The following is a 72,089-nucleotide window of genomic DNA, read 5'->3' as shown; positions in this document are numbered from 1 at the left end:
AACAACTAGTGGGGAGCTGGTTGATCATGTATGTTGTGTTTTGATTTTTCTTCAGTTAGGTCCCATTTGGATTATGGTTATTATTACTCTTCAGCGCGTGATACCGTGTTATACCATGTTTAATATACTAGATGCTGTGCAACAAACTTTACTTCATCTTGGTACGGGTGCCTTTAGGTCAAGATGCCCTGTCACGAGCATCCTTGTTCATTGCAGTTATCACGAGATAGATAGGATAGCTGCTTCAATCTTGCTCTGCTTGTCTTAAAGGGCAACTGAATCTCCTGGTTTTTGAAGCAGTCCTCGTGAACCCTCATTTACAATGGTATGAAGATAATCCATGTTTACAACACAAATGGATGTTTGTATTTGGTGTTTTCTGTCTCTTAAATTTTGACACCTCATATTTCCTCAACATATCCCTGTTCATATCCTCTGTGGAGGCTTCACCACATAAATTATTTCACTTTTTAAAGCATTTCACTTTTATATATTTCACTTTGAAAGCATTTTTCAGCCTCCCAACAAAAAAAATAATAAACATTGCCACTGTGAAGCTCTTCATGTAGGAATAACAGCCAACTGGAGGTTATAATTTGCCGTCTACGAATAGGGCCTACCAAACAAATGTGTCGTTACCTCATGAGTCAGACCAATGTACCAGTTCATTTGCTGCTACTGTCAACTAGTGCTACACCACGTTCTTGTGAACTGTGCCTTGTACGGGGCATTGCATGAGATTTAAATTAGGGACTAACATCCAAAATATTTCAGGGAACAAAATGATGATACTGAATGTCTTGTTATTTCTTAAGGCCGTTTGTCTATATTCAAATATTTAATAATTATTTTAATGTGTTTTTACTGTTTTATGATTTTAATTTTTTCCCTGCAGTATTGTTTGTTTTAAATGTTAATTTAATGTGTTTCATCTAGTTATGCCATACAGCTTATGTCAAATGGTATTTTTTTTTATGTAAATTTTTAATATTATTTCATTTAGGTTTTATTTTGCCTTTAGCATAGGCATAGCCACTTTACATCAATGTGGTACTGTGTGAGGAATATCTTTCATTGTAGTATTGCTTTTAATTGCTAATTTTTTATATACTGTTGTTTAATTTTTTAATTTTTGTATTGTCCACGTATTCCTTATTTACAGTGACATGAAGACCATCCATGTTATACAGCACTAATAGATGTTTGTATCTGGCATTTACTGTATCTTTTAAATTTTGACAACTTCTATTTTCCCAACCTTTCCCTGTTCATTTCCTTCATGGAGACTTGACCCCATAAATTTTAATTACAACCTCACCATATATAATAAAAAAATCAAGAATTCCTATCTTTCAGCAGATGTTTCTAAGATTCCAATTTCTATCCAAGACAAACCCAGAAGCAGTAGTAGACACAGGTGGGTCGAAGCAGATTGATAACTGTTGGATGCACTTTTTTTGTAAATGACAAAACCTACAGACCTGCAGTCTACATGGTATTAAAAGTGACTGCAATGTTGAACTCTGTGCCGTCAATAAGGCTTTGAATATCATTAACCCAAAATACTGTCACATTCTTATTTGTAATGATTCGTGTAGTGCATTCCAAGAATTAGAAGATTTGTATTCTAGACATCCTTTCGTCACCGAAATTCATAATACGATTGCAGAGTTGAACCGTTGCAACACACAAGTGAGTTTCTCCTGGAACCCTAGCCATGTGGGAATCCTGGGTTACGAATGTGCAACTGATTCTGCTGCTAAAGATATCTCAAGATATTCTAGGAAACAGTATGGTGGTGCTATTCAAATATCTTTTTTCTTATGATTGTGTGTGTGTATTCAACTATTTAATAGTTGAATTAAATTAAGATTGTATAATGTTTGTTTCAGGTGATAAAGCAAAAGGGTTTTTCACCCTCCCAAAAAAAAAATTGTTCACGTAAATTGTTTATTATACCAATATTATGTCTGGGCACTGGTAAAACATTTTGTAGGGCATCCAATAAAAAAAAACAGTTGATTTACCTGGGTTTCTCTGAAAAATTTCTCTTAGTCGATGCACAGCTTCCTTAGAGATGGGAGATCTGCTAGCACCTTTTTTTTTGTACTACACTATCTGTATCTTTAAACTACTGATACCAATGCAATAGTCTTTATTAGGAGGATCACTTCTTTACTCTAAATAAAAACTTCTACAAACAGTTGATAATACAACAAACAATGAAACAGTTATATCACCTTATATTATTTATTTTAAATAAATAATGGTGAAATAAGATTTTGAAAGCATACCATTCTACAATAAATGTTCAAAATGCTTCCCCTCTATAGCATGTGGCAGTATCAGTTTATAACTTTACTGTATCATGTCTGGTGGTACATAAGCAGATTCAGTTATTCTTCTTTTCAAATTACATAAATGCCTACAGGTTTTGTTTTGTAAACATTGTTTCAGGTACTGCCAAAAACCTTAATCCAGAGAGAGTTAAGTTTGGGGACCTGGTAGGTCATTCTATGGCTCCTCTATGACATGTCCAGCAATTTGGAAATTGTTCATTTAAAATTTGCTGTGCTCTTAGATAATAATTAGGTGTTGACCCATCTTGCTAAAATCATACTTTATTATTTAATTCTTGTCCAACATTTTCCTGAATATTTTGTAAAATCTTATTGGCTAATAGGTTGCAGGAAGCATTTCTTGTAATGTCACCTAAAATGTGAGGTCCTACGATACAATGACCAATGATTCCCACCCAAATATTCTGAGGGTGCTGCATATGAGCTTCCAACATCATCTGGGATTATATTATATTACTCCAATATCGACAATTTTTCTTATTCACATGGCTATTTAACATAAAAGTTGCTTCATCAGTAAATATTATTGAATTAGAAAAATTTGCATCTTTGTTTAATTTCTGCATTATAATATCACAGTACTCAGCTTGGTAGTCAAAATCATTTTCTGAAAGTCCTTGTACCAGCTTATAAGGATGAAATTTATTTGTTTAAGAATTTTATGAACTGAAAGATAACTGATGTCATTTTGGACACAGCTTTCTGAATCTATGAATATAAAGGTCAACAATGGTCTGTAATACTTCTAATGACTTTGCATCAGTTGCGACAGTTCTTGGTCTACTGGTGAGAGAGGACGATTCTTTACAGTACTGGTTTCTTCAAATCACTGTTCGGTACTGTCTTGTTCGCTGTTGATTTACTTATTAGTTCTCTGTTTGGAAATCTATTATTAAATAAATGACATACCTCTTGTAAAAGCCTAACTCTTGTCACCATACCCTTAAATCATCATCAAGTTATTCTTTCAGTTTCATCTCAAGAAAGCATTATTATTTAATATTTAATAAAATTAAATAAATAAACAAGGAAACTAATAATAAAACTTTCATCAAAAACCAAATTTGAACCACTAGGCTTGCAACTTAATTTTTACTAGCACTGAAATTTTACCTAATGGTAAAATTAATTTCAATAAAATAAATTTCAACATACTTGTAATCAAGTATGTTGAAATAAAAAGTTGAATTCAGGAGTTAATAAGTTGTACTTTCTCAACGTAATACAAATTGTAAATTAACAGCTGCTTTACTCAACGTTTAAGTATTTTCAACAGATTTGTTTCATTTACGATAAGTAAAAAATATCAACTGATATATCACTGGAAGTTAATTTTTATTTAGAAAATAATCAGTTGATAAAAATGTTTAACTTGTTGTGGTTATTGTGTGCATTATCAATGTAGAATACAATAAAATTGTCCATCCAGCATGTTTTACCTCATTTTATTGTAACTTGATAGAAGGTATTAGAAGAAAAACAGGTTTCATCATTGTTTATCTTGTAAAATTTTAAATTGAAATCGTATGTCCATCTTTCTATATAAAAAAAAGTGTTATTCACGTTATTAAGTTAAGATTCAATATGGCAGATCCAAAATGGTACCCACCGGGTTGGTCTATTGGTGAACGCGCCTTCCCAAATCAGCTGATTTGGAAGTCGAGAGTTCCAGCGTTCAAGTCCTAGTAAAGCCAGCTATTTTTACAAGGACTTGAATACTAGATTGTGGATACCGGTGTTCTTTGGTGGTTGGTTTCAATTAACCACACATCTCAGGTTTGGTCGAACTGAGAATGCACAAAACTACAATTCATTCACACTCATACATATCATCCTCATTCATCCTCTGAAGTATTATCTAAACGGTAGTTACCAGAGGCTAAACAGGAAAAAGAAAGAAAAGATCCAAGATGGTAGATAAAAATTAAAAACCCACCACAATGCAGATTTTCTTAACTAGTGTGGCAGGGAAGCCACAGAATCCCTAAAATTGTCAAAAAATATTAATTAGGTTATGTGTTTAGAACATAACGGTATCATTGTTGTTGTCGGTTAGTAACAATTTTTTTACGCCACACATTCTTGAATAAAAGACAATTGTGCTAAAATGGCTTAAACGAGTAGTTACAGTGTGGAGGAGCAGTTACTGACAAATGTATGGATTCATGAACAACATACAAATGAAGCTAATTAGTGCTACGTTTCAACAACTCTAATAAGCTGCCACCATGAAAAGCAACAATGTTGGCTTGGAAAAAAGCGTTTGAATTAAGCAGTGTGAAGTGGATGAAAGTTAATGCGGTTAGAAACATGTGCTGATGTTCCAGTTTCCATTAATCAATCCACAATGAAATCAAATCATAAATGGTCAGCTGAACTTTGTATACTGCGGACAACAATGCAAGACCTATGAAAAAGGACTTCTTAGGCCATTTGGTCTGATGTTCATCTATGAAATGTCACGCTGCATCCTGCCAGGCTTTATTAGAATAATCCTCTGCGCAATGCATTGTGAATACTGACGAATATGCAATCTATTGCAGTTTGTGTCGCAAGAATGTGTTATTTTGGGTGAAAGAAAATCCTTATGTGACATAGTTGGAAAGAAATCCATTGCATGTCATGTATGACCTGGAATGACAGCTCGTCATTTGTTTGGTTCTTATTTTTTGATGGGCTAGTGAATGCACAAACTTTATTTAGTTTGAGGCATGGTTAATACTACAGATTCAAATGAAGGATCTCGTAGAACCAATATATTTGCAGCAGGATGGAGCACCTGCACATTTTGTTATATCAGTCCGCGTGTTTCTGAATGAAAAAGCTCCAGGAAGATGGATTGGCTGCAGTACTTTAGCATCACCAGCTTTGTTATCATGGCCACCTCAAGTACTAATCTTAACCATACCTGACAATTCTTTATATCTAAATAATTATTTTTCTAGAAAACAGACAATTCTTTATCTGGTAGCATAATCTTGGAAAATTGAGTACCTCAAGGAAGTGTATTAAATTCCAACGTATTTTCTAGAGCAATAAACAGTATTACTAAATATGTGCCGCCACCTGTTTTTTCATGTTCTATATTTATTGATGATTTTGCTATGTTACATCCTCTTCAACAACAACAGCAGAGAGAGACTACTACAGAACACTATCTTACTTTGAAGGCTGGTCCAAGGTTATCTACCAACTTCACCTTTTCACCTGAGGAAACAAAATGTATAGTCTTTTCTCACCTGTGGGACCCTTTTACTCCGCAAGTTTTTCACAATGAAGAGCTGTCTCTCCTGATGTCAAGTTTTTATGTTTATTTTATGATAGCCATCTTATGTGGGTCAAACACATCAAACAATTACAAACAAAATGTTCCAAACTTTTAGATATGTTGCCAGCTCTTAGGAACCCTAATTGGGGAGCTGATCTGTCATGTATGTTGTGTTTTTATTATTCATCAATATGTTCCCATTCAGATTATGGTTGTTACCTTCTCTTCAGTGCATCATACTGTGCTTAAAATGCTGGAGGCTGAATGCCATGTTTTCCTTTGGCTTGCTACAGGTGCCTTTAGGTCAAGCCCTGTTGTAAGCATATTTGTTAACTGCTGTGAGCCATCACTTTGGGATAGGTGGGACCTGCATTTACAATCTTACTTTACTCATCTTAAAGGACAACCAAATCTGGCTTTTGACATAGTTCTTGGGATTCCTAATTTACGAATGTATGTGGACCATCCACATTATACTCAACTGTAGCTGTTTGAACCCAACGTTTACTGCACCTTATCAGATCTGTTTATCCAATGTATTCTTGTACATATCCTCCGTGAAGAAAAAAACCTTATAAATTTTATGTTTGACCTTCTGATATATAATAAAGAATCAACACCACTTATTGTCTTTCAGCAAATGTTTCACTATATCCTGTCCAAGATAAACCCATATGCAGTAGAATATACAGATGGATCGGAACAGAATGATGCCGCTGGATGTGTATTTTTTGTTAATGACAAAACCTATATGTTTGGTCTACCTTTAGCAGTGTCTTTCCTGCTAAACTATAAACTGTAAATAAGCCTATGAATATCATTAATCCTACAGTCATATATATTTTTTAGGGGCTCATGTAGTGCTCTTATTTTATACTGTTCAGAGTTTTTTAATGTAGTTGTTTTTTAATTGTTATAATTTTTATGATAATTTTTTATTCTGATAACCGAGAAGGGGCCCTTTACACCCTTCTCGGACTTTGTTAAATTTTATTTATGTTTATTTAAATTTTATATATTTTTTCTTTTTAAATAAATTCAAATGTTTATTATATGACTGATTTTAGGAACATTTTTGTGATATTTTATCTTCGTATTAATTATGAGTTTGTTATTTTTAATATTTTGGTTTAATCCAGTTTCGTTTTGTATTTTAGGTGTGATATTAGTTGTGATATTATCTGTTTAATTTTATAGTTTTTAGTGTTTTTTTCTTTTATATATTTATTCCAGGCGATAACACAGAAGCATTTTTAACACCAGACAATGTTTTGTCTGGTATCTTAATTACCAGTATTTGTCGTTTCAATTATTAGCTTTGTCAAGTGTCTGGCAATTTTTTTCCACTGCTCCCCTGGGCTGGCTCAACAATCAAGTATTACTCAGCCCAGGGGAGTGACCTTGCTACTAATGAGCCTCTCCACCTACCGGCAGTAAGTCCGATATGGCAAGTCAGCTCACCAGTTCTGGATTTTACCACTGCCCTCTAACCTCTTAAGGCCAGGTACATCAGGCTCAGCTATGCCATTCCTGGGTCCTGTCCCAGTAGCCGGGTCTCAGTCATTATTGTGACAGGTGGTACCCCATGACGCCATTTTACTCCGCAGCCATGGTTTTATCTCAGGAATAAGCTTCTTTTTCCACACCCCAGTTTGTCCATACCCAGTAGCGGTATTCCACTTATCTTGCCATTCTTGTAGCAAGGTATTAGGTGGCATCTTCCCTGTCCATGACCTCACAGATCTGTTCATTTGGTTAGTCTGTAACTGGATCATTCGTCAATACTGTTTGGTACGCTGCCACGATCCTTAAATTGATTTGTTTCTGCAGTGGTGTTGCCATCTTCACATTCCTCTTGCTGTTTAGTGCTGAAAACCAGGCAGGCACTGCATGCAATATTAAAGAAGTCACAGCTATCATCAATAGCTTTTTCTTAGATGCTCTGGGTCCCCACTTAGCTATTCAAGAGTGTTGACGATCCACTCCACTTTACTGCATACTTCATTGATGCGTCAGTTGTATAGCCCATTTTGATCAAACCATACTCAGAGATATTTCACAAACGACATTGTTTCCAGTCTAACTCCATCGACCGTAACTATACTTCTAATCTTACATTGGCCTCTCACGACTAAGAGTTGATTTTTGTGGAGCAAGTTGTAGCCTCCTTGTTGCCAACTACATGCTTATTTGTCTTTTCCTTCACTTCATCTTCTGTGGGGCCATCAACGAGCATTGTCAAGTCGTCTGCATATGCAACAAGTGTGTCAACCCCTCTGGGAACCCCAACCTCAAGACCCTGTCAAAATCCAGTTTCCACCAGAGAGGGTTTATAGTTAAAATTCCAATATAATACACTATTGCCATGGGATTTATCTTTCAGAAAATTCCATTGAGAGAGGAAATAGTCTTTTGTTGATTGTTGTTAAGCAATACCAGAGCCATTCAGACATCTAATGTCTAATGTCAAACGTAAATGCACCAATATGTATATGATGCAACTGCTGCTTGACTGTGCGCCACATCGTTATAGATTGCATATGGTATGCAGCGTTATATCGTAAATTTAAGTTGCTCAGGAACATTTGTCAAATCCTGGGCAATGGTAAGGATGTTTTAGAACGGCTGTTTTTATTTCTCGAACGTGTAAATATTTTACATATCTTTTAATAGTGGTAAAATTATGATTTTCATGTTAAATTTTTATTTTTGCAGTTATCCGCAAAGTTTCTTTAGAGTTATTTTATTTTTATATTTATATTTTTATTTTAGTTATATAGTTTTTTTTCTTCTGTTATAGTAGTTTTAATTTTATTTAATTTCTAGTATGTTGTTTTTTTGTTTTAATATTTTCATTTTAAGTTGTAATTGTGTTTTTAAATTTCTAGTACATTATTTTTTTTTTTGTTGTTTAGATTTTATATTTTATTTTTATAATTTTAACGTTTTTTTGCCACCTCCCAAAAAAAAAGAGGAGGCTTAGCACAGATCCTTGGGGAGCCCCCCCATACATTCAGAAACTTATTTATCTTCCTTCTGCTTGATGTAAGTAGCTCTCTACCCTGTTAGTAATTACTTATTGAGGCTGTTAGGTATTAACATCATTTTTTCCAAGATGTCTCCCCAGAATGCTATTGAAAGCTTTGTGGAAATCTAGGTACTTGCTCTTCTTGTCTCTATCCACCTCACTACCTTGATGAGGGCTTCCACTCTGGATTTTCCCTTGGTGAACCCAAATTTCAGTGGTCCCAATCCTCCAGATGCCTTTTAACTCAGACTGAACTTGTCCCGCCAAAAGCCTCTTGTAAAACTTGCCAGTTGTCAGCAATAGAGATATCGGTCTATATGATTGTCGCTGACCTGCATTCACCTGTTTGGGATCAACAGCAGTTTGCCCACTTTTCATGTTCTAGGAAAACTCCCTTTAGTCAACACCTTGTTGATTGGCTCCAATAGAAGCCATGTGTATGATTTTGCTAACACCTTTAATATGGTGCCCAAGACCCCATCTGGACCTACAATCCAAATATGTATTCTACAAACTGTTTCATGTAATTCTTCTATAGTGAATCTTCTCTTTTCCTGTATTTACACTATCATGTAGGATGCTTCCATGATTTGAAATAATCACTTTTTGAGCTTGATCTCTGGATAATGTGGGCGATGGTGTGCCAAACTTCCTTAATATGACCTCATACACCCGTCCCCATGAGTCAATATTTAGGTCCTCTACTGCTTCTTCCCAGGCTATCCTTTTGCTTTTTGATCGTGTCACTAAGATTTCCACTCTGCTGGTCGGTTCCTTCTTTGCTCTTTGCATTTTTCTCCTCACTGCAAGTCACAATCCATAGTTTCGCAGTTTCATAGTCCACCAATGAACTTAACATCTGATTTTATTTTTTCATTTTCATAAAGAATTTGTAGGAAGACCTCTGGAGTCCAGTCCTGCATTCCTTTTGCTTTCTCAATCACGGCATAAATTTTAGTTTTTAGAATTCAAATGACTAATTTTTTACATTCTCATTTTGGTGTTCTGATTTTGGTTATAAGTGCAGATTCTGTTCTGGTTTATATGGGATCAAGGAATTCTATATTCCAGAGGAAAACAAACAAGAATTTAGAATTCTTGTATCATGTTCTGCTGTACTAAATACTAAACAATTTACATGCAGGAAACCAATTTCCCAAGACTGCTGTATATGATAGTAATTGTAACCTACTCGAGGTGATCCTGTTTAAAACAGAATACAGTGGATCTAGAGGAGATAACCTCGATAAAAAATCATTCTTTGTGAAAATGACAGCACAATAAACAATGTACGTGTGAAAGTGGAATGCTGCAATGGAGTACCAATTCACAGTACAACTAAATTGCTAAATGCATAAATTATAGAACCATTAATTATTGTTATTCTCAAATGAGAAATGTTTATATTTTTTATAGTACATATTATATTTTACTAATTAATATATGTATATATTTCTTAATATATATATATAATCTTGTTCGCCGGGACCAAGCAGGTCCCGGCGAACAAGATCCGCAAGCTTAGACGGGTTTGAACGGAACAGGTTCTGCGTCGCCGCATAACGACGACGCTTATCGGAGCCCCGAGATCCTGGAACGGAACGCCGAAAGTTACGACGAGGCCGAACATCAGGATGAGCCGCACGAAAACGAGAAATCAAGTTCTCCGTAAGCCACCCCACAAACCCATCAATCCAGTCAGGAGGGAGAACCGCAACAGCACCCCACATGACCTCAAGGTCAACCGCCAAGGGGTGAACGTGCTCAAGAGACAACCAGGAGTCACGCGGACAGCTGGACCAATCCGCAAGGGGGGAGAACCGGAGGGGAGACAATCTCCACCTCACCCGGTTAAGACAAAAGGGGAGAACCCGGAGACACAGGGCAGCCCAATGGTGACTCAGAGGGAGGACGCAAAGGGGAAAGGACACCACTCCTACGCAGAAGGGCAACCTTATCCCTAACCTGCTTGGGGGACTTGCCAGGAAGACCGGGCAAAACGTCAGAAGTATACAAACGACCATCCGCAGCGCCACGAAAGAAATTGAGTAACACAGATGTCTCATCAGTCCAGACCCCACGACCAGCACGCCGACCCGAAGATGAAAGAGAACGTCGCTCAGCCAACCGAACGGAAGGGTGGCAATGACGCAGATGGTGCGTGAGGCCCCGAGAACTCCCAAAAGCCCGCAAACAATGAGCTCACTGGTGAAGTAGCTCAACCGAAGAGGACCCAGGGCACTTGCTATGATGGCAAGAGGCGGCATGGGGACGAGAAAAGCTCTTACCACACCACCGACAAGAAAACTCGATCACAACATCCGAATGAAACAAACTATGATGACGAAGAAAATCACCCGGCCTGGCAAACCACCCCGTACAATTAATAATCGGTACGTTTTACGCTCAATTCCAAGGCCCGCTGATAAGCCAGACACTCCCGACTGGTAACCGCATGGAGCAAAGACCTCCCAAATCGCAGACACGCAAGACAAGTGAAGGAATTGGCACGAGCAGCACAGGCCTTCAAATCGTGGGGCTCACCACAATGACCGCAAACTTCAGGCTCGCGACAATACTTAGAAATATGCCCATAACCCTGGCAACGAAAACACCGGGTAACGTCGCCATAGTCCCTTACCCTACAACAACTCCAGACGATGAAAACGCGGTCACGAAGCCGTAACCAGTTACGAACAATAGGGGAACACTCCCCCAACCAATGAGTCTCACCAGCACGGGAAGTGACCACCTTCAGCAACTTAAAACCTGATGCAAACTCCTGGCGAGAAGGCTGACCGGACTCATTCTGGGAAAAGATGCAGTCCAGAACATCACTCTGAGAAAGATCCGAGGGAATATCATAGATCATCACCTTGGGTTTCAAAGGGTGAGGACGCGACAGGACCAAACCGTCGTTCCGCAAGGCCGCACAATCAACAATCTTGTCAACACCTGCACTATCGGCGGCCTCGATCAAAACATCGCCCCGAGGAAGCTGACGCAAACTACGTACTCCAATGGCACCCTCACAACCTTCTTCAAAGAGGCAACCCGAGCATTGTCTGACGAAGGCTGGGCCGGCCGAATAAAAACGACGTTACCAGAAACTGTCGAAGGACGCAACACAGTGGAGGACGGAACTTTCAAAGGGGGCGGACTCGAGGGACGACAGACGGCCAAAGCGAAATCGGCAGGACGAGAGAGAAAACGAGAAACAGCCCCGTCTACAACAGCGTAAAGCCGGTCCTGCTCCATCAAACGGCCCTCCAAAAAGGCTTTGCCAGAAGCACATTCGAGGATGGCATCACCAAAATCACGCAGGAGACCCTCAAAAGTTCCTGCACAGAACCACCACGGTCACGAGCTCCACGACGCCGAACCCAGTCGCCCATAGCCGCATGACAACTACGCAACAGGGACAGACCACGATCCAACGACACAGTAGGGGGGACAACAGAAGGACCAGCAGAAGGAGGAACCAAAGGAGGAAAATCCGCTACACCAGGACGCGAGCGTAAGTTAGAGCGCAAAGCAGGCGGGGAACGCCGACGGACGCCCCGAGCCGGACGATCAGAACCAGAGACAACAGACGCAGGCAAAGAGGGCCCAGCAGAAACAGGGGGAACATGAACATCCGCAGTCGTAACAACACGGTCCACCTCCTCAGTATCAGAATCGGAACCCGAGCCCCCACCACGCAAGCGGAGGGGATCAGAAGCACAAAAGGACGAGGTAGAAGACACAGAAGCAAAAGAATCGGCAACCGACGCAGCAGGCAAAGGGGCGGAACCGGAAAGAAAACGCCGCAGAAGACTACAACGCCCCTCAAATTCACCCAAAAGCCGCTTAGTCACCCAAAAAACCACCAGCCACAGGATCAGGGGAACCACCAGAACAGAAGGCCGTAACAGAAAACAAAAATAAAAAAAAAAGCAAAGCCAAACGCAACACAGCAGGCCAATCACCAGCTATGAAGACACACCAACACACAAAACAAAACAAACAGAAAAAACAAAATAAAGGCAACAGCCTACCAAAACGTAAACAACTAAAATGTAAACAGAGTAACCAAGGAAAACAATCCTTAGCAACCAAGGAAACAACCCTTAGCAACCAAGGAAAACAGAAAATATAATAATTTCCAACGAAATAAAAAAATAAACAAAACAAAACAGAAACATGCCCAATGAAACAAAGGGAATGAAAACACACAAACAAACCAAGAGAGTAGTAGAAAAAAGGGGAGCTAATCCCAAAAAGGTTAGGCCAAAGCCAGACACACAAAACAGAAAATAAATCAAACAAAAACACTAAAAGACGACAAAACAAACAACAACACAAAAGGAACACCAAAAACACAAAAACTGGCACAAACGAACCCGCGAAATACACAAAAATAGCAATTAAACACGCACTAAAAAAAAGTACAACCTAGCGCGACCACCATTAAGAGAGTCATTATATATATATATATATATATATATATATACAATCTTAATATATATATAAAATGTTGCTGTTGTGCTAAAACTGTTCATTAACACAAACCATTAACTGCACTTTTACACCAAGCAAGATAAAAGTATTCAAATGAATTTAAAAAATCAGATTTGTATTAGCAGTACTTTTTATAATAGAACATACTAATTTTACATACTACAATGAATTATAGGATTTTTAACATGTTGACAATTTTGGTCATTTGGACCCCTCAACTTTGCTTAACCTGCTGGATTGCACTTTAAATCATAAAACAACATATTTATATATATATATAGAGAGAGAATATATATAAGCCAGAATGCACTGATTTAGTAACACTTTTTCTGTCAGGTTATGAGGTCGGAAAATTATATATTTTAGTGCTGTTAATGTATGCTATAAAGAACCTAAAACTATTACCATATCTATTAGTTACAGATTAATTAGTTCTGTCTTGTATTATTCATTTTTATAATATGAACAGTTTTCGGCATGGTATTACACATTGTTTATCACGATAAAACACTTCAAAGACATGCTTTCCACACTTTCTGCTTCATGAAAAAATGATTGGTGTATCCTTTTGTGCTGTTTGTCGGCCCCTTCCTAACCTAAAGTTTACTTCAGTTAGTTGACCATTTTCTTAACGGAAAACCTCCCGACTCCAATAGTGCTTGAAGGTCTCTTTGAAGAGAAATGGCTTGATGTAAGTCTTCTGCTCCAGATAAATAATCATCAATGTAAAAATCACGCTGAAGAATCTTTGCGGCTTGAGGATACTTGTCGGCCTCAAGGACAAGTTGCCATAAACATCTGGTCGCTAAAAACGGCGCTGATGCAGTCCCATACGTGACAGTAGTTACAGTGATACTCGCGTACAGGTTCATTACTAGATTTTCTCACCAGGATCTATCCTTTATTTGGCGATACATTTTGCTAATATCAGCTATAAATGCGATTTTGTGTGTACAAAATCGTAACATGATAGCGCATAAATCTTGTTGAATCGTAGGACCGATTCTCAGTATGTGATTTAATGAAATGCTGTTGCTAGTTTTCGAAGATGCGTCAAAAACCACCAGAGTTTTGGTTGAGTTGCTGAAGGTTTTAAAAACGGCATGATGCGGCAAATAGTAACATGATTCATTTTTGTTAAGTGGTTCGGCTAATTTCATATGACCTAAGGATTCATATTCGTCAAGAAACGTATGATAATCTTTCTTTAACTGATTGTCACGGTTCAGTTTTTTCTCTAAGCAATTTAGTCTTGATTGAGCTGTAGTTTTTGATTCACCGAGAGCCGAACGTTCTTTAATTAACGGTAACTTTACAATAAAGCGGCCAGTTTCATCTCGTAAGGTGTTTTCAACAAAATTTTTTTCGCAGAGTTTCTCATCTTCTGACCCAAGTAGGTCCGCTGACTTCCTCTATTTGCCAAAATCTCTGCATTTGTTGATCTAGTGATTCTCTTTGTAATGCGAATAAATTGTAATTAGTTAAACTGGACTTATTTGAACCGCTTATGATCCATCCTAATTCGGTATTTTGAAGGACGGGAAAGCCTCCTTCACGAGTAAGTTGCTGCATACGTAGGATTTTCATAAATACTTGAGCACCTAACAATAGGTCAATTTTTTGTGGTTAAAAGTTGAGTCAGCAAGATTGAGATTTGGTTGTATATTCCATAGGTTACAATCAATTTTAGATGAGGGCAAATTAGTAGTTATTTTTGGTAAAATATTGCAATTTAAATTCATAGCAAAATTAGAATGAAATGATTCTATATGAATAAATACACTATATTTAGATTCTGAGGCAAGGCTGTTAAATGATTCAATTGGGATTGGAGTTTTAAAACGCTATAATTTTCAGTCGCTGCATTAGTTGTTCTGTTGCAAAACTAACTTGAGAGCCACTGAAGAAGTGCTCGACAAACTTGTTGGTTACCAGACTCATCTCAAATATTTACGATAGCAGTAGCAAGTAAGATTTGAGGTTGTTTCTTGTGAAACGCATGATCTGGTTTTAGGTTGGTATTCGTCTGATTTGTTGCAGTCATTTTCTTGCTGCGGTATCCGTTTAGTTTTAGGTTGAGCTTCATTGAAGTGAAGGCTGGTATGGTGCCGGGCTGCACATTTAAAACATACAGAAGTTGATTTACAATCCTTGTAAGCATGATTGGGATCTTTAAGCAATTAGTGCACAGATTTAGTGTTTAACTAAACTAAATCGTTCATTTGGCCGCAATGACAAATATTTAGGACATTTATAAATTAAATGAACTTGCTACATACAAATTTTACAATCTTGATTTGTTGTTACATAGGACAATTTAGTAGTTTTAAGTTGAGAGTTTACATTTTGAACGCTCTTTATCGGTTGTGAAAACGCTTTGCCGGTCAAACAATTATTTACTAATTGTTCGGTTTGACATTTTCTCTCGAGAAATTTAATTACTTTATCCAGGCTAGGAATCTCATGTTCGTCACAGTTGACTCAAATTTAGTACGAGTGTATTTATCGAGTCTATCAAGAATTAGTTGTTAATAATAATTCCTCCAATGAAATAGGTACCTTTAATGCTAGAATAGCATTTCTATTGTTAGTTACATTGTTAATAATGTCTTAATTCAGCTGATGTGCCTTTGTTAGCTGACGGCATTGTTAATAACATTTTAACATGCTTAGTGACAATTAGCTTTTTATTGTCGTAACGATCACATAGTGCCTTATACGAGTGGTTGAAATTAGCGTCTGTAATTGGATTCTGTATGAGTTCTCTAGCCTCTCTCTCCAGAGAGGCAAGGAGATAATGAAATTTTTGAATGTTACTTAAAGACTTGTTATTTATTATTACGACTTCGTATTTATCCTTAAAATGATGCCATTTGGAATAATCACCGGAAAACGATGGTATCTTTATCGCTGGTAAATGAAAATAATCATTGTGTGATTGGATTAAAGTTTCGTTATTGTCTTGGATTGTACTCAAATGTGGTTCTTGCTTGACTTGATTAATAATCCTATGCCTAATATTGTTTCAAAACGGGAAAATAAATTATAAAGATCTTCAAAATCGATTATATAACATGTATGGTCATCTGTGTCTTCTATTTCTAATTTACTTTGAATACTATTGAAATCCTTTAGAATGTCCGGTGATCTCCGGTATTTTGTATACAGTAAGGTTGGGTATTTGAATGATTTTTGGAATCGTCTAAAAATGTGTTTATCCTGGTTAAACCACTTTTAATTAGGCCTCTTCGTTTAATAAGTTTGAATATTTCGTTTTCATCCATATTGATTTTATAATAACGTTAAATATTCGTATTTAAAGAATTGTTACATGCACTTAAAAATTCACGGGACACTTCCCCTGGACCGGACAACATTCGCCTTTCCATGCTTTCACACCTTCCTAATTCGGCACTACAACAACTTTTGAATATTTTCAATGGTTTATTCTCCGAACAAGTCTTCCCACCCGGCTGGTCAGAAGCATTTCCACCCACAGAAACACCCCCCAACATCCCCGGCCTCTGCCGTTAGGCTTTGCGCAGGAATGTCAGGGTGTCGTGGCAGTCGACTGCTCCCCTGTCTTGCCAGCTACGGCTACCCATCGGGGTCCTTCCAGCCTCATCAAGACGCAGTTGCCCTCCTCTTCTGGGCGACCGCTACATCCCTCAGCTGAGAGGCTACCCTTCCCGTCCCTAAGCTAGGTTGTCGACTATGCGTTGCACATAGCCGGCAAACCGCCGCGTCCCCCCGTCACTCATACCTTCAGGGTCCCGAATGCATCATCGGACCACCCCGACTAACCCGCATTCTTGCATATGCAGGAGCCAGAGTGGCCTCTGCATCCAAGCTGCCTCCAGCCCTACACGGCAACCACGATTCGTTCCATTTTTCCCCCTTTTTTTTTTTTACATCCTTGGTACAACCCAACAGATAATAATAACAGAGGGACTTGATGCACCACGGTCCCGAAAATAATAACACAATACACACAAAAAAAAAACAACAATAATAAACAAAACGTGATACATAGTAGATAAATTGACACTGGGTTCCTCTTCCTTGGGTTTCAGGATGCTAGCCACCATCCTCCTTACTTCCTCCCACTCTCTCTCCCCACGGAGCATATGGGCCACCGTTGTTTCGGGCGTTAGGTCTTCCGTCCCGCACCTGTGATGCACCTCAGCCCACCTTTCACATGCGTAGAAGGGGTGTGCTCAGGTGTGTCCTCTCTCCCGCAATACATGCATCTTGACGTTGGAACCTGTGCAGATATGTCCCGAACTCCCCGTGTCCAGACAGGAACTGTGTCAGAAAGTAATCAACTTCGCCATGCCTCCGCCTGACCCACGGGGCCAAGTCCGGGATCAGCCTCCTCGTCCATGCCCCAGTCGAGGCCTCCGTCCATACCTCCTGCCATCGCTCTATGAGGTCTCGTTTAGCGTCAGCCTTTGGCATACCCTCGTATGTTCGTACGAGTTGCCTGGCCCGTAGCTCTATGGGGGGAGTTCCTGCTATCACTTCCACCGCCCGCCCTGATACTGTGCGGTAGGCCGACGTGATCCTTAGCGCCGCACGTCGGTGTAGGGAGGCTAGCATCTTGACGTTCCTTTTCCTAGTTAAGGCTTCCTTCCATGCCGGAACTGCATACAGCAAGACGGAGGAGACTAATGACAGGATCAGCCGACGCTTACTCGCTCGCGGACCATTCTTCCCGACCATCAACCTGACGAGTCCGTCATGAACCTGCTCGGCCCTCTTCACTACGTCTTTGAGGTGGGTGTTGTGGAGTCCATTCTTGTCAATCCACACGCCTAGGTATTTAGCGCACCCAGACGTGCGGACCCTGACATCGTCCACCATGAACGACATGTCCCTCAGCCTTCGTCTGCCGATAATCGGGACGGCCGCCGTCTTTTGCGGTGCCAACCGAAGCCCTCTCTCACCTAGCCACCTGCTGACGACAGCTACCGCCCTTGTCGCCTTGTCCTCTACCTCTTCTTCCGTCCGTCCCGATACCATGAGTGCCAGGTCGTCCGCATAAGCAACAGTCTGGCAGCCCTCCGGGAGACCTTCCCTCAAGAGACCGTCATAAGCGATGTTCCAGAGAAGAGGGCCGAGCACCGACCCCTGCGGGACGCCTCCATACATGTTGAAGCGGTCTTCTCCACTCTCCGTGCGCACCCGCAGTGGTCTCTCGTGCAAGTAATCATTCACCACAGCGAGCAAGTAGTCGCTGATCCCTCGTTCACGTAGAGTCTCCATGATCACTCTCCATGGGACGCTGTTGAATGCGTTCTTAATGTCCAGAAGGACGATCAATGGGATCCTCCTCCGGCGCCATGTACCCTCCGCCTGGACCCTGGCCCAGTCTGTCACCCTGCGGATGGCATCCACAGTAGATCTTCCTCTGGTGAATCCATACTGATCGGGGGAAAAACCACCGCCCTCTTCAATTTCCACCCGCAGTCTTTCAGCGATCAGTCTCTCATATAGCTTACCCATCGTGTTGATGAGGCAGATCGGCCTGTACTTCCGGTCCTCCTCGGTGCCAGGTTTTGGAAGGAGGACCAATCTGGCCTCCCTCCAGCAGACAGGGAAACTTCCCGCGGACAAGGCCCAGTTGAATATGTCAAGCACCGTCCACGGGTGTCTGTCCGCCACCATCTTCACGATGGTTCCGGGGATGTTGTCTGGGCCCGGACTCTTCTTCTGATTTATCTTCCCCGTCGCCCACAGCAGCTCGCCGACTGTGAAGCGTCTCAGTTGGTCGCCCTGAATACCTTCCCATACCTCTACGTCCGTGTGGAAGAGCTCCGAGATCGCAGCGAGAGACTGATCCCTCGTCAACGGGGTCAGGCGCCTACCAAATTTTTTCGTAATTATCTGGTAGGCCTTTCCCCATGGGTCCTGGTCCAGGCCTTCTATAAGGCGTCTCCACGCCTCTTCCTTTGCTGCCCTTATTGCCTTGCAGAGGCCTCTTCGCAAGGAATGAAACACCTCCGTTGCTTCTGCAAGATTCGCATCGTCCCTACGCCTTGCTCTCTGCATCCTCCGTCTTGCTGTCCTCGTGTCAGCTCTCAGACTCGCAATGTCCCTTGTCCACCAGTACACCTTCCTCACACGCTGGCCTGGGTGCGGGCGCGCCCGTTGACATTCTCCTTGCAGGATGGCCATGAAGTCCTCAGGATGTTGAACACGCCGTTGGGCTACCTTCGCAGCCGTCACATCCACCACCTCCGAGGCCTGATGTTCCGTCGGTCTCCAAATAGGGTCCTGGGTTGCTTGGTATACCCGGTCTCCTCGCACCTCAAAACTAATGGCCTTGTGGTCGCTGGCGAAGTCATCTTCCTCCGCCTGCCAGCCCACTATGTTGCCAACCGCCCTGTCCGAGACCGCCGTGATGTCGATGACTGACCCACCTCCTCTCGCATCGTACGTGGGTACTCCCGGCGTGTTCATGACGACCAGTCCCGCCGCCCCTAGCATTGCTGCCAGGGTGTATCCCCTCTGTGTGGACCGGTTGCCCCCCAGTTCGATGCACTCGGAGTTGAGGTCCCCGGTCAGTATAACCGGGCAGCCAGCCCTCCTTATGCACCGCTCCAGGTCCCCCATGAACTCCTCGTGTCTCTCATTTCCGCTGTTGGGTGAAATGTAAGCGCTGACCACCAGATGCCGATTGATATTCACGGCCACAAAGCCTTTCCCTCTCTCGACCCCCGTGACCGCGAACTTTCCAGTAACATTTCTGATGGCCGCGTCACCATCCTGGTCTACATACCAGTGGTCCGAGGTAACGAGCCGCTGATTGGGTTCTGCTATTAATAACAAGTCGTATCCCCCAACCAGCGCAGCTGCCCACGTAAGGTCATGGGTAGCCACGGCTCTGTTTGCATTGATCTGCAAACACCTCATTTCCGAGCGTGCTTACAGTCACTGCTGCCCAGTCTGTGGCCCACTGTTCCGCAGCTCACGCACTTGGACGGTTCACGACACTCCGCCCTCTTGTGGCCAGTCCCGCCACAGTTGTAGCAGCAGGCCCTTCTATCCGGTCCTGTGCAGTGTGCCGCGACGTGTCCCGTCTCCCAACAACGGTAGCAGTTGATGTCAGGCCTGCGTATTTCCGCACGACACGACTGCCATCCAACAAGGAGCCTCCCCGACATTGTTAGCTGCTTGGCCTCTACCCATGGCAGCACCACCGTGGCATTCTGCGTATACCCATACGCCTGCCGCATTGACGTGACCCTGGCGGACGTCTTGCCCTCCAGGGCTCGCTGTACCCCCACCAACACTTCCTCTTTTGTTACCTCGGCGTCCAAGCCCCTTATGTGAACCACCTCCTTTCTGTCGGTCCGTCCTCTGCCTCCGATGTTCACCTCCGGCGCCTTCTGCGCCACCTTTTCCTTTAGAGACGTAACCGAGTTGGTCCCCGCACGCACCCGCACCTCAACCTCCTCGCCTCTTCCTTTGCGCACCGAAAGAATGTTCGGGGCAAGCTCTTCTCCCACGGAGGACTTGACTCTGCGAAGCAGCTCCGCGTACGTCTTTCCTGGCTGTTGAAGAACCACAACTTCCGACTGCTTCTCCCTCCTTTCCACAGCCGGTCCCCCAGCGAGGAAAAAGGTGACCCGCCGTTTGTGCTTCCTCGCCCAAAATTCCAGGGTCTTTTTGACGATGCCACCAAGCCTGCCTCCAGTCGTCACTACTGTCATCGGGTGCAGTTCATGGGTCGCAACCGTGTCCAGCCCCGCCAGGAGCCAGTCCATGGCGCTGCCTTCCCCCTTAATCGGGATGACATATAAGTTCCCAGAGGGGTCTAGCTCTTCCTCCTCCCCGATGACGTCCGTCGCGGCTACATGTCTGACAATAGAGCCCGGGACCATTGTGCCGTTGTTTAGCTTCCGTTTTACCCCTGGCGCCACCTCACACACCCGGCATGCCAGCTCCGACCGTTTGTCACCATCGATGTCGAGGACATAGACACAGGCTCGAGCATCGTCCAATTTTGGTAGACCCTTTTCTTCCTCAACCTGCTCGAAGGCCTGTTGAGGCCACCTTCTGTCAACAACTTCCTTCAGTCCTTGCACTTCCCCCTTCTGGACCGCCGCTTGTATCGCAGCCAGGTCCATCCTCGTGGTCTGCGTATGTTTGTCCTCATGACTTTCAGTGCCGCACAGACTTTGCAACACCGTCGCGACCCTTTCCGCTTTCTCCAGCACTCGCCCTGTCACCTCTTCCGAGTCCTCCCCACACAGAAGCCGCAGAACCATTATTTATTTGCCCCGACGGGGAGTCTTATTCTTTAAGACTTTGGGGGTTGGCGTCCCCACGGGCCTAGCCTCCGCAGCTTTCCTTCTCACTATACAATGAGCTGCGGAACACTGTACATTTTACACATATACTACACCAAGAACACTACATAAATTACAACATACACACATACACAATTACACAACAACAACCTACACTGATATTTCTTACATTTACACTCGGTGGTGTTGCGACATCTTACAAAACGCAACCGTAACCCAAGGTGGGAACAAATCATGCCGATGGGTGAATGGTTCTACGTAGTGAGTCTCGAACGATGTCCTCTGGGACCAGGGCGAACCCAGTTGTATTTAGCTCTAGCTCCAGTACGCGTGCGCTCTGCTGGAGTGGTCCATTTTTCGCCGGTACTCGTGGGACCAAAATTTCAGTTCCAACAATTAACACAATGATGGTTGGTGGTCCATCTGAAAAAACCACCAAATACAGTCTTGTGAAGAGACCTCGGTCAGCTTTGTCTGACGAGGATAAAAGTCCTACTGAAGACAACTATATTAGATTCGTTGTTCTCAGAAATAGTCAGGCAGGTGGCTCCCTTCAAAAGGTTTCACCGTTTTTAATAAACAAAACCATAACAGGTGCAAGTGGCTCCCCGAAGAATATCAGGAAATTACGCGACGGATCGATTCTGGTTGAAACATTCAACGATGAACAGAGTCGATCTACCTTACGTCTCCGTAATATGGGTGGTATAAATATAATTGCAGAATGCCACAAAACGTTAAATACGAGCCGGGGTGTAATTTTTTGTAGAGAGCTTCTAGATATAGATATCTCGGAAATAGTTGATGAGCTTTGCCACCAAGATGTTGTTGAAGTAAAACGTATAATGAAACGGCAGAACGGAACAGAAGAACCGACACCGTCTCTTATATTAACATTCAATCTCCCTGTTCCACCAGAGAAGATTAAAGTGGGTTACCTCTCGGTTCGGGTACGACCATTCATACCCAACCCACGGCGATGTTTCAGATGCCAAGGTTTTGGTCATACTACAACATCTTGTACAAAAAACGAGATCTGTGTTCGATGTGCTAAAGAAGGTCACAATGACACTAACTGCGAAGAAAGTGAAAAATGCGCAAACTGCAGTGGTCCACATACAGCTCGCTCCCGAGATTGCCCAACTTTTAAAGAAGAAAAGGCAATTCTCAAAATCTGTACGGAGCAAAAACTATCTTTTCCGGCTGCACGTAGAGAATATAAAAAGATAAACAACTCACGGAACCTGGTTAAACCAGACATATCTTTTGCCACCGCTACATCTAAACAAATTCCTACAAATGCTAATAATCAGCAGTGCGGATCCTGCAATGAACTTAAAAAACTTGTTCAGATGCTATCTGATCAAGTAGCTTCGCTTACAGCCACTATCTCAGAGCTGACAAAAAGGAATAAAAAGCCCTCCGTCGCAGCTAGTGAATCAAACAGTATGATACATACGAAAGTTCCTATTCCCAAAGTCGTACCGCCACGAATAGCGACTATCACAGCTGGCAGTAAGCCACCTTATAAGCTCCCCATAAAGGGAACCCACATAACTATCTGTTCTGGGATGTCAACTACAGCATCCCATTCAACTAAATCTCCTCCACCATCACCTCATATACTGGAGGATATGGTTGAAGAACCACCCGACCCTAGGGCATCGGAGTTCTTTAAAATAAAAAATACAAAAAAGAAAAACCGAATCACGTACAACTAATTTTTATATAATTTCCGAAATTAATTTTTTTATTTATTTTTACACTTATGAACATTATTCAGTGGAATGTTAGAGGTATTCGGTCCCGCATTGAAGATATATTAGAGTACTAGCGCACACACATGATCCACTGATCATGTGTTTCCAAGAAACTCACCTTCTACAACATGACCGAATTACACTTAGAGGATACTTCTGCGAGAGATACGACTGCCTAGTAGACAGTAGGGAGAGTGGTGGAGTAGCGGTTTTCATGAAGAATGGGGTGTCAGCTACAAGAATTCAACTAACCACTGTCATTCCTGCTATTGCAGTAAAGGTCTCTATTCCCTTCTGCATATCTATAATCTGTATCTCTCACCGAACACTGAGTTCAGTGCTTTAGATGTCTCAAATCTCCTCACACAAATACCATCTCCATCGTTAATAGTAGGAGACTTTAATGCCCATCATATTTCCTGGGGCTCAACCTTCTGCTCCACTCGAGGAAATATGATAAACAGATTGAGACAAGATTTTGACCTTTGCCTACTGAATAATGGATCACATACATTCATGTCCTTATCAACTGGTACTGTATCTAACCTTTATCTTTTCATATGCTCACCTAATGTGCTCCCTCATTTTAATTGGTCGGTTTGTGATGACTTTCACGGCAGTGATCATAGACCAATTATTATTGGTTTCGGTGTAGACTGCGAGATTAAAAGAAGGCCACGGAGATGGATTGTTGAAAAGGCAGATTGGAACGGATACCATACAGCATTCCAATCTCAGTATGACGATGGAGCGAACATCCTCGACCAATATTCTTGTTTTACGTCCATGATACTTGAGAATGCCAACAGATATATCCCACAAACATCGGGTAATCCTAGACGTCCTTTCGTTCCATGGTGGAACTATGATTGCAAAAATGCTATTAGGAATCGACGGCAGGCACTACGTAAATTTAATCGTAGGCCTACAACAGAACATCTAAATTTATACCGCAAGGCTAGAGCGGTGTGCCGTCGAGTATTCTTGGACGCTAAGAGGAATTCATGGACGAAATACGTGAGCACTATCTCACGCACTACTTCCACGTCTACTGTATGGAAGAAAATTCGTGCAATCTTCGGATCACCGAAACAATCTATTCTTGGTCTTATTGAGGAAGGAGAACTCCTTTCATCATCCTCGGAAGTGGCAAATAGTCTAGCAAAATCTTTCCGCTCGGTGTCTCTCACCTCATCATATAATAACGATTTCCAACGGTACAAGATACAAATAGAAGCATTATCGTTAAACATTGGTGATTCGGTTGGTGAATTAAACACTCCATTCGTATTTAAAGAATTGTTACATGCACTTAAAAATTCACGGGACACTTCCCCTGGACCGGACAACATTCGCCTTTCCATGCTTTCACACCTTCCTAATTCGGCACTACAACAACTTTTGAATATTTTCAACGGTTTATTCTCCGAACAAGTCTTCCCACCCGGCTGGTCGGAAGCATTTATTATACCAGTACCAAAACCTGGTAAAGACCAGACGAACCCCTCAAGCTATCGCCCTACTTCATTAACAAGCGTTTTGTGTAAAATAATGGAGAGAATGGTAAACCGCAGACTTACATGGTACTTGGAGAAACATGGCTTTCTATCTCCAGAACAGTGTGGTTTTCGACAAGGACGATCTTCTATTGACCATTTAGTGTCACTAGAAACAGCCATACAAAACGCTTTCCTCAATCAGCAACACCTCGTCGCTATCTTCTTCGATATAAAAAAGGCGTATGACACAGCCTGGCGACGTGGTATTCTTAACACTCTCCAAAAATGGGGAATCAAGCGCAATATGCTTGCTTTTATCCGGGGATTCTTAAATCACCGAACGGCTCGTGTTCGTGTGGATGATTCACTCTCAGATAGTGTCATCTTGGAGAATGGAGTGCCCCAAGGTAGTGTATTAAGTGCCACCTTATTTTCTGTAGCCATAAATGATATTACCAAATGTGTTCAGGCTCCTGTCTCATGCTCTCTATTTGCTGACGACTTTGCTATCTACATTGCAAGCCGTTCGGCACCTACAGCAGAGAGACTACTGCAAAACACTATATCTCACCTTGAAGCTTGGTCCAGGATTACTGGTTTCACATTTTCATCCGAAAAAACAAAATGTGTAGTTTTTTCTCGGCTACGAAACCCTTCTATTCCGCAAATTTTTCTGAACGGTGAGACTATTACTATTTCTACTTACGTTAAGTTTTTAGGTTTAATTTTTGATAGCCGTCTTACTTGGGTCAAACATTTAAAAGAATTGAAAACAAAATGTTCCAAAATTCTAGATATGATGCGAGTCCTTACTAACACCAACTGGGGAGCCGATAGATCATGTATGATACGTTTTTACTATTCCTTTGTTCGCTCCCGTTTAGATTACGGTTGTGTGGCCTACTCATCAGCTCGTCAAACCGTGCTTAAAATGCTGGATAGTGTACATCATGCTTTCCTTCGGCTTGCCACAGGCGCGTTTAGATCTAGTCCTGTGGCAAGCTTACTGGTAGACTGTGGTGAACCATCACTTTGGGATAGACGAGACCAGCTTTTATTATCGTATTTTGCTCGTCTCAGAGGACAACCAAATCACCCGGCTCTTGAGTCAGTCTTTAGAAATCCTAATCTAAGAAAGTATGAGGATCATCCACGTCGTACTGCACCGGTAGGTATCCGTACCTGGCGTCTGCTGCAGCATATAAATGTTGACAAACCGTCATTCTTTCCTATATATCCTTGCTCATATCCTCCGTGGAGAATAAGCCTTATAAATTTTAATTTTGACCTGACCACATACAATAAGCAATCAACACCATCTATTGTCTTTCAGCAAATGTTTCAGTGTGTTCTCTCCAAGATGAAACCAGACGCGGTTGTATACACTGATGGATCGAAACAAAATGATACAGTTGGGTGTGCATTTGTTGTTAATGATAGAACTTATATGTTTGGTCTACCCGGTATTACGAGTGTGTTTACCGCTGAACTATACGCTATAAATAAGGCTCTAAACATCATTAACCCTAAATATAGAAAAATTCTTATTTGCAGTGACTCGTGTAGTGCTCTCCAAGCCTTAAAAAACTTTTATTCCAAACATCCTATCGTCATTGAAATTTACAACGCAATCGCTGAGTTGAATAATCACAACACAGAATTAAGTTTTTGCTGGGTCCCTAGCCACGTAGGGATTCCAGGTAATGAACATGCAGATTCCTCTGCCAAAGAAGCATGTAACCAGCCTCCTTTCACCACCCGAGTTGCTACTTCTGATTTCATTAACTATGTAAAACAATTATTAAGAACAAGGTGGCAAGGTGATTGGACAGCTACCGTTGATAATAAACTCCGTCACATTAAAGATTCTGTGTTACCATGGAACTCCTCATACAGAAAACCCCGGCGTGAGGAAGTAGTTCTCTGTCGATTGCGGATAGGACACACGAGAGTTACACACGAGTACCTCTTTACAAGAGGACAACCACCCCTATGCACACGATGCAACTGCCGCGTGACTGTGCGCCACATACTCGTGGACTGCATATGTTATGCGGCATTGCGTCGTAAATTTAAAATTCCTAGTAACATCCGTGGTATCTTGCGTGACGATAAGGAGGTTTTAAACCGGATGTTTATATTTTTACGTAGTATAGGGTTAATGCAAAAAATTTAATAAGTATGTATTCTTTCATAATTGTATGTATAGTCCTATGTATTGTTTTTGTTATCCGAGTAGGGAGCCTTTTACACTCCCTATCGGATTTTTTTTGTTTTTTTTGTTCGTTTTTTAAATTCGTCTGTGATATTAGTTGTAAGATTTTTGTGATATTAGTTTTAAGTTTTATCTCCTTTTTTAGTTTTAAGTTTTATTTATTTTTAATGTGATAGATTTTAACATAGTTTTAAGTTTTATTTATTTTTAATGTGATAGTTTTTAGCATAGTTTTAAGTTACATATTAGTGTTTTTGTTATCCGAGATGGGCCTTTTACACCCATTCCGGATTTTGTTTCTGTGATAGTAGTTTTAAGTTTTAATTTTATCTAAAAACCTAAAATTATTTTTATTTATTTATTTTTTTATCTATTTATTTATTTTCCGGGCGATGATAACGTTCAACCGTTTTTCGCCCTTAAAAAAAAAAAAAAAAAAAAAAAAAAAAAATGAAAGAATTGGTCGCTTTGTTTAACGGGATAATTGGTGGATTGGAAGAGCACATTGGTAACAGTCGAAACGTGAAAGAAAAGACTGCAGCATTTATATCAGTACGGCTGCGGAAGTTGCGATACCTCCATTCATTGTCTCTGCGTCGAGTCGAACGTCTGCAGGGTTATGTAGACGGAAACAAGGCTGGAGCTGGAGTCAAAGAGGCTCCTGAGAATCCATTGAATCCTATGATTGGCGGTAAGACATTGTTTTCTACCGTGGCGGGACAATCAAAGCGTCATCGTCAGAAGGTAGTGTTAGTGGACAGACCGGCAGAGACGACGCCAGTTGCATTCAGGGAAGATGTTGTCCGGAAACTGGGAGCCACGGAGAAGGGCTTAAAGATTGTCAGTATAAAGGACAATCAAAAAGGAGTACGGATCTTGACACACGACAGTGATACTGAAAATAAAATAAAAGAGAAAGAGTTGTTGCGGCCCTATGTTATGAAGTCAGTGCCATCACAGCCGCAGCGGCCGAGAATGATCCTGTACGATGTTCCTAGTAGTCTGACAGAAGTTCAACTGCTGGAGGCTATACGGGTGCAGAATACAAGCTTGTCGCCCAATGAATTTCGGAAATCACTGAAGATTGCTTTCCGGGCCGGGAAAAAGGATTCTTATTGTGGTGGAGAGGGCCATAAGAGTGTTGATTGTTCGGTCCGAAAGGCGAATGGAAAGCCTACTTGTCTCAACTGTCGGCGATTGAAAAAAATCCGATAGCCACAGCTGCTTGAGTTTGAATTGTCCAGCATATCAACGGGCAAGAGAGCTGTTAATCATGCGAACCGATGTTTAGGATAGGACAGGTCAGTCTCGGCCGGTCATACTGTAGTCAGGTGGAGTTGGAGCGTTTGGCGGATGTATTTGGGCTGGATGCCCTATTTGTACAGGAGCCTAATGTAGTGTGTGGGAAGGTCACGGAGTTTACGCGTTCTTAGAACGCTATATATATGGCTGGAGCGGCAATGTCAGTGGTATTTGTACGGCGGGATCATCAGATCCTGAGGCTGGATGCCGTTTCCTCTTTACATCATGCCTATGTGAAAGTTTGTCTGCTTGACCATGAATTCATCCTTGTGTCGTCTTATTTTCAATATGCGGATCCTGTGGAAGATCACCTGCAGCATTGGGATGCGATTCTTCAGACGTTTCATTCTGAACCATTACTGATTGGTGCTGATGTCAATGCGAAGTCTGGATTATGGTTTGCACCATTGACGGATCTTCGGGGCCGCACTGTGGAAGAGTACGTGATGCGGAACGGCCTCTTGATCTTGAACGAAGACGGTCACCTACCAACTTATAGAGGACATATGCGGCTATTTCAGGGCACGAATATTGATGTCACGTTGAGGTACGCCGGTGAAGAGTTTCGGATGAGTCTTCCAGCGACCATCGTTTGATAATGTACGAGGTGGAGACGCAAAGTACTCTCGGCACAGCTCGTCGGTTGGCGGAGCCTGGCCGTTATATACTGGGGCGTGCTGACTGGTCCAAATGTGAGTCACGTTTGCGAAGAAGTCTTCAAGCTTGGAGGAGGCGGTTCCGGGACCTTGACGTGGATGTGGCTGCTTTGGAATTTGGAAAAGTAGTGGTGGAAGCAGCAGATTCTGCAATTCCGAGGTGCACAGGCAGGGAACTGCTTTCCACATGGTGGACCATGGAGTTTACTCAAATGAGAATACAGGTACGCCGTGCGCGACGCCTGGCTCAGCGAGCCCGTGATCAGGATGAAAGATCTCGACTGTTTGATGCTTACCGGCAGGTGTGCAATAGGTATCGGGCTCGGGTGCGTGAGGCACGGCGAATTTCTTGGAGTCAGTTTGTGACCGACCAAGGGCGGAAGGATCCTTGGGGCCTGGTCTACCGAATTACATTTGGGAAAGAAAAGAGGGAGCAGGTTTTCTCCGGTCTACGGACGCCTAACGGTGTAGAGTCAAATTTGGAGGAGATGCTGCGATTTTTGCTCGAGGGCTTACTGCCTAATGACAGTTTAGAGGGCGAAACGGCCTATCATGGTCGGGTTTGCCAGGAGCTGGCCTCACTGGTACTTACAGACCGATCAGAGTTAATAACTGAAGAGGAATTGCTGGAGGCACTGTATTCTATGCGCTGGGGCAGGGCCCCCGGGCTTGACGGTATTACAGTTGATTTGTTACGGCGATCGGTTCCGTGCTGTTTGGAAGATTTGCTCTATTTATATAACACCGTTTTAAGGGTGTCTCGGCTCCCCGTATGTTGGAAATTGGGGAGACTGGTGGTGTTGTATAAAGGTTCAGGGAAGGACCCCGCACTAGTGAAATCCTATAGGCCACTGACATTGCTGTCTTCTGTTGGCAAACTATTTGAACGAGTTTTGTATTTTCGGGTCTCGACCCTTTTTTTTAATGATTGTAGCCTCAGCCGGCGACAATTTGGGTTCCGCCGTGGCTCGAGTGCGGAGGATGCTATTTGCCATGTTCAGCGACAAATACCAGAGGCCGACCGATACCTTCTGGGTATATTTCTCGACATCCGTGGTGCTTTTGATAACCTTAAGTGGCCGTCTGTCCTTTACCAACTGGGCAGATGTGGAATAACAGTGGAGCAGATGGCCTAATTCAAGAGTTTTTTCGAAGCCAGACGAGTGGTGCTTTGTCGAGGCCAATTCAAGCAGACCAAAGTGTTGTCTAAGGGGAGCCCCCAAGGCAGTGTCCTCAGCCCTTTATTGTGGTCTGTGGAGTTTGACACGTTGTTGCGGGTGCGATTCCCGCCTGGATGCGGAGTCGTGGCTTACGCAGATGATGCGTTGTTGTTGGTGCCAGGATCTTCTGGTATTGAGCTAGAGAGGAAGGCTGCAAGAGCATGCCATCAGCTATTTGTTTGTGCGCAGCAGCATAAATTGGAGTTTAATTATGAAAAGTCCACGGCGATGATGTTGAAGGGTAGGTTTCACCCCGTTCGGCGGCCCGTCGTCCAGCTTGGCGGGCAGCGTCTGCAGTATGTGGAATGCCAACGGTACTTGGGTGTGCTCTTGGATGATCGGGGTACTTTTAAAGACCACTTTCGGTCGGTCGGCAACAAGGCCTGTGCCGATTTTAACAGCTTGCGATGGGTGTCAGGTACGACATGGGGCCTAGATTTCATGGCTCTAAGAATTTTATATATGGGCCTCTTTGAGTCAATGATGTTGTACGCCTCTGCTGTGTGGGCACAACGACTGGAGATGCACTACTACTGTACCAGTCTGTACTGCACTAATTGTTGAACCGGTCTCAGCGCTTGGCGTTACTGGCTTTAACGAAGGCGTATCGCACTGTGTCAGGAGAGTCCCTGATAGTGATAGCGGGAGTAAAGCCATTGGATATCTCGGCTTGGGAGAGGGCCGAAAAGTATCGTCTGAGAAAGTCGGGACAATTATCACCAGATCGGGCAAGAGGTGTTGAGCTTGCTGGTTTTGAGAAGTGGCAACGGAGGTGGTATGCCGCAACAGAGGGGCGGCATACCTACGCGATATTTCCCGATGTTCGGCGTCGCTGTATGAGTTGCCAGGTGCAGCCAGACCACGAAATGACGCAAATACTCTCAGGACATGGTGACTTCCGAGCAAAGCTTTACTCCTTTCGCTTAGTGGCTGATCCTAATTGTCTGGAATGTGGACAGCCGGAGACAGTGTCCCATCTTTTATATGATTGTGTGCGGTACGCCTACGCCAGAGACAGGTTGCTCCGTAACCTTCAGCGGCTCGAGCTAGATTTTAGTATTCCGGCTTTGTTATTTTCGGATGCCGGCTTGAAAGTGTTTAAATTGTTTGTCAGGAGCATCTTTTCAACTAGGTAGTTCGGACAGCCCGGCTGGTTAGGGTTGTGTGGCCCACCCGAGTCATGCCTCCTGTCTGAGCCAGCCGGGACTCCGCATAGGATAAGGCGGCCCACGGTTGAAGATCATCGGAATGAGTTGTGAGCAGAGCATGCAAGGGTTTGCGGATCGTCTGAGATTAGGACGTTTAAAGCTGTGTCGACGGCGATCACGCTGAAAGATACGACCGGGTTGGCATTTGTGTGCCGGTCCGAGAATCTCCCGATGAGGCTGGAGGGAAACCAAGGATGGCTGAGGGGGGGACATCTTAGCCTGGCGAATGCCTCTATGGCATGTAAGATGTAAGTTTCGAGGGCTTTAGAGGACTGCAGGCGAAGGCTTCGGCCTAGGAACTGCAGGGGTGGCGGGCTACTGGAATAGCCCAAGGCGGGTGCCTCTTAAACAAAATTAAAGATGTACCTGTGCCTAAGGCTCCGGAGGTGAAGACTGTCGAAAGGCGGGAGACCTCGGGAGCTGGAAGTATAGGGCGGATTGAGGAGTTGAGGGCCGAGTGGGTCAAAATCTCCTCAAAAAAGAATCTCGAGTAGATCTAGAGTTGCGCCAATTGGTGGACTCTTATTTGAGCGAATGGACGCTGATGGTTACCGGGCTGGCTTTAAAGTGCGAAGGCCTCCAGGGTACAAACCTTGCATTGGACTCGGTCGTTAGTCGACTATCCGGCAAGGTTGACCAGGTGGTGGGGGAGTTCGAAGCTTCAAACCTGTAACGAGTGAAGCTTTGATTGAGCTCCACAAATCAATTAAGAGAGTGGAGGAGAAGGTGTAAAGCCCATCTCCTTCGCCTCTGTAACTGTGGCGCCTGCGCCTAAGCGGGTAGGTCCGCCGCCGCCAACACAGTCGTTGGCCAAAAGCAAGCGGGCCACTGTAAAGGTGGTACCAATTAAGCCTGGTCAGGGGGCTTCGTCGGCTATGACGGAGATAACCCTTAAAATAATCCTGGACCCGAGGAAAGAAAAGTTCCAGGTCTCCCGGGTCACGAAAACCAGGGATCACGGAGTAGTCCTGGAGGTCATAAACGAGCAGCAGGCAAAGCAACTGCTAGAGGCCGAAGTTCTAGCTACGGCTGAAGGCTCAGCTGTTGGCCGAGCGGAAGCCGCAGATATTGGTGTATGATATGCCAAGGGCAACACGGGTGGAGGAGCCTGAAATCCTCAAGGCGATACACGGTCAAATTCCTATGTTGGATATGACCGTCGAGGACTTCCTTAGGGAAACTAAGGTGATCCGACAGCTGGGGAGAAAGGAGTCCCTGAAGAGTCACTGGGTTCTCGAGACCTCGCCAAAGATCCGGCAGGTCTTAGTGGCCAGTGGAAGATTGTTCTTTGGGTGGACGGCTAGTACAGTTGTCGACCATATCCAAGTAGCCCGATGTTGTAAATGTCAGGGATTTGGGCACACCGCTCTCCGATGCCGAGCACAGAAGGAGATGTGTGGCCACTGTGCCGCTCCGGGGCACAGCGCAACCAACTGCCCTGCCAAATCGTCGCCACCGAAATGTGCCGCCTGCTTCCAGGTGAAAGGCAGTAATGCTGGACACCGGGTAGGGGGCCGGTTATGTAAGGCGTACGATATAGCACGGGCTCGAGCTGTAAACAACACAGCTTATGGCGACGCTTGAACGGTCAGAAGCTCTTGGGGACATCTTTCACTTCGAACGCTTACGCCTGAGGCAGACTAATCTGCATCATTCTCGGGCAGCCACAAGCGAGGCCATGAGGCTCCTTGAGGAGTACTACCTTGAGGTCCTCTTGGTCCAGGAGCCGTACGCGGTCGCGGATATGGTGGTTGGCTTCCGCGGGGTGAAGGTTATTCATTCTCGTGGGGGACGGCCGCCCTCTGGGGTTGTGGTTGGCTCTGACGATTTGGGTGTATTCTGGATGCCCCAGTGGTCTGATGAGCGATTCACTCTCGTGCGAATCACGAGGGATACGCTCGATGTTGTACTCGTGTCGGGATACTTCCAGCTTGGATGGAGTATCGATGACTTGCTGGCGAAGTTGGGCGGGATTCTGGACAGTCTCCCGGGCACCAGATTGTTGGTTGCTCTGGAAAGGACCTTTCTTTGATAAAATCTTATCGGCCATTGACGATGTTGTCTGTGGTTGGAAAGCTCTTTGAGAAACTCCTGCAGGTTCGCATTTCTTCACGTTTGTGGACTGGAGGTCCACATGGACCTCCAGTCCAGATGGACTGGACTGGTTTGTGACTTAGCCTCGGCAATAGACTTTCGGTCGGGTTCTTGTACGGAAGACACTATCCGCTATGTACACGGTCGAATGGCAGCAGCCGATCGGGATGTGCTAGGAATTTTTCTGGACATTACGGCAGCTTTTCATAATCTATGGTGGCCGTCCGTGCTATACCAACTGAGCCGGCGGGGCGTGACGTGTGAGGAGCTGGAATTGTTACGCAGCTATTTTACTGATCGTAGAGTAGAACTGCGGAGAGGGCAGTTTGTCCACCATAAAATACTTACAAAAGTAAGTATGACTCTTAATGGCGGTCGTTTTGGATGTATTCAATATTAGTGCGTGTTGAATTCGTTTTTTCCGTTTTACGTTGGCTGTTTTCGGTTAGTATTTTTTGTTGAGTATTGTTTGTTTTGTTGTGTTTGGGTTGTTATAAGTTTATTTATTTCGTTTTCTTTGTATGTGGTGGTGACCTAACCTCTGTTAGGCTAGGTTGCTTTTTTGGTTGTTTGTGTGTGTGTGTGGTTTTGTGGTTTTGGTCCCTTATTGTTTGCTTTCGTTTCTTTTTTTCGTGTTTTCGTTTTGTTTATTATTTTCTGTAAGTTTTTCTGCCGTTGCTAGGGTTTACTTTGTTCACGTTCTGCTTTTGCTTTATTTTTCTTTGTTTTTTGACCATTGTTTTTTGTCCTGCGTACGATGGACTCGACGGCGCTACGTAGGGTGTAAGTCCGGCGGTGGAGACGCGTGTACGGCGCACTTTTTCAGGACATTAATATAGAGCCAGGCACTACTCCCCTGGCAGGCGGTTGTAGTAGCCTCCTTCAGTTACATGACCCCCTCTTTGAGGGTAGGCTGGCGGGTCTGGGGTGTCCGGGGGACGCACCTCGGGGTAGTTACCTTTTCCGACCTGTCACGCGATCCTGCGTACACTTTTCAAACTTTTATTACGGAAAGGGCGTTTGCCGACGTGAATAGCACTCATGGTAGTAAGTCGATTGTGCTTAATTTTTCGATAACTCGCAACCTTATATTTTCTTTTTGATCTTTGTGCGTACCGTACCTATTTATATATCATTTCATACATATATAATTTTTTTTTATATTGCATATTATTTTTATTTTTTGTTGCTCAAGCTCTACCAGTAATGACAATCTACTTGGGGGCAGCTTTGTGACATTTATAGCGGGAACGAGGACTCTCCTCCTCCTTTGGTGAGGCGTGAACGACATAAGGTAGTGCCGTCGGATGAAGAGGCATCCATGTCAATGCCCGTTAAAAGTAAAAAGAGCGGGGTGTGCGTTCTCAGCCCGCGTCCACCAAAGCTGGCGGTCCCTGTACTGATTCTGATTCAGATTCAGAATTGATAGAAGAGATCCTTTGGCCGTCGGCAGTGAAGGAACGAGTTGTTCCGCCTCTGCAGGCTAGGAAACAAGCAGTAACTGAACTAAGAAGTATTGAGAGTCCCTCTCTTCCGAAATTATGGCCCTACAAGGTGTGAAGGAGTTGGCGTTATTGTTTAATACCGTCATAAATGAGATCGAGAAACACGTTGGCAATACGCGAAATGTGAACAAGAAGATTGAGTAAATTACGTTATTTGCACTCTGTCTCTCAATGCGCAGGGTGGAACGTCTTCAGGGGTTTGTTGACGGCTATAAGGCGGGCGCAGGGGTTGTGAAGGTGAGTGAGGCGCCAGCAGTTGTGACGGCTGAAGCGTCTTCGTTTTCTGCGGTGGTCAAACGTAAGAAGCGGTCCAGGGTAGTCTTGGTGGACCGCCAATGGGGGAATTCAATGGTGATCTGGTAATGAAGCTAGTCGCTAAAGAGCGAGGCCTACGAATTGTAAGTCTCAAAGAAAATCCGAAAGGGGTTCGAATTGTCGCCCATGATAGCGACACCGAAAAGAAGATCATGCATGACCAATGAAGTCTTGAAGTCATACGTAGTGAAGGCGGTTCCCTCGCAGCCCCTGCGGCCGAGGATTACAATCTACGATGTGCCTAGAACCATGCAGGAGGGTAGCTCTTGGAGGCGGTCAGAATCCAGAACACTGATAAGTCGGCGGAGGACTTCAAGAAATTGTTCAAGATTGCTTTCCGGACTGGGAAGAAGGATGGGCTCGTCACCCATTACGTAGTCGAATGCGATAAGAGGATTACGATCGCAATTCTTGGGAGCGGGTCGTGTATTTGTTGACTACCAAGCGTGCAAAATACACGACTTCGTGCGGGTGAGGAGGTGCTTCAAGTGTTCGGGGCTTGGTCATGTTGGTGGCAAGCACTGTAAGGAAGATGAGTTGTGTATCTTTTTTTGGCGAAGTAGGACATAAACAAGTGGAATCTCCGATCCGGAATGCGGACGGTCGTTCGACTTGCTTGAATTGTAAGAAGTCGCGGAAGCCGGCTTACCATAGCTGTCGAAGTTTGGACTTCCTGGCGTACAAGAGAGCGAGGGAATTATTGATCATTCGAGCCGATGTTTAAAATCGTCCAATTGAATTTACAAAGATCGTATTGGAGCCAGTTAGAACTTGAGAAGCTAGCGGAAGTGTTTCGGCTTGACGCCATTGTTAAACGTTTCTAGTGGATTTACCTCTCTGCTCACTGTTCAAGAGGGAGTTGGGACATTCTATGAGACAGTCGCGTTCCAGTTGCCGACTCTGACTGTACATTGCTGTTATTAAACGTAAAATTAAAAGATATTTAATATGCTAAATATTTCTTATACTGTACCAATGTTATATAAATTCAATAAATACAATTTATTCATAATTGCGTGAATATCTATTTCACATTGCTTTGTTTTCAAAAACATTTTTTGGTGACCCCGACGTGATTATTTAAACGATTATATTAAACGAAGTTTTTGAAACGGTTATTAAACGAATTTAATGAACGGTTCGCTTTCAAGATTAAGTTTGTATTTAAACGGAAGTGTATTTAACCAGTTCGAGATTTTCCACATAATTAACTATTTGGTCTTTAGTGCTGTGTATAAACGTGTTTACGTTCACCATTTACGCGAAGAAAAAAGTTCGACGTTTGGATATTCAAAATCTGATCTTCCAGCAACATCATCTCAGATCGCATTTGTTTCTACACCTATATCTTCATTTATGCTTTCTAGACATTTGCAACACATAGTTACTCAAATCTTTCTTGTACTTACGTTAGTTTGGCCAATGTCTCAGGTTCTGGTGAGAAAGATACGCATTATTCGACGCAAGTCAAGTCATATTTTATATTCCCCGACGGGGAGTCTTATTCTTTAAGACTTTGGGGGTTGGCGTCCCCACGGGCCTAGCCTCTGCAGCTATTCTTCCCACTATACAGTGAGCTGCAGAACACTTTACATTATACACATATACTACACCAAGAACACTACATAAATTACAACATACACACATACACAATTACACAACAACAACCTACACTGATATTTCTTCCATTTACACTCGGTGGTGTTGCGACATCTTACGAAACGCAACCGTAACCCAAGGTGGGAACAAATCGTGCCGATGGGTGAATGGCTCTACGTAATGAGTCTCGAACGATGTCCTCTGGGCACCAGGGCGAACCCAGTTGTATTTAGCTCTAGCTCCAGTACGCGTGCGCTCTGCTGGAGTGGTCCATTTTTCGCCGGTACTCGTGGGACCAAAATTTCAGTTCCAATAATAAACACTATGATGGTTGGTGGTCCATCTGAAAAAACCACCAATTTAAGTCTTGCGAAGAGACCTCGATCAGCTTCGTCTGACGAGGATAAAAGTCCTACTGAACAGAATTTCTTAAAATCAAAATATAAAAATATCAGATTCATTGTACTCAGAAATAGTCAGGAAGGTGGATCCCTTCAAAAGGTCTCACCGTTTTTAATAAACAAAACCATAACAGGTGCAAGTGGCTCCCCGAAGAATATCAGGAAATTACGCGACGGATCGATTCTGGTTGAAACATTCAACGATGAGCAGAGTCGATCTATCTTACGTCTCCGTAATATGGGTGGCATAAATATAAGCGCAGAATGCCACAAAACGCTAAATACGAGCCGGGGTGTAATTTTTTGTAGAGACCTTCTGGATATAGATATCTCTGAAATAGTTGACGAGCTGTGCCACCAAGATGTTGTTGAAGTAAAACGTATAATGAAACGGCAGAACGGAACAGAAGAACCGACACCGTCTCTTATATTAACATTTAGTCTCCCTGTTCCACCAGAAAAGATCAAAGTGGGTTACCTCTCGGTTCGGGTACGACCATTCATACCCAACCCACGGCGATGTTTCAGATGCCAAGGTTTTGGTCATACTACAACATCTTGCACGAAAACTGAGATCTGTGCTCGATGTGGTAAAGAAGGTCACAACGACACTAACTGCGCAGAAAGTGAAAAATGTGCAAACTGCAGTGGTCCACATACAGCCCGCTCCCGAGATTGCCCAACTTTTAAAGAAGAAAAGGCAATTCTCAAAATCTGTACGGAGCAAAAACTATCTTTTCCGGCTGCACGTAGAGAATATAAAAATATAAACAACTCACGGAACCTGGTTAAACCAGACGTATCTTTTGCCACCGCTACAACTAAACAAATTCCTACAAATGCTAATAATCAGCAGTGCGGATCCTGCAATGAGCTTAAAAAACTTGTTCAGATGCTATCTGATCAAGTAGCTTCACTTACAGCCACTATCTCAGAGCTGACAAAAATGAATAAAAGGTCCTCCATCGCAGCTAGTGAATCAAACAGTATGATACATACGAAAGTTCCTATTCCCAAAATCGTACCGCCACGAATAGCGACTATCACAGCTGGCAGTAAGCCACCTAATAAGCTCCCCATAAAGGGAACCCACGTAACTATCTCTTCTGGGATGTCAACTACAGCATCCCATTCAAATAAATCTCCTCCACCATCTCCTCATATACTGGAGGATATGGTTGAAGAACCACCCGACCCTAGGGCATCGGAGTTCTTTAAAATAAAAAATTCAAAAAAGAAAAACCGAATCACGTACAACTAATTTTTATATAGTTTCCGAAATTTATTTTTTTATTTGCTTTTTACACTTATGAACATTATTCAGTGGAATGTTAGAGGTATTCGGTCCCGCATTGAAGATATTAGAGTACTGGCGCACACACATGATCCACTAATCATGTGTTTCCAGGAAACTCACCTCCTACAACATGACCGAATTACATTTAGAGGATACTTCTGCGAGAGATACGACTGCCTAGTAGACAGTAGGGAGAGTGGTGGAGTAGCGATTTTCATGAAGAATGGGGTGTCAGCTACAAGAATTCAACTAACCACTGTCATTCCTGCTATTGCAGTAAAGGTCACTATTCCCTTCAAATTGCATATCTGCAATCTGTATCTCTCACCGAACACTGTGTTCAGTGCTTTAGATGTCTCAAATCTCCTTACACAAATACCATCTCCATCGTTAATAGTAGGAGACTTCAATGCCCATCATATTTCCTGGGGCTCAACCTTCTGCTCCACTCGAGGAAATATGATAAACAGATTGAGACAAGATTTTGACCTTTGCCTACTGAATAATGGATCACACACATTTATGTCCTTATCAACTGGTGCTGTATCTAACCTTGATCTTTCCATATGCTCACCGAATGTACTCCCTCATTTTAATTGGTCGATTTGTGATGACTATCACGGCAGTGATCATAGACCAATTATTATTAATTTCGGTGTAGACTGCGAGATTAAAAGAATGCCACGGAGATGGATTGTTGAAAAGGCAGATTGGAACGGATACTGTAAAGCATTCCAATCTCAGTATGACGATGGAGCGAACATCCTCGACCAATATTCTTCTTTTACGTCCATGATACTTAAGAATGCCAACAGGTATATCCCACAAACATCGGGTAATCCTAGACGTCCTTTCGTTCCATGGTGGAACGATGAATGCAAAATTGCTATTAGGAATCGACGGCAGGCACTACGTAAATTTAATCGTAGGCCCACAACAGAACATCTAAATTTATACCGCAGGGCTAGAGCGGTGTGCCGTCGAGTATTCTTGGACGCTAAGAGGAATTCATGGACGAAATACGTGAGCACTATCTCACGCACTACTTCCACGTCTACTGTATGGAAGAAAATTCGTGCAATCTTCGGATCACCGAAACAATCTATTCTTGGTCTTATTGATGAAGGAGAACTCCTTTCATCATCCTCGGAAGTGGCAAATAGTCTAGCAAAATCTTTCCGCTCGGTGTCTCTCACCTCATCATATAATAATGATTTTCAACGGTACAAGATACAAATGGAGGTGTTGTCGTTAAACATTGGTGATTCAGTTGGTGAATTAAACACTCCATTCGTATTTAAAGAATTGTTACATGCACTTAAAAATTCACGGGACACTTTCCCTGGACCGGACAACATTCGCCTTTCCATGCTTTCACACCTTCCTAATTCGGCACTACAACAACTTTTGAATATTTTCAACGGTATATTCTCCGAACAAGTCTTCCCACCTGGCTGGTCAGAAGCATTTATTATACCAGTACTAAAACCTGGTAAAGACCAAACGAACCCCTCAAGCTATCGCCCTATTTCATTAACAAGCGTGTTGTGTAAAATAATGGAGAGAATGGTAAACCGCAGACTTACATGGTACTTGGAGAAACATGGCTTTCTATCTCCAGAACAGTGTGGTTTTCGACAAGGACGATCTTCCATTGACCATTTAGTGTCACTAGAAACAGCCATACAAAACGCTTTCCTCAATCGGCAACACCTCGTCGCTATCTTCTTTGATATAAAAAAGGCGTATGATACAGCCTGGCGACGTGGTATTCTTAACACTCTCCAAAAATGGGGAATCAAGGGCAATATGCTTGCTTTTATCCGGGGATTCATAAATCACCGAACGGCTCGTGTTCGTGTAGATGATTCGCTCTCAGATAGTGTCATCTTGGAGAATGGAGTGCCCCAAGGTAGTGTATTAAGTGCCACCTTATTTTCTGTAGCCATAAATGATATTACTAAATGTGTTCAGGCTCCTGTCTCATGCTCTCTATTCGCTGACGACTTTGCTATCTACATTGCAAGCCGTTCGGCACCTACAGCAGAGAGACTACTGCAGAACACTATATATCACCTTGAAGCTTGGTCCAGGATTACTGGTTTCACATTTTCATCCGAAAAAACAAAATGTGTAGTTTTTTCTCGGCTACGAAACCCTTCTATTCCGCAAATTTTTCTGAACGGTGAGACTATTACTATCTCTAATTACGTTAAGTTTTTAGGTTTAATTTTTGATAGTCGTCTTACTTGGGTCAAACATTTAAAAGAATTGAAAACAAAATGTTCCAAAATTTTAGATATGATGCGAGTCCTTACTAACACCAAGTGGGGAGCCGATAGATCATGTATGATACATTTTTACTATTCCTTTGTTCGCTCCCGTTTAGATTACGGTTGTGTGGCCTACTCATCAGCTCGTCAAACCGTGCTTAAAATGCTGGATAGTGTACATCATGCTTTCCTTCGGCTTGCCACAGGCGCGTTTAGATCAAGTCCTGTCGCAAGCTTACTTGTAGACTGTGGTGAACCATCACTTTGGGATAGACGAGACCAGCTTTTATTATCGTATTTTGCTCGTCTCAGAGGACAGCCAAATCACCCGGCTCTTGAGTCAGTCTTTAAAAATCCTAATCTAGGAAAGTATGAGGATCATCCACGTCGTACTGCACCTGTAGGTGTCCGTACCTGGCGTCTGCTGCAGCATATAAATGTTGACACACCGTCATTCTTTCCTATGTACCCTTGCTCATATCCTCCATGGAGAATAAGCCTTATAAATTTTAATTTTGACCTGACTACATGTAATAAACAATCAACACCATCTATCGTCTTTCAGCAGATGTTTCAGTGTGTTCTCTCCAAGACGAAACCAGACGCGGTTGTATACACTGATGGATCGAAACAAAACGATACGGTTGGGTGTGCTTTTGTTGTCAATGAGAGAACTTATATGTTTGGTCTCCCCAGTATTACGAGTGTGTTTACCGCTGAACTATATGCTATAAATAAGGCTCTAAACATCATTAACCCTAAATATAGAAAAATTCTTATTTGCAGTGACTCGTGTAGTGCTCTCCAAGCCTTAAAGAACTTTTATTCCAAACATCCTATCGTCATTGAAATTTACAACGCAATCGCTGAGTTGAATAATCGCAACACAGAATTAAGTTTTTGCTGGGTCCCTAGCCACGTAGGGATTCCAGGTAATGAACATGCAGATTCCGCTGCCAAAGAAGCATGTAACCAGCCTCCTTTCACCACCCAAGTTGCTACTTCTGATTTCATTAACTATGTAAAACAATTATTAAGAACAAGGTGGCAAGGTGATTGGACAGCTACTGTCGATAATAAACTCCGTCAGATTAAAGATTCTGTGTTACCATGGAACTCCTCATACAGAAAACCCCGGCGTGAGGAAGTAGTTCTCTGTCGATTGCGGATAGGACACACGAGAGTCACACACGAGTACCTGTTTACAAGAGGACAACCACCTCTATGCGCAAGATGCAACTGCCGCGTGACTGTGCGCCACATACTCGTGGACTGCATATGTTATGCGGCATTGCGTCGTAAATTTAAAATTCCTAGTAACATCCGTGGTATCTTGCGTGACGATAAGGAAGTTTTAAACCGCATGTTTATATTTTTACGTAGTATAGGGTTAATGCAAAAAATTTAATAAGTATGTATTCTTTAGTAATTGTATGTATTGTCCTATGTATTGTTTTGTTATCCGAGTAGGGAGCCTTTTACACTCCCTATCGGATTTTTTTGTTTTTTTTTGTATGTTTTTTAAATTCGTCTGTGATAGTAGTTATAAGATTTTTGTGATATTAGTTTTAAGTTTTATCTCCTTTTTTAGTTTTAAGTTTTATTTATTTTTAATTTTTATTTTTAATGATAGTTTTTAACATAGTTTTAAGTTTTATTTATTTTTAATGTGATAGTTTTTAACATAGCTTTAAGTTTTATCTATTTTTAATGTGATAGTTTTTAACAGAGTTTTAAGTTACATATTAGTGTTTTTGTTATCCGAGAATGGGCCTTTTACACCCATTCCGGATTTTGTTTCTGTGATAGTAGTTTTAAGTTTTAATTTTATCTAAAAACCTAAAATTATTTTTATTTATTTATTTATGTATTTATTTATCTATTTATTTATTTTCCGGGCGATGATAACGTTCAACCGTTTTTCGCCCTTAAAAAAAAAAAAAAAAAAAAAAAAAAAAATATTTTATATAATGTACCTCTGTAAGTAATGAAAGTTAATTTATTGTACCTTAACATTGACGCAAGCCTCTGTTCAGTGTTGTTTAAATATTGCATTTGTTCTAGTTGTAAATCTGTTGTTACCTAAGTTTTTCACATTTCGATTTTGTGTTATCTACTTGTCTCAGTATACATTTTTTTTTAAACATGTTTGTTACAATTTCGTTATATTGCGTCCATAATTTTAAGTTCAACCTTGTATGAGGTCAAGTCGTTTATTAAATATAAGAGTTTAATTGTACTTAATTGTTACTGTAAACAGATTTTATCTTATTTTTATTTTGTTTTTCTTAGTCTTTTCTACATTAAGTTAATTTTAACGACCTAAATTTCTCCTATCAGTGTTTATCATTAAGTAATGAAATATATATTTTGTCTTTTATGGTAATGTTTATGACTCATGTTTGTTATGTAATTCCATTTTACAGTCTTTGAATTTGTATATAAAACTTTCTTTTCCGAGAAAAGAAAGTTTTAAAATTCCATCTTTTACATGATGGAATTTTATTGCATTTAGAATAATTATTCTCTACAGAATACAAATTAAACGTTTTCTTTAGATAACTATTGCTATCTTATAAATTGATATATTCGTCAGTGTATCTATAAATAACAGTCTATATACTTTTTTTTTTGTTTTATTATTATTATTATTTAAATATTATTGAAGTGATACTTTTTTTTTGTTTTTTGACGTATGTAATTTAATATATTCTCGTAGCAAGGTTTATGCATTGTACTACTTAACATTTTCTTTATCATTAATCATATATTTAGCGAACCTAAGTACAATTAATTATAGTTCAATTTGTAATCTCAGTACTCGGTTGTGATAATTTTAAACATCTCTTCAAACGAGGAGAACGAGGAAAAGGTCTCGGAACGAAGCATGAAGCTCTTAAGAGCAAGTCGCGGACATGTAAAGGCACGAGTCACTCGCATAAAGACTTATCTCCTTACCTTTAATGCAAAAATTCAATCCTTATCCAATTTAACTTCGAGACTACAGAAGCTTGAAGAATGCTGGACTTCGTCATCCAAAATGAAATTCAAGAAATTGCTACTAGTGATTATAATGAAAATGACGAAGCTGAGTACGTCTCATTTGAAGAGAGTTATTTTGATATCCGTGCTAAAATTGAAAATATTCTTTCACCCTGTAAAATTCCTGAAACAAGTAATCCTTTCGAGCTTTCTCCTGAACAAACTGACGTAACTGGTGTCGTTAAACTCCCACATATATCTTTTACCTTCCTTTTCCGGCAATTATGAAGATTAGACAGATTTTTATGATATATTTGATTCTATGATAAATAATTCAACAAAACTGACAGAAATTTTATTACCTTCGTTCTTGCCTTACAGATGAAGCTCTACGGACTATCAAGGAAATCAAGGTCTGAGCTTGTAATTATGATTCAGCTTGGTCATCTCTCAAACAAAGATTTGACAATAAGAGATTAATAATATAGGCTCACGTACAGAGAATACTTAAAATTAAACGGCTAGATAAACCTTCAGCATCTGGATTAAAAACGTATACGATATAATTCCGAGTCATTTAACTGCTTTACGAAATCTCAGCAAGCCTGTAGATCAGTGGAGTACACTTTTATTGTTGCTAGTGGTAAACAAATTGGATCTTGAAACTAGACACTGCTGGGAAGCTTATAATAATAAAAGAATTATAAATGAGAAAATTGAAACTTAAACGATATCACAAGTGAGACATCCTCAAGCGTCCTAGAGTTATAACTGACTCCATATGCTTTTAAAGATTTAATGACGTTTTTAAATGGTCAGTTTGTCATTCAAGAAGTACGGGAAAAAATCATCTATTTAAACCTTACATCAAAGAGACATTTAACATAAACAGTTATAAAAACCCTCGTGTCACTCAGTCAGTACGAAGGACTTTCTGCAATACAAATATCAATTCTTTTAAACGTGTTTGTGCCATTTGTAAACAAGACCTTGCGACCTTATCTTGCTATCAATTGACTACCTGCACTTCCTCCCAAAGATACGCTAAGGTAAGAGAGCATAATCTATGTTTAAACTTCTTAAACCAGGGACACAAGACCATTCAATGTAAAAGCCTATATTATTGTAAACAGTGCAAAAAACGATACCATAGCATACTTCATATTGAAAATTCACGAACCTACTCCAATGGCAGGACACGCCAACGGCGTGAAGCCTCCTGCCCCCGTGGTACCGGATCATCCACGGCTCGGGTGAACCGCCTTACAATGGGCGGAATAGTCCATTGAATACCCATATAGCATTGAAGTCCCAACGGCCATAGAATTAAATATCAGCCACAGTCAAGATGGGCGCGACCAACCGCAACAGAATCTCGCAGCACTCCCACAAGCAGGTCCTCGAGCAACGAGGCTCACTTACACCCAAGAGGGAGAGATTCCGCAATGTAAACCTCGGAAGCCTACCTAGCGCCCTAATGAAAATAGAAAGGACCTGTGCACTATCGACGTCCATATACCCCTCATAACGGCAGTCGCTCTCGACCGATACTTAAAGACACCTTCGTCGTCAACAAACGCCAATGTTGGTAAACTGACGCCTTCAAGAACAAAGGCACCAGCCAACTTCTGCAGACGGCCAATCAGAGGGTCCAAAACCAGGTTAAATAAGAGGGGTGAAAGAGAATCATCTTGTTTTATCCCCCGTCGTACAGTCAACTCAAAACCATCAAGTCCTTTCAACAAAGTGGAATCCTACTTACGCATCTACCCGATGCCCGCCGTAATCAGACAATGGAACCCCTGGGCACGTAAAGCCCGCAAGAAGGGGGTAGAATTGAGTTTTTAATAAGTTTGTTTATTTTTTTGTTTTAACCTTTGTGGTTCTGTGTTTCTGTTATCCGAGTAGGGAGCCTTTTACACTCCCTATCGGAATTTGTTAAATTTTATAGTTTTTTATTATTTTTACTTGTTTTGTTTAATAAATTTATTATATATTTAAGACTTCGTCTGTGATATTAGTTGAAAGTTTTATTTATATTTTAGACTAGTTTTAGTTTTTTGGCGTTTTTTGTCTTCAAAAAAAAAAAAAAACTTTCCTCTTTTTCGTTGATGATATTTGAGAATGTTAACATATATATCCCACAAACATCGGCTAATCCTAGTTGTCCTTCCGTTCCATGGTGGAATGATCATTGCAAAAACGCTATTTAATCGTAGTCCTAGAGCTGAACATCTAAATTTATACCGCAAGGCTAGAGCGATATGCCGTCAAGTATTCTTGGACGGTAATAGGAAGTCAAGGACGAAATATGTAAATACTATCTCCCGCACTACTCCCACGTATACTTTGTGGAAATAGATCCGTACAATTTTTGGATACCGAAGCAATCTATTCTCGGTCTTATTGATGAATTCCATTCATCGCCTTCGGCTGTAGCAAATGCTTAAGCAAAATCTTTCCGATCAATATTACTCACTTCATATTATAACGATTTTCAAAGGTACAAGATACAGATAGAAGTATTATCGTTAAACATTGGTGATTCGGTTGGCGAAGTAAACGCCCCATTCTTATTCAAGGAATTCTCACGCACTTAAAAACCCAAGTGACCTTTCCCAATGGAGCGGACAACATTCGCCTCGGTATGCTTTCACACTTTCCTAATTCGGCGCTACAATATCTTTTGAACATTTACAATGGTTTATTCTCCGAACAAGTCTTCTCACCCTGCTGGTCAGAAGCATTTATTATACTAGTACTTAAACATGGTAGAGAGAAAACCAACCCCTCAACTTATCGCAATATCTCTTTTACAAGCGTTTTGTGCAAAATAATGGAGAGAATGGCAAATTGCCGACTTATATTGTACTTTGAGAGACATGGCCTTTCATCTCCAGAACAGTGTGGTTTCCGACAAGGACGAACTTCAATTGACCATTTATTGTCAATGGAAACAGCCATACAAAACGCTTTCATACACCACCATACAGCACCTCGTCGATATTTTTTTTTTTTTGAAAAAGGCGTACGACACGGCCTGGCGATGTGGTGTTCTTAAAGAATGTTGAATCAAGGGCTTTTATTCAGGGTTTCTTAAATCACCAAACATTCCGTATTTGTGTGAACGATTCTCCTTCAAGTAGCGTCATTTAGAGAATGGAGTGCCTCAATGTAATGTATTAAATGCTACTTTATTTTCTGCTCTCATAAACACTATTACCAAATATGTGGAGACAGCTGTCTCATGTTCGTTATTTGTTGAGGATTTTGCTATTTACATTGCGATCCGTTCAACACCCACAGCAGAGAAACTACTACATAACACTATATCTTACCTTGAAGCTTAGTCCAGGATTACCACGTTTTCAACTGAAAAAACAAAATGTGTAGTCTTTTCTTGACTGCGGAACCCTTTTATTCCGCAAGTTTTTCTGAACGGAGAGCTTAGTGCTATCTCTCTCCACGTTAAGGTTATAGGTTTAATTTTTAATAGTCGTCTTACTTGGATCAAACATATAAAAGAATTAAAAATGTTTCATACTTTCATATATGATGGGAGTCCTTAGTAACACCAATTGGGAAGTCGATCGGTAATGAATGATACATTTTTATTATTCCTTTGTTCGTTCTCCTTTAGATTATGGTTGTGTCACCTACTCCTCACCTCGTCATACCTGCTTACAATGCTGGATACTGTACATAATGCTTTCCTTCGGCTTGCCACAGGTACATTTATATCAAGCCCTTTCGCAAGTTTATTTGTAGACTGTGAGGAGCCATCGGTTTTAGATAGACGAAACCGGCTTTTATTATCTTACTTTGCTTGTCTCAAAGGACAGCATTCTTTCCAATGTATCCGTGCTCATATCCTCCTGGGGAATAAACCTTATACATTTTGTATTTGACCTTACGATGTACAATAAACAATCAACACTAGCTACTGCCTTCCAACAAATGTTTCATTGTGTTCTCTCCAAGATGAACCCAGACGTGCTAGTATACACTGATTGATCCAAACAGTACGATACTGTTGGTTGTGCGTTTGTTGCCAATGATAAAACTTATATGTTTGGTCTACCTGATATTACGAGTCTGTTTACCGCTGAACTATACGCTATAAATAAGGCTACAATTATAATTAACCCTAAGTATAGAAAAATGCTTATTTGCAGTGATTCGTGTAGAGCTCTTCAAGCCTTAGAAACTTTTATTCCAGACATTCTATTGCCATCGAAATCTACAACGCAATCGCTAAGTTGATTAATCGCAACACACAAGTAAGTTTCTGCTGATCCCTAGCCACGTAGGGAGTCGGGTAATTAACATGCAGATTCCACTGCCAAAGATGCATGTAATCAACTTCCTTTCATCACTCTTGTTGCTTTTTCTGACTTTATTAATTATATAAAGCAGTCTCTTCAAAGAAAGTGGCAAGGTGAATTGACTGCTACCGTTGATAACAAACTCCTGCACATTATAAATTCTGTGTTTCCATGTTACTCCTCATGCAGAAAAACTCGTTACGAGGAAGTGGTCCTCTGTCGATTACGATTAGGATATACGAGAGTCACACACGAATACTTGATCTCGGCAGTACAAGACCAGTATGTCCACAATGCAATTGCTCCATGCCTGGGCACTACATAGTTGTGGATTGCATATGTTATGCGGCGTTAGGTCGTAAATTTAAACTGCTCAGAAACATCCATGGATTCTTGGGCAATGATAATGAAATTTTAGACTGGATGTTATAGTTTTCCGTATTGTTGATTTAATACAAAAAATTTGATAGTGTTGCGTGTATGTTATACTATATTGGAAGAGTTTTTAATGAGTTTGTTTTTGTTTTTTTGTTAATCTTTGTGATCCTGTTATCCGAGAAGGGAGCTTTTTTTCAACTCTGTCAGACTTTGTTAAATTTTATCAGCTTCTGTTATTATCTTTACTTATGTTTCGTATAAATAAATTTATTATATTTTTAAGACTCAGACTGTGATATTAGTTGCAAGGTTTTGGTAATATTAGTCGTAAGTCTTCAGTGATATTAGTTTCAAGTTTTATATTTTTATTTTTTGTTTTTAACTTGGTTTTAGTTTAACCGAGTTTTATGTAATTTTTTTTTTTAGTTTTTCTGTATCCGAGAATGGGTATACACTCATCTCGGACTTTGTTAATTTTTATTTCTTTTACTTTAGATTTTAGCTGTGATATTAGTTGTATGTTTTTTATTTTTTTAGACTAGTCTTTTTTCCTTTATTTTTTTATTAAAAAAATTTCCGGGTAATAACGCGTGAGCGTTTTTCACTCTCAAAAAAAAAAAAAAAATGAAAAAAAGAAGATTGAAACAATAATATCGTAGCATGCGCATTTGCAGTTAGACAGAAGCTATATGTTTGGTCTACCTGGTATTACAAGTGTCTTTACTGCTGAACTGTACTTTATAAATAAGACTTTTAATATCATTAACGAAAAATACCGACATATCCTTATTTGTAGCGACTCGTGTAGAGCACTCCAAGCTTTAGAAGATCTACACTCTGGATATCCTATTGTCATCGAAATCTGGGCTACAATCGCTGAGTTAAACCATCGCAACACACAAGTGAGTTTCTTCTGGATCCCTAGCTACGTAGGAACTGCGGGCAATGAACGTGTAGATTCCGCTGCTAAAGACGCATGTAATCAACCTCCCTTCACCAATTGTGTTGCTACTTCTGATTTTATTAATCGTATAAAACTCTCTTCCAGCCAAGTGGTAAGATGACTACAGTAGATAAAAACTCTGGCATGTTAAAGATACCGTGTTCAATGGGACTCATGTAGAAAAATTTGTCATGAGGAAGTGGTTCTCTGACCCTCTGTCGATTGCGCTTAGGACATACCAAAGCCTCACACGGGTATGTCATGTCAACAGGACACGCCCTACAATGTGTACGATGCAACTGCCACTTGACTGTGCGCCACATTTTTGTGGATTGCATTTATTATGCGGCCTTGTGTTGTAAATTTAAAGGGACCTTTTCCATTCCTCTCGGGCTTCGTTAAATTTGTTTGGTGTTTAAATCGTATAATTTATTTTTGTTTTCTCTTTTTTTACTTTAGTTTACCTTTTATTTAAATTTATCTTTTTAAGATTCCTACCTATTATTTATACGTGTTTTAATATTAGTTATAACATTTTTTTCGCTTTTTTTTAAATATTTTAGTTTTTAACCTACTATTTAGTATTTATGTTCTTAGTATTTCTTTTATCCGAGTAGGAACCCTTTACACCCCTCTCAGACTTTTTAATTTTTTAGTTTTTCGCTTAATTTTAATTGTACTTTTCTAGTTTTACAGCTGTGATATTAATTTTAAACGTATTTTAAAAGAACTTTTAGCTGTATATTATTTGTAAGTTTTGTTAATTTTGTAATGTTTAGGTTAGTTTTACTTTTGATTATTTTTCTATGAAAATATTTTATTCCGGACGATGATTACGTGAAAGCGTTTTTCAGAGTTGTACGTTTGAGTGAGCCAGTTTGACGACTGTAAACTGGGAATTCTGGCATTTCTTTAGGTTTCCTCCTATAAAGGAATAAAGAATAATGTTGAAAGATCGTAGCAAAACGAAATAGTTTTAAAAGAATAATTAAATTTATGAAGTTAAAATTAGAATGATTCTTTTTTAAAGACAGTAACACTTAGATGTCAAAACTGATAATCAATATTAACTAAAAATGTTATATTCAGTGATGAGTCTTGACACATCCAAAAAAGATGAAATCATCAGCACTAAGTGTAGCAATTTAGGGCTAATGATTTAAATAAAAATTATTTTTATATTATAGTTCATATTGTACATTGTTAACGACTGTATATGTACTATGTACTTTCAGTTTGTTATTCGTTAACAATCGTGTTACACACGTATTGTTTTGTTTTGTGTTTATATCACATGTTTTTTTTCTGGGCGTTTCTTTAAAATTTTTAATTGTGAATTTTGTTGCTTTTACATAGTTTTTAAACCACTTATATCGTGTTCGGGCGATGATAACGCTAAAGCGTTTTTCGCCCAGAAAAAAAAATGTGCACATATTATAGTGCATAAATCTTTTCTTATAGTACTTAGGAATAAATCATTTATTACTTTATTTACATTTTTTTTTTTGTGTATATCGCACCGCAATAGTTTCTGTGTGAAATTACTGCAGTAACTGATCTTGCAACCATATTTTGCTAATTTTGTTCTGTGCAGCTCTTTTAAAAATACCTGTGCTTGTACAAATACACAAAACGCTTTGAAATTGTTTGTATTGTATTTAGTTTTAAAAATTAAAACAACATTAGATGATGCTTATTGAATGAAAACTTTTTATTCGACTTCAAAAATCGCTTCAAAAAAGAGATGCTCGCACAGTTTTTCGATTTCCGATACATTAAGTTGTTATTAGTTAAGGGTTGATTATTCTACAACTGGTGTTATGTTGTTCATCTCATACCTAATCAAATTATAATATGGATTGATTACTATCTAACAGAGACATGCATAATCTGCTACCTATTACTTAAATCTTATGAAATCATTCAGTAAAGACTAATTCAAAGTTTAAAGGGCTTTTTCAGTAATAATTATCAGCACTTTTGTTATGTGTTGAGATAAATCGCATTTCAAGAAATTAAAATGAAAATTAAGTATGAATTAGGTTATTACCGGCTATTTTTGTTTCCTTTTTTATCGGATATCTTTTAATGTAAAATATAAATTATAACATCGAATAGTGGATTGTGTAAAAAAAAATTCCTTTTTTATTTACATTTTAATTAAGTATTGTTGAAGTGTGTGATAAAGAACAGCAAGATACGCGCTTTTAGGGTAAATGATGGGCAGATTATGAAAGTGGATCGTCTATAAGCACTTCCGGCTGGAGATGCCAGATTTCAATGAAGTGGACGCGATACAGCAAGGTGGACCGGGATTTTATGGAAGGGAGAGGAGTTAGGGTTGTGGTATGATTGGAGTTGTTTGCATTTGACTCGGCGCCACCCCAGTCGGCGCCAACCCCTGCTAAGTGATCTGGGGTCAAGTAGCCCTGACATATTAATAGTCCGTTGTGTCAACAAATATTTTAAGTAGACCTTAAAACCACCTCATCTCATCCCTAATACTAATATTGTTGTGAACCACGAAGAGGGGGTGGTTTTTTTTTATGTGTTGACAACAATTTATCATTCGTAAACAATATTTTATTTAGTAATAGTAGTTTTATTTTTTATTAGCATTCATTTTTTTAACGATATTGTAGAATTCATAAATTTTTTTCTTTGGAAATAGATATCAAATTTGTTGTTAAGTAATACTTATTAATTATATTGTGATTAGTTTATTTTTTTAAGTTTACTGGCTGGTGTTATATTTCTATTATAAATCGATTTCACTAATACTGTCCTATGTACCTTGTTAGAGAACTTAGCGTGTATAATACGTCCCCTCACAACAGATTTTTACTTAAAATAAAAAAACTTACAGAAATCGAAAACAATATTTTATAAAGAAAATTCAGAAAAACCAACAGAGTCTAGGTTTTCGTATGTTATCCAATACGGTGACCGGGACAGTTTCCCTTTCTATCATTAGTGTATCTCGTAATACACTAATGAAGTGTATCCTTGGCTATATTTTCCGACAAACTTGAGGGCATAGCATCATTTGGCTTTTCAGAAAAAAGTTCTGTCGAAGTAAATTTTTGTGACAACACAGTGATTGCATAAAAGACTATCTAGTGGCCACTCCAGTCATCAAAAGCAGCGTGAAGAACAGAGCTGCCATCTACACATCAATGTATTTACTATTTCAAAAGGAGAGAATGTTTAAAATACTAGTTCTTTTGAACGGACAATAGGGCTTAATGACTACAGTAACACATCAATTTTCAGTACTCAATACAGTATTTATATCTGTACTTGAAAAAGGATGTAGATCTCAGGAGGATATAACGAAGTGTCAAGGGAGAGTGCGAAAATTTCGCTATAAAGAAACATGCAGTATAGACAGTACTTCTAGCATTATATACCTAAGTACCGGATATTCACAAACCGCATAGTATATTAAACATGTAAAATTTTATTTCTTCATTGAACCGGATAGTATTGTAATAATAAATATCTAAAATTTCCATATTTTAAATATTATATAACTTTTATATTTTAATTATTATTATTATTAGTTAGATTTGCTTATTGTTATTGTTCGTTTAATTCGTGAATTTTACTAATTATGTAAAACAATCTTTAAGATCAAGGTGGCAAGGTGACTGGATGGCTACTGTAGATAATAAACTCTTGCTACTTCTGATTTCATTAACTATGTAAAACAATTATTAAGAACAAGGTGGCAAGGTGATTGGACAGCTACTGTTGATAATAAACTCCGTCAGATTAAAGATTCTGTGTTACCATGGAACTCCTCATACAGAAAACCCCGGCGTGAGGAAGTAGTACTCTGTCGATTGCGGATAGGACACACGAGAGTCACACACGAGTACCTGTTTACAAGAGGACAACCACCTCTATGCGCAAGATGCAACTGCCGCGTGACTGTGCGCCACATACTCGTGGACTGCATATGTTATGCGGCATTGCGTCGTAAATTTAAAATTCCTAGTAACATCCGTGGTATCTTGCGTGACGATAAGGAGGTTTTAAACCGCATGTTTATATTTTTACGTAGTATAGGGTTAATGCAAAAAATTTAATAAGTATGTATTCTTTCGTAATTGTATGTATTGTCCTATGTATTGTTTTTGTTATCCGAGTAGGGAGCCTTTTACACTCCCTATCGGATTTTTTTTGTTTTTTTTTGTATGTTTTTTAAATTCGTCTGTGATATTAGTTATAAGATTTTTGTGATATTAGTTTTAAGTTTTATCTCCTTTTTTAGTTTTAAGTTTTATTTATTTTTAATGATAGTTTTTAACATAGTTTTAAGTTTTATTTATTTTTAATATGATAGTTTTTAACATAGCTTTAAGTTTTATTTATTTTTAATGTGATAGTTTTTAATAGAGTTTTAAGTTACATATTAGTGTTTTTGTTATCCGAGAATGGGCCTTTTACACCCTTACACCCATTCCGGATTTTGTTTCTGTGATAGTAGTTTTAAGTTTTAATTTTATCTAAAAAACTAAAATTATTTTTATTTTTATTTATTTATTTATGTATTTATTTATCTTTTTATTTATTTTCCGGGCGATGATAACGTTCAACCGTTTTTCGCCCTTAAAAAAAAAAAAAAAAAAAAAAAAAAAAAAAAAAAAAAGATAATAAACTCCGGCAGATTAAAGATTCTTTGTTGCCATTGCACTCTTCATGTAGAAAATGTCGATTGCGGATAGGACACACGAGTACCTGATGACAAGAGGACACGCACCCCTACGCGCACGATGCTATTGCCGCATGACTGTGCGCCACATACTCGTGGACTGCATATTTTATGCGGCATTGTGTCGTAAATTTAAACTACCCAGAAACATCCGTGCTGTCTTGTGCAATGATAAAGAAGTTTTTAACCGGATGTTTCTGTTTTTGCGTAGTGTAGGGTTAACACAAAAAATTTAATATAAAGATTTAATTTTTACAGTTCTATGTTTTGTTTTTGTTATCCGATATTTGTTTTGTAGGGAGCCTTTTACATTCCCTATCGGAATTTTTCAAATTTTATATATATATATATATTTTGTTATATTCTTTTTATGTTTTGCAAATTTCGTCTGTGATATTAGTTGTAAGATTTTAGTGATATTATTTGTGTAAGTCTTTAAACATAATAGTTTTTTGTATTGGTTTTATTTATTTTTATTATTTTACTTTTTAACCTAGTTTAAGTTTTATGTTAGTGTTTTATTTTTTTTACCTTTTTTTAATATTCTTTTAGTACTTTGGTTATCCGAGAATGGGCCTTTTACACCCATTTCGGTCTTTGTTAAATTGTAGTTTCTTTTAATATATATTTTTTTTTTACCTGTGATGTTATTTTTAAGTTTTACTTTTATCTAATAGTTTTAATTACTTTTATTTATTTAAAAAATCCGGGCGATGGTAACGTGCAGATCTTTTTCGCCCAAAAAAAACCGGTGCAAAAACATTTAGAACTAGTGCATTGAGATCACCGTTCCGCTCCGTTACAGGCTCAGCCTGAAACCGCATTTCAAATACCTAAATTTCAAATCCTTGCCTCTTCGCAACTTCCAAATGGCTCCCCGAACTTTCACCACTAAATCGATTGGGAGAGCCTTCCCCCATATGATAGGAGCCTCGTAGGAGGTTGTTTTAAAAACATCAGTGCATATAATTAAGGCTCTGCGCTGGGCACTCCTTAATTTTTGAGCAAGTGCTCTATTCATATTCAACCTATGTGCCCAAATTGGCGCCGCGTAAAGTTTCATGCTTTGAAAGGCACCTTGGTACACCATGTACATTTGACGGCCCGATAAACCAACATCTTTCCGAGGAATCCTTCTAAGTTTGTGCATCACTGAGACGGCGACCGCCGCTACTTGCTTAATGTGGTTGCTAAACAGCAACTTCTCATCAAACAAATCCCTAGGTACTTATGAACTCTAGCTCGTCTGATTACACAGCTTGATGGACATGTCAACTTTAAAGATTTCTGTGCCCAAGACGAAGTAGATGCTTCTCAAGTGTGCAGAAAAATTATCGTACAGTCGGAACCCCATATTAAGTATAAAGACTGTGAGGAGCCCTGCTCAAAACGCACTGTGACGTCCACAATAAAGGCCTTCCCCGGTGCTTTGACAACCAGGTCAGGCCGCAAGGTGGTGGACCCACAGGTAAATAATTGCTGCCGAGCAACCAAGTGACCGGCAGCCCGCACCGCACGCTCGATGGAGTCAACGACATCTTTATTTTTATTAAAGAGGCACCCACCTTGGACTATTCCGGTAGTCCACCACCCCTGCAGTTCCCAGGCCGAAGCCTTCACCTGCAGTCCTCAAAAGCCCTCGGAACTGTTATGCCATAGGCATTCGCCGGGCAAAGATGTCCCCCCTCAGCCATCCTTGATTGCCCTCCGGCCTCATCGGGGGAATCCTCGGACCGCTACGAAAATGCCGGCCCGGTCGGCTGTATTTCAACGATCTCGCCATGCCAGTGGCAACAAGCACCCTATAACACACAAACACAGACGCCGCGAACCCCCGCATGCTCTGCTCACAAACTGTTCGCTGAAGATCTTCAACCATGGGCTGCCCTACCCTAAACAGGGTCCCGACCGACTCAAACAGGAGACATGACCCAGAGGGGGCCATGCAACCCTAATCAGCCGGGCTGCCTGTACCTACCTATGTAAAAAGATGTACTGAATAAAATTCGACAACAATACTGATCGATTTTTGTCAAACAGTAACTCCTTCAGATCAAATATCAGCCCAAGCCGTCCAAGATCACGCCGTAAACGGGCCCGTACCACCTCGTTTCGTGCACAATCATAAACAACGTGATTCACAGTCTCTGGCGTACCACAACTCTCACAATTAATATCAGCCACCAGGCGGAAAGTGAACAACTTCGCACGAAAATCACCATTTCCAGAGATCACCTGTGATAGAGCATAATCAGGTCGTATGTGACAACTGCGTTAACGTCGCCGTGTATCGGGGAACAAATTGTATGTATGGCGGCCAGTAGTCGAAGCGTCCCATCGACGCTGCCATTCCGTGAAACGTTCCTCCTCGATTTCCATAACACCTTCCCTAGCATACTCACCTGACCGCCGCAGGGCGTAGAGCCCTTTCTACCGCAACTATATCTAGCGGCTTCACACCAGCAATTACATTCAATGTGTCACTGGACACTATGCGATAAGCCTTGGTAACAGCCAATAATGCCAATCTCTGCGGTCTATTCAACAATGCACGGTACAATTGAGTTGTCAACCGGTCTGCCCAGACCGAGGAGGCATACAAAACAATTGCCTCAAAAAGGCCCTTGTACAGAATCATCATGCCACGATAATCTAGTTCCCAGATCGATCGTGAGACCCGCCGCAAAGATGAAAAAGCGGCGCATGCCTTCTCTCCGGCCGATCGGATGTGTCCCTTAAAGGAGCCCACATCATCCAGCAAAACGCCTAAATAGCGTTGCTGAGTCACATATCTGAGCAGCTGCCCGCTCAAACGGACCACCGGTCGTCGGCCATGATGGAACCCACCCTTCAACATCATCACCGTCGTTTTGTCCAAATTAAATTCCAATTTATGTTGCGTCGCCCAGACGCTTAATTGACGGCACGCCATCCCGGCTCGATCTTCTAAGTCCACTCAGGAATCACCCTCCACTACTAACAGAGCATCATCGGCGTAGGCAACGATTCCGCATCCAGGCGGGAACCTCACACGCAATAAGGTATCAAACTCGACCGTCCAGATCGTTGGGCTTAGGATACTACCCTGCGGACTGCCCTTCGTCAAGATCTTCTCACGGACAACCCGCCCTCTTCGCAACTCAACCTTTCTGTTAACAAAATAATCTCGGAGGAGATGTAGTTCCTCAAACGTCACCCCTCGGCGGCTTAGCTGAAACAACGCCAAGGGCTACCAAAGGTTATCAAACGCTCCTGATATATCTGAGAAGACACCAAGAACATAACGATCGGCCGCAGCCACCCGCCCCTGCACAAAGCGGATGGCATCCTCTGCACAAGCGCCTGTCCGAAAGCCGTACTGCCGGGGACAGAGCCAACCATCAGACCAAAGACGAACATTAATCCTGGTATACAAAATTTTCTCAAACAGCTTGCCAACGACGGACAACATCGTCAGAGGCCGGCAACGAAGAGACAACACCTTGGTTTATTCGAATTGGCCCCGGCGAAGCACCACTCGCCTGTCTTCAAAGAAACTCTTGAACAAAGCCATCTCCTCCATCGTCACTCCAGGCCTGCCCAGTTGGTAATGGACAGACGGCCACCAAAGGTTATCAAAAGCACCACGGATGTCGAGAAATACGCCCAGGAGATATCGGTCGGCCTCCGCCATCCGCCGCTGCACATAGCGGATGGCATCCTCCGTACAAGAGCCGCGGCGGAACCCAAACTGCCGTTGGCTTAGGCAACCACTACTAAACAAACGGGTAGAAACCCTAGAATACAAAATTCGTTCAAACAACTTGCCAATGGAAGACAGCAATGTCAGCGGTCGATAGGATTTCACAAGCGAAGGGTCCTTCCCAGAACCCTTGTACAGCACAACCAGCCTCCCCAACTTCCAACAGACGGGGAGCCGAGACACCCTCAAAACGGTGTTACACAGATAAAGCAAGTCCTCCAAACAACACGGAACCGATCGCTGCAACAAGCCTACGGTAATGCCATCAAGCCCGGGGGCCCTGCCCCGGCGCATGGTATGCAACGCCTCCAGCAATTCCTCCTCCGTAGTCAATTCCGATCGGCCCGCGAGCACCAAAGAAGCCAGCTCTTGGCGAATCCGACCATGATAGGCCGTCTCGCCCTCCAAACTGTTGTCAGGCAACAAACCCTCAAGTAGCAACCGCAGTACCTCCTCCAAATTAGACTCTACACCGTCAGGCGTCCGCAAACCAGAGAAAACTTGCTCCCTCTTCTCCTTCCCAAAAGTGATGCGGTAGACCAAACCCCAAGGATCCCTCCGTCCTTGGTCAGTCACAAACCTTCTCCAAGAGCCTCGCGTACCCGAGCCCGGTATTTGTTACACACTCGCCTGTAAGAAGCAAATAAGCGAGATCTCTCATCCTGATCGCGGGCTCGTTGGGCCACCAAGCGCCGCGCACGGCGTACTTGCAACCTCATATGTGCAAACTCCAAGGTCCACCATGCGGAAAGCCGTTCCCTGCCTGTACACGTCGGTATTGCAGCATCCACCGCTGCCACCATCACCACCTTTCCAAATTCCAATGCAGCCACATCCACTCCAAGGTCCCGAAACAGCCTCCTCCAACCTCGAAGACCTCTTCGTAAACGGGATTCATATTCAGTCCAGTCAGCTCGCCCCAGTATATAACGACCAGACACCGCCAACCGATTTGCCACACCGAGAACACACCGCGTCTCCACCTCATATAATATCAAACGATGGTCACTGGAAGGCTCATCGGAAACTCTCCAGCGTCGGACCTCCAATGCAACTCGGACCAATGATACATCAATATTAGTGCCCCGAAGCAGCCGCACATGCCCTCTATAAGTCGGCAAGTGACCGTCCTCATTCAAAACCAACAGGCCGTTCCGCATCACATACTCCTCCACAGAGCGGCCCCGAAGATCAGTCAACGGCGCAAACCACAACCCAGACTTCGCGTTGACATCAGCACCAATCAGCAACGCCCCAGAAGGAAACGTCCGAAGAATCTTGTCACAATGTTGCAGATGGTTCTCCACAGGATCTGCATATTGAAAGTTGGACGACACCAGAATGAACTCACAGCCAAGCAGGCAAACCTTCACACAGGCATGATATACAGAAGAAACGGCATCCAGCCTCAGGATCTGATGACCCCTCCGCACAAACACCACTGACATTGCCGCCCCAGCCACATATACTGCGTTCCAAGTACGCGCAAACCCCGTGACCTTACCACACACCACATTAGGTTCTTGTACCAAGAGGGCATCCAGCCCAAATACGTCCGCCAAACGCTCCAACTCCACCTGACAGCAATATGACCGGCCAAGATTGACCTGCCCAATCTTAAACATCAGTTCGTAAAATCAACAATTCCCTCACCCGTCTATACGCCGGGCAATCCTGGCTTAAACAGCTGTGACTATCAGGCTTCTTCAACCGCCGACAGTTGAGACAATTAGGCCTGCCGTTCGCTTTCCGGACCGGACGGTCAACACTCTTATGGCCTTCCTCACCACAATAAGTACAAAGCTCCGCCGACTTGCACTGCTTAGCTATATGGCCCCACTCCAGAACACTTGAAACATCTTGTTACTCTGACAAAATCTCTAACTTTACAGGCCTGATAATCAACAAAGGCTCTACCCGCCTCCTGGAACGCCGCCCTCAAGGCTTTATCGCATTCCAACACATAATGTACCACTAGACCATCCTTCTTCCCGGTCCGGAAAGCAACCTTCAGTGACTTCCGAAACTCCTCGGGCGACAAGCTTGTATTCTGCACCCGTATGGCCTCCAACAGTTGGACCTCCATCAAACAACTAGGAACGTCGTACAAGATCATCCGTGGCCGTAGCGGCTGTGACGGCACCGATTTCATTACGCCGATCACGTCACTCTGTAGCGGAGAGGCCGCAACAACTCATTCTCTTTTATTTTTCTCTCAGTATCACTGTCGTGAGTCAAAATCCGTACACCCTTCAGATTATCCTTCACACTGATGATCTTCAGGCCTTTCTCAGTGGCGCCCAACTTCCGGACAACATCTTTCTGAAAAGCAACAGGCGTCGTCTCCGCCGGCCGATCCACCAACACCACCTTCTTCCGACGACGCTTCGACTGCCCAGCCACCGTGGAAAACAACGGCTTTCCGCCGATCACATCACTCGGACTCTCAGGAACCATCACAACTCCAGCATCAGCCTTGTACCCGTCCACATATCCTTGCAGACGTTCAACGCGGCGCATAGATAATGAATGGAGATACCGCAATTTTCTCAGTCTCACTGACACAAAAGCCGCAGTCTTTTCTTTCATTACCAAGTCATTCCGACTATTACCAATGTGCTCCTCTATCTCTCCAATCACGCCATTAAATAAAGCAGCCAACTCCTTCATGCCCTGGAGTGCAAGTCCTTCCGAGGCAATTTGATTTTCGTTCTTCTTCAATTCCTGAAGCGCCTGTTTACGAACCTGCAAAGACGGCACCTTCACCATCGAGGCAGGAAGCCCCAAAATCTCTCCAACGTCCACATCCGTATCAGAACAGTGCCCCACAGACGAAGGCACCGGCTGGGAACGAACTCCTTTCGGCCGCTGGCAACTCACTGACGCCTCTCCATCCGAAGGCACATCTCGTCTCGCCCCACGACGAGGAACAGGGGGCGGCGAGCCCTCGTCGCCACTAGAGATATCTGACAAGCGCCCTTTAGACGCCATACAGGTGGAGCCAAAGCGTAGGAAGAAAAAAAAGAAAACAATAAATAAAATAACGGAGGCCGTAGAACGTCAGAAAAGAAGACAGTATGCGAACAATCGCAAGAAAACAAAAATCATACAAACTTTGACAATAGGTGCCCATAACGTCCGCGGACCCCTTTCCCGTTTAAAAGAAATTTGAAAGTGTGCGCAGAGCAACACCGGAGGCCGGAAAAAGTAGCCACCTCCCGGCGCACCCCCCGGACACCGCAGACCCGCCAGCCTACCATAAAAGGGACCACCGCTGAAGGTAAGCACCACGACCACCTGCGAGGGAAGTGATGCCTGGCTCCATATTAACCTGGAACAGACGCCGTCCACGCGCTTCCACCTCCGGGCTTACACCCGGAATAACGCCGCCGAGTCCGCCGTACGCAGGACCCGCCATCTGAGCACGTATGCCGGCCGCTACCCCGCTCATTACCTCAACTGCAGTAGCCCACGCCCCGTCCAGGTTACGGGAGTGAACTACAGAAGGGAAGAGAAGGACGCCACGACACCGCCGGCTACAAACCGCCGCCTCACCTGATTAAGTCGTTACGTTGGGCGTGCCCATGCCGGCATCCATTGCAGAGGACGACTCTCAACAGACGTCGCTGCCCATACAGCGCCGAAGCAGACCGCATGCAGTGTCCTACGGCTTCCACCCGTCGTAGTAGGAAAACCGAACACCAATGTCTGCCGCATAGGGCCCACTCCAACGCCAGCATGCCGTCTGTACACACAGAGAACGTGCCGGGTTCACCTCATAGAGGATCAGATTGCGTCCCGTCACCGGGCCAACTTGCACAACCAAGGTAGCATGTTTTTCAAACCCCGCACAACAGACTCATGGCGCCAGGGGGAAAAACCAAGACTATGGAACCGAGGCGTAGGCTTCCCTACCCTCAGCCGCAAAACAAAATCATCAAACAGAACATGACAAACATATAACAAAACATGAGAGTAAAACAAAACAGAAAACGTCACATTAACATCCCACTCTCACCAGAACACTGCGCACGCAGGCTCGAGCAAAGCATCGCAAAATGTCGACCCACGTCACAAACAAAAACAACAGAGCATGCAAGGCCAATTACCGCTACACCGCAGAACGCGATTAAGGTGGATTCCGCGAGCAGTCCCCCTGCTGCAACACACTACGCAAAGCGCAGGTTGACTTACCGACACACCCCGGGCCCCCTGGTCCACAACAAGGAACCACCAGGACAGTCATATTTAAAACCAAAACAAAATTTAGACGTGTGCATCACCAACAAGAACCAGAAATGACCAAGAAGCCAAAGTGCGTGAGCACACAGCATACTCGACCAATCCAGATCCTGCGAGGGAACACACACCCCGCGAAACAGAGCCTCAGAGTCACGATTAACGCTATAATTAGAAATAACGCAAATACGTAATTCTCGTAAACTCGACCGTCTCCCAAGGAGCGAAAAATCAGAAAAATCGCGCAACAGCCAATCAAAATCCTCAATGGCACCGCCCCGATCGCGATTACCCCGACGCCGGACCCAGTCACTCATCGCCCCATGACAGTTACGTAACAAAGACATGCCGCGATCCAACGACAGGAGGTTCCGAAACAGGAGCAGCAGTGGACGGAGGAACCAAGGGGGGAAGTCGGCCACAACAGGGCGCGACCGAAAATTAGCTCTGAAAGCGGGCGGGGAACGTCGACGAGAACCCTTAGCCGGACGATCAACCCCAGAAACATCCGGCACACTCAGCGAAGAAGGCCCAACAACAGACTCGGAATCTGCAGGGGCATGCACCACCGCAGTGGTAACAACGGGTGCCACCTCCTCTACATCGGACTCAGAGCCTCCAGGTCCAGTCGAACGAACGCATGATATTCGATTCCCCAGCTTTTGGGGGGAGGGGCAGTACTTAGGCCACCCTGGAACTTAGAGGTCAAGGGGAAAATTGGCCACTCATACGCGGTGAGTCAATGTGGCGTGCCTCATTATCGGACCGTGTTGGTGTTCCTTGATGCCGTTGAGTTGTTCAATCGGCATCAGTATTTTTTCGGGGAAAAATAACTCCTACCATGCTGCTGTGGGAAGTTACTCGAGAGTGATAGCTGGCCACCAGCCAATAAAAATCCAAGCGTTTTAATGTATTGGGGAGGCAATCAGCGATCTAGGCGTGGCAGCGAATTGCTGCCTTGATGTAAATTAATTTATTGAGTGACATATATTTTATTAGTTGACGGGGTGCACCACCTACCCATTTTTTTTTGTAATATATGAAAAGTGAGCGGTGGGACACAAAGGGAGTAGTGTGTGGCACCACGCTAATTTCACTCACTCAATTAGGTTAGCTCCAGGAGCTAGTTAGGACTGGCCGCTTAACTGTTTCGAGGCTCAGTAACGGGATGGAGTCGTGTCCTTGTCAGGTTGTAAGGTAGGAATGACTTAGGGTTTGGGCATGATTCGGGAGAAACCTGTTCAGAGTAGATTTTTGTTGCACATGGACAAAGTATGTTTTAGTGCTACAACTGGAAGGTTGGAAAACTTTAAATAAATACAAAAAATAATTTTCAAATAATTTCTGAAGCATTAAAAAATGAACAGTACAGAATTATTTATGAGGTTTAACTATTATTATTTTTTTAATTATTCACAATCTTCAAGCACATTTTAAAAAATTTATATGAATGAGTAGTTTTTGTTCGGGAGTTGTAAAAGAATTTGAGTTTATTTCCATAGTAACATATAAACAGGTAGTTTTTGGCTTCTCCTAAAAACATCTTTTTTGTAGATAGCAGTTATTTAAGACATTATCCTCGAATATATATAAATACATGTACATATACACAATAGTAATAGTAAATTATAGATGATTTAATTTACACAAAGTTTTATTGAAATTATTTCTTATTCAGGAGAAACCGCTGAAGTTGAAAGTTAAGTCCGGTTCTTACTCATCATCACTATAAAAAAGATAGAATAAGGAAAGAAATTGAACGATGAGAACTAAACTAAACAATTACCAGATGATAAAAGGGGGTCTAAACTACTCGTGATATGAATTGATATCGAAGCTACTCGGTTCGGCGGCGGCAAAGAACCAAGGTATAATTGAACATTAAATTCTGAACGCGTTTTGAATCAATTAGGTTTCTTTCTAAGGGTGGTTCGGCCTGTCCTCCCCTTCGAATAATAAGGGTCGCTCCCAACCCTCTGCAATTAAGTATTGATCTGGACCGATTAGTGAAGACTTCGGGCTTCGACTCTTCTTATTGTCGTCTAAAAAAAATTCTTATCAACTAACAACTTTCTTTTCAAACTCTTACTGAAGGGAAAAATAGAGAATGTAACTTATATGGAATTCGGTGTCTAATTCTTTAATCTTTCTTTTGAACTCTTTTTAATTTAATATCTGAAACCTGCTTTTTGTAAAAGAAAATACCTGCATTCTAATTTTAACTTGCACAATGTCGAGTAATCGTATAATAATAATCATTTCAAGGTTTTGAAGAAATTTCTCAAAGTACGAATCAATTAATCAGTTCAGCTATTCAGTTGTCGTTAACTATTAGATATGATGAATATTTTATTGAATTTTATCGTTAATAATAGAGTCAAAATATCCATCTTTTTTTTGTAATATTTACTACTTTAAGTACTATACCATTGTAAATGTACAACGACAATGCTATTTATCATGGCAATTGAAACGAAACCAAATTAGATATTTGATCTGGCACATTTTGCGAAAATTCAGATGGTACTACCAATATACCTTCTTTATTGTCAATAGAAAATAAGCACTGTGTAACTAGTTACTTTTATTTATAGCCAATTATAAAGAGTACAGATTTTTACAAAATTTTTCCAACTTTATCCAAATTGTACGGAACAATTTATGTTAAGGCAGAAAAAAAACACCTTCGTTTAGCTTGAATTACCGAGAACGGTAACTCAGCTGTAGAGCTGTATAGAAGGCGCCTCCTCTTGAGATGTCAAAACCGATAGGTATCACTTAAATTTTGAAAACGAAAAACACGAAACATTATCTACTGCATATAGAATCAAAAAAATGTGTTTGTTCTCCAATTTTAAATGAATAATAAGTAAATATTTTAATAAAACTTTTTTTCAAAGGTTAGTGTTCAAAGAGACAAATCATAAAATATTTATATTCACCGTTGATTACATATATTCAAAATGTGTTTCTCGTTTCTCACTTTCAGTTTATCTTCAATGTTTCATCCTAATATTCCACGAATATTTATATGCACAAACAATTCTCATTCCTCATATAATAGAGATATAATTCTAATATTTTCTGCAAACAATTTTTGCTACACAAGCAGATACTGTATATATTACATTGTTACTTAAGGATCATGTTTATCGATATCAAAAGATAAGAAAACAATGCAATCTCTTTCTTTTACGAGTGTGTTGCTGAACGTTCTTAGCAAACCAAGTAGGGAGCCGACCGATCATGTATGTTGCGTTCTTTCCTCGATGGTGAGTCTTATTCTTTAAACTTCGCCCGTGGGGTTGGCGTCCCCACTGGCCTAGCCTCTGCAGCTTTTCTTCCCACTACACACTTAGCTGCAGAACACTACACTACACCAAGAACATTATATAATTTACAACATATATCCTTACATAACTACATTATAGCATTCTACACTATTTCCTCTTACACATACACTCCGTGATGTTGCGATATCTTACGAAGCGACACTGTAACCCAAGGTGAAAACTATCGTGCTGACGGGTGAATGGCTTTACGTAGCGAGTCTCAAACAATGTCTTCTGGGCACCGGGGCAAACCCAGTTGTGTTTAGCTCTTGCACCAGTACGCGTGGGCTCTGCTGGAGTGATCCGCTATATCGCCTGTACTCGTGGAACCAAAATTTCAGTCCCAAATATAAATCCTATGGTGGTTGGTTTTTTTTGGAAAGCGAAAAACTCTTTCGCGTTATCATCGCCCGGATAAAATTAAAACTAGATTAAAATTAAAATATTAAAAGAGAAGAAAAACAATTAAAATTTGAAGCTAATATCAGAGATATCACTAAAACGTAAAACTAAAATCACAAAAAGCTTCTCACAACTAATATCACATTCAGAATTGTAAAAATAAATATAAAATTAGCAAATATAGAAGTAAACCAAATCGGAAAGGGGTGTAAGGGTTCAATGATAACAAAGTATGTTAGTTTAAAATTAAAATAAAATAATAACAACAATAAAAAAAATATTCGTGAAAGAAGATTACAAGTATTATAACTAGGTAGATATTGTATTTCCTGAATCATATTTATACTCCGTTGGAATAGAGTACTTGAAACAATTTGTTGTCATTGCCCAGGATACTGCGAATGTTACTGGGTAGCTTAAATTTCCGACGTAAGGCCGCATAACATACGCTGTTCACAAGAATGTGGCGCACAGGTAAGCGGCAGTCGCACGTTACGCATAATGATGCATTTTCGGATGACATCAGGTACCGGAGAGTGACTCTCGTATGTCCTATCCACAATCGACAGAGTACCATTTCCTCACCACGAGTTTTTTTGCATGAGAGAGTCCCATGGCAACACAAAATTTTTAATGTGCCGGAGTTTATTAATAACGGTAGCCATTCAGTCACCTTTTCACCTTGCCACTATGGTGGTAGAGATTTATTTAGATAATTAATAAAGCTAGAAATAGCAACACCAGTGGTGAAAGGAGGTTCGCAACATGCGTCTTTGTCAGCGGATTCTGCATGGCATTACGTGGAATCCCTTCCTGTGTAGAGACACAGCAGAAACTTATTTTTTTGTTGCGATTATTCAACTGTTGCGTTGTAGATTTCAATGACGATAGGATGTCTGTAGTAATAGTTTTCTAATTCGTGAAGAGCACAACACGAGTCACTGCAAATAAGAATATTTTGGTTTATAGGGTTTATCCTATATCCTCCTCTATGAATCATGAGACCTTGCCGTTGGTGAGGGGGCTTGAGTGCTCAGGGATACAGAGTAGCTGGACCGAAGGTGCAACCATATCGGAGAGGTATCTGTTGAGAGCCAGACTAAGGAATGATTCCTGAAAGAGGGCAGCAGCTCTTTCAGTAGTTGTTAGGGGCGTGAGTCAGGACGACTTAAATGGCCGTATCAACATCACTCAGTCCTCTTGAGTACTGCGCAGCTGAAAGCAATAGAAAACTACAGCTGCTTTTTTTCCAAGAAAATGTGGCTCTGCATTTTCACATAGCAATAATGGAGGCGCCTTCCTTGGTAAAATATTCCGGAGGTAAAATAGTCCCCCGTTCGGATCTCCGGGTGGGGACTACTAAGGAAGAGGTCACCAGAAAATTAAAAAATAACATTCTACGATTCGGAGCGTGGAATGTTAGAAGCTTGAAAAAGGTTGGTAGTCTAGAAAATTTAAAAAGGGAAATGGGTAGGACAAATGTGGATATAGTAGGAATTAGTGAGGTTCGGTGGGAAGAGGAAGGCGACTTTTGGTCAGGTGATTTTAGAGTAATTAACTCAGCGTCAAATAATGGGCAGGCAGGAGTAGGTTTCGTGATGAACAAGAAGATAGGGAGGAGAGTGGAGTATTTCAAAACGCATAGCGATAGAATCATTGTAATAAGGATAAAATCAAAACCTAAACCGACAACGATTGTTAACGTCTATATGCCTACAAGCGCCCATGATGATGATGAGGTAGAGTGTGTATACGAAGAGATTGATGAAGCAATTAAACACGTAAAAGGAGATGAAAATTTAATAATAGTTGGAGATTGAAATGCAAGGATTGGAAAAGGCAAGGAAGGAAATATAGTGGGTGAATACGGGCTGGGCAAAAGGAATGAAAGAGGGGACCGACTTATAGAATTTTGCACGAAGTATAATTTAGTAATTGCCAACACCCAATTTATAAATCATAATAGAAGAATATACACTTGGAAAAAGCCAGGCGATACTGGAAGGTATCAGATAGATTATATCATGGTTAAGCAAAGATTTAGAAATCAACTCGTTGACTGCAAAACTTACCCTGGAGCAGACATTGATAGCGACCATAATTTGGTGATAATGAAATGTAGATTGGGGTTTAAAAACCTGAAGAAAAGGTGTCAGATGAATCGGTGGAATTTAGAGAAGCTTGAGGAAGAGGAGGTAAAGAAGATTTTTGAGGAGGACATCGCAAGAGGTCTGAGTAAAAAAGATAAGGTAGAAAATGTAGAAGAAGAACAATTAGTTTAACTAGTCATGCATCAAAAATCTTAACTAGAATTCTATACAGAAGAATTGAGAGGAGAGTGGAATAAGTGTTAGGAGAAGACCAATTTCGTTTCAGGAAAAGTATAGGGACAAGGGAAGCAATTTTAGGCCTAAGATTAATAGTAGAAGGAAGATTAAAGAAAAACAAACCAACATACTTGGCGTTTATAGACCTAGAAAAGGCATTCGATAACGTAGACTGGAATAAAATGTTCAAAAAAAATAGGGTTCAAATACAGAGATAGAAGAACAATTGCTAACATGTACAGGAACCAAACAGCAACAATAGCAATTGAAGAACATAAGAAAGAAGCCCTAATAAGAAAGGGAGTCCGACAAGGATGTTCCCTGTCTCCGTTACTTTTTAATCTTTACATGGAACTAGCAGTTAATGATGTTAAAGAACAATTTAGATTCGGAGTAACAGTACAAGGTGAAAAGATAAAGATGCTACGATTTGCTGATGATATAGTAATTCTAGCCGAGAGTAAAAAGGATTTAGAAGAAACAATGAACGGCATAGATGAAGTCCTACGCAAGAACTATCGCATGAAAATAAACAAGAACAAAACAAAAGTAATGAAATGTAGTAGAAATAACAAAGATGGACCGCTGAATGTGAAAATAGGAGGAGAAAAGATTATGGAGGTAGAAGAATTTTGTTATTTGGAAAGTAAAATTACTAAAGACGGACGAAGCAGGAGCGATATAAAATGCCGAATAGCACAACCTAAACGAGCCTTCAGTAAGAAATATAATTTGTTTACATCAAAAATTAATTTAAATGTCAGGAAAAGATTTTTGAAAGTGTATGTTTGGAGTGTCGCTTTATATGGAAGTGAAACTTGGACAATCGGAGTATCTGAGAAGAAAAGATTAGAAGCTTTTGAAATGTGGTGCTATAGGAGAATGTTAAAAATCAGATGGGTGGATAAAGTGACAAATGAAAAGGTATTGCGGCAAATAGATGAAGAAAGAAGCATTTGGAAAAATATAGTTAAAAGAAGAGACAGACTTATAGGCCACATATTAAGGCATCCTGGAATAGTCGCTTTAATATTGGAAGGACAGGTAGAAGGGAAAAATTGTGTAGGCAGGCCACGTTTGGAGTATGTAAAACAAATTGTTGTGGATGTAGGATGTAGAGGGTATACTGAAATGAAACGACTAGCACTAGATAGGGAATCTTGGAGAGCTGCTTCAAACCAGTCAAAAAACTGAAGACAAAAAAAAAAAAATTTGGTTTATAATATTTTCACCATATTTATAACGTGTAGTTCGGCAGGAAACATACTCGTAATACCAGGTAGACAAAACATATAAGTCAGTCATTGAAAACAAACGTACAACCAACGATATCCTTCTGTTTCGATCTGTCAGTGTATATCACCGCATTTACATCCACCTTAGAGAACACAAAAAATATTTGCTGAATATATGGTGCTGATTTTTTATTGTATATCGAAAGATCAAACATAAGATTTATTCCCCACGGAGGATGTGAGCATGGGTACGTTGGAAAGAATTAAAGTATGTCAACAATTATATGCTGCAGTAGACGTCGGTTACGAACACCTACAGGAGCAGTACAACGTGGATGGTCCTCATACTTTCCTAAATTAGGATTGGTCCCGCCTATCCCAAATTGATGGCTCACCTCAGTCAACAACTAAGCTTACGACAGGGCTTGATCTAAACGCACCTGTTGTTAGCCGACGGAAAGCATGATGTACAGCTTCCAGCATTTTAAACGTGGTATGACGAGCTGAAGGCTAAACGACACAAGCATAATCTAAACGGAAACGAACTAAGAACTAATATAAACGTATCATACATGACCTATCGGCACCCCAATTGGTGTTACTAAGGACTCGCATCATATCTAAAACTTTGGACCATTTTGTTTTAAATTATTTGATATTTTTGACCCAAGAAAGACGGCTACCACAAAACAAACCTAAAAACTTGTCGTGGGGAGTGACAGCGATTAGCTCTCCGTTCAGAAAAACTTTCGGAATAGAAGGGTTTCGTAGCCCAGTAAAGACTACACATTTTGTTTTTTCAGGTGAAAACGTAAAGCCGATAACTCTGGATCAAGCTTCAAAGTGAGATATAGTGTTCCGTAGTATTCTCTCTTCTGTGGGTGTTGAACGGGTCGCAATGTAAATAGTAAAACGATCAACAAATAAAGAACATGGGATAGGTGACTGCACACATTTGGTAATGCTGTTATACAGCAAATAATAAGGTAGCGCTTAATACACTACCACGATGCACTCCATTCTCTAAGATGACGTTGCCTAAAATAGAATCGTTCACACGAACACGGAACCTTCAATGATTTAAGAAACCCAATGATTTAAGAAAGCAAGCATATTGCCTTTGATTCCCAATTCTTTGAGAGTGCTTAGAATACAACGATGCCAGACAGTGTCGTACGCCTTTCTGTTATAAAAACAAAATAGTAACGAGTTGCTGGCGAAGTAGGAAAGCGTTTTTTTATCGCTGTTTCCATTGACGTGGTAACATGACTTCGCGAGCTACCAAGGAATGCGCTGTAACTCGCGCATGGGGTCTTTCCAAAACTTGAGTTTGGCTTCATTGATGACCTAAACGTATTCGCCTTTCGATGGAAATTCTTATCCTCTAAGACTTTGTAAGTTGGCGTCTCCACGGGCCTAGCCTCTGCAGCTATTCTTCCCACTACACACTGAGCTGCAGAACAGTTTACGCTATACAAATATACTACACCAAGAACACTACACAAATTACAACATATACACTTACCCAACTACACCACAACATCCTACACTGATTTTGGTTACATTTACACTCGGTGGTGTTGCGATATCTTAAACGCAACCGTAGCCCAAGATAACAAATATCGTGCTGACGGACGAATGGCTCTACGTAGTGATTCTCGAATGATGTCCTCAGAGGCACTCTGCTGGGGTGGTCCGTTTTGTCGCCGGTACTCGGAACCAAAATGTCAGTTCCAAATAAAAATGCTATGATGGATGGTGGTCCATCTGAAAAAACCACCAATTTTAATCTTGCGAAGAGACCCCGTTCGGCTTTGTCTGACGAGGATAATAGCCTGGGAGAAGAGAGTTCATTGAATCTTAAATACAAAAACATACGTTTCGTTGTTCCCCGCAATAATCAGGAAGGTGGCTCCCTCCAAAAGTTCTCACCTTTTGTGATAAACAAGGTTATAACAATCTCAAGCGGCTGTTCCCCGTAAAACATTAGAAAGTTACGAGACGGGTCGATTCTGATTGAAAATTTTAATGACGAACAGAGTCGATCTATCTTTCGCCCCCGTAATATTGGTGGGATAAATATCAGTGCAGAATGCCAAAAAACTCTAAATACGAGCCGGGGAGTAATTTTTTGTAGAGACCTTTAGTTATGGGTATAACTGAAATAGTTGATGACCTTTGTCCGTAAGATGTTGGTGAAGTAAAACGTAAATGAAACGGCAGAGCGGAACGGAAGAATCGACTGATATTCAATTTCCCTGTTCCACGAAAGAAGATTAAATTGGGTTACCTCTCGGTTCAAGTACGACCATTCATACCCTACCCACGGTTATGTTTCACAAGCCAACAATATAGTCACGCTACAACTTGCTCGAAAACGGAGACCTGTGCTCGATGTGCTAAAGAAGACCAGTATGACACTAGTTAGTGTCTTGGCAGTTGCCAAGAAGATGAAAAATTGCGAACTGCAGTGGTTCGTATACAGCCCGCTCCTAAGATTGCCCAACTTTTAAAGAAGAAAAGGCAATTCTGAAAATCTGTACTGATAGAAGCTATCTTTTCTGGTTGCTCGCAGAGAATATAAAAATATTATTAACTCACGGAACCTGGTTAAGCAAGATGTTTCTTTTGCAACCGTTACATCAAAACAAG

This window comes from Lycorma delicatula, chromosome 1 (assembly GCF_047948215.1).
Source record: "Lycorma delicatula isolate Av1 chromosome 1, ASM4794821v1, whole genome shotgun sequence".
In the NCBI taxonomy this organism is placed as follows: domain Eukaryota; kingdom Metazoa; phylum Arthropoda; class Insecta; order Hemiptera; family Fulgoridae; genus Lycorma; species Lycorma delicatula.
The sequence above is the reverse complement of the archived record's forward strand: the minus strand, read 5'-3'. Positions refer to the sequence as shown.